This window comes from Natator depressus, chromosome 1 (assembly GCF_965152275.1).
Source record: "Natator depressus isolate rNatDep1 chromosome 1, rNatDep2.hap1, whole genome shotgun sequence".
NCBI classification, from domain to species: domain Eukaryota; kingdom Metazoa; phylum Chordata; order Testudines; family Cheloniidae; genus Natator; species Natator depressus.
Genome location: NC_134234.1, coordinates 270,617,132 through 270,681,928, shown reverse-complemented (window position 1 = coordinate 270,681,928; position 64,797 = coordinate 270,617,132). Strand labels below are relative to the sequence as shown.

Genomic DNA, 64,797 nt, shown 5'->3' with positions numbered 1-64,797 from the left:
ATGAGCCTTACCAAATCCATAATTTATGGAAAAGATGCAGAGTCTCCAGAATATTTTTTCCTTTCACCTTAGAAAAGGAATATTAATTTTGTCGTTCCTGTAGTGGAAAAACCATTTTTCTACTTTACCAAAGATCTCTTCATGATCAACCTCTGTTGCATTATTAATCCAGCCTCACAAGATTCAAATGATTGCATTTTACTAACAATAATTCTCTCTTTGAAATTAGTGGCAGAGACAGATTCTAAAACATATTCAGCCTCTTATCGGATTCAAGCCCTAGAGGAGCAATACCACCCCCTTACCTGCTATGCCAGAAGTAGACATTGGATTTTTTTTTGCTTTTATACAGTCAAGGCTTACATTTTTAAAAAGGGCTTTCCTTAAATCAGACTCCATTAAGTTTGGGTAATATACCCAGCTTGCTATAGTCACTGCACAGAGACTGATCAAAAATCTTTATTTTTCTAAATTAAAAAAAGCACATTTTCTGAAATGAAGTGAGAGCAACAAGTGTGATGTTGTGGTGGGTGTGTACAATAGACCACCAGACCAGGAGGATGATGTAGACGAGGCTTTCTTTGGACAACTGAAGTTTCTAGAACACAGGCCCTGGTTGGGGACTTCAATCACCCTGACATCTGCCGGGAGAGCAATACAGCAATGCACAGACAATCCAGGAAGTTTTTGCGGACAAAACAAGGAGTGCTGGGGACAACTTCCTGGTGCAACTACTGGAGGAACCACCCAAGGGGAGTTCTTCTCTTGACCTGCTGCTCACAAACAGGGAAGAATTGGTAGGTGAAGTAGAATTGGGTGGCAACCTGGGCATCAGTGACCATGACATGGTTGAGTTCAGGATCCTCACAAAAGGAAGAAAGGAGAGTAGCAAAATACAGACCCTGGACTTCAGAAGAGCAGACTTTGACTCCCTTAGGGAACTGATGGGCAGGATCCCCTGGGAAATGAGGGGAAGGGGAAAGGAGTCCAGGAAAGCTGGCTGTATTTTAAAGAAGCCTTATTGAGAGCACAGGAACAAACCATCCCAATGTGCAGAAAGAATAGCAAATATGACAGGCAACCAACTTGGCTTAACGGTGAAATCTTTGGTGAGCTTAAACACAAAAAGGAAGCTTACAAGAAGAGGAAATTTGGACAGATGACTAGGGAGGAGTATAAAAATATTGCTCGAGCATGCAGTGGTGTAATCAGGAAGGCCAAAACACAACTGGAGTTGCAGCTAGCAAGGGATGTGAAGGGTAACAACAAGGGTTGCTACAGGTATGTTAGCAACAAGAAAAAGGTCGGGAATGTGTGGGACCCTTAATGAATGGGGGAGGCAATCTAGTGACAGATGATGTGAAAAAAGCTGAAGCACTCAATGCTTTTTTTGCCTTGGTCTTCACAGACAAGGTCACCTCCCACACTGCTGTCCTAGGCAACACAGTATGGGGAGGAGGTGAGCAGCCCTCAGTGGTGAAAGAACAGGTTAAGGACTATTTAGGAAAGCTGGACATGCACAAGTCCATGAGTCCAGTTCTAATGCATACAAGGGTGCTGAGGGAATTGGCTGATGTGATTGCAGAGCCATTGGCTATTATCTTTGAAAACTTGTGGTGATCAGGGGAGGTCCCGGATGATTGGAAAAAGGCAAATATAGTGCCCATCTTTTAAAAAGGGAAGAAGGAGAATCCAGGGAACTACAGACCGGTCAGCCTCACCTCAGTCCCTGGAAAAATCCTGGAGCAGGTCCTCAAGGAAACCATTTTGAAGCACTTGGAGGAGAGGAAGCTAATCAGAAACAGTCAACATGGATTCACCAAGGGCAAGTCACGCCTGACCAACCTGATTGCTTTCTATGATGAGATAACTGGCTCTGTGGGTATGGGGAAAAGTGGTGGACGTGATATACCTTGACTTTAGCAAAGCTTTTGATACAGTCTCCCACAGTATTCTTGCCAGCAAGTTAAAGAAGTATGGATTGGATGAATGGACTATAAGGCGGATAGAAAGCTGGCTAGATCATCAGGCTCAATGGGTAGTGATCAATGGCTCGATGTCTAGTTGGCAGCCGGTATCAAGCTGAGTGCCCCAAGGGTCTGTCCTGGGGCTGGTTTTGTTCAACATCTTCATTAGTGATCTGGATGATGGGATAAATTGCACCCTCAGCAAGTTTGCGGATGACACTAAGCTGGGGGGAGAGATAGATAGGGTCCAGAGTGACCTAGACAAATTGGAGGATTGGGCCAAAAGAAATCTGATGAGGTTCAACAAGGACAAGTGCAGAGTCCTGCACTTAGGACGGAAGAATCCCACACACCGCTGCAGGCTGGGGACCAACTGGCTAAGCAGCAGTTCTGCAGAAAAGGACCCAGGGATTACAGTGGATGAGATGCTGGATATGAGTCAGCAATGTGCCCTTTTTGCCAAGAAGGCTAATGGCCTATTGGGAAGCAATAGTAGGAGCACTGCCAGCAGATCGAGGGAAATGATTATTCCCCTCTATTCAGCACTGGTGAGGCCACATCTGGAGTATTGCATCCAGTTTTGGGCCCTCTACTACAGAAAGGATGTGGACAAATTGGAGAGAGTCCAGCAGATGGCAACGAAAATGATCAGGAGGCTGGGGCACATAACTTATGAGGAGAGGCTGAGGGAACTGGGCTTGTTTAGTCTGCAGAAGAGAAGAGTGAGGGGGGATTTGATAGCAGCCTTCAACTACCTAAAGGGGGGTTCCAAAGAGGATGGAGCTCGGCTGTTCTCAGTGGTGGCAGATGACAGAACAAGGAGCAATGGTCTCAAGTTGCAGTGAGGGAGATCTAGGTTGGATATTAGGAAACACTATATCACTAGGAGGGTGGTGAAGCACTGGAATGGGTTACCTAGGGAGGTGGTGGAATCTCCTTCCTTAGAGGTTTTTAAGGACCAGCTTGACAAATCCCTGGCTGGGATGATTTAATTGGTGTTGGTCCTGCTTTGAAGTAGATGACCTCCTGAAGTCTCTTCCAACCCTAATTTTCTATGATTCTATTATTATGAACCATACAGTATCATGAACCCACTCTGGCAAACCAACCTACACCTCTTTCTATATTCTGGGCTCCATGTGCCTAGACCATGTTTTTCCTGTATGGAGAACACAAACTCAATCCCAACTCATGCAGATTCTTCCTCAGGATTCTACACTAGAGTCAGGTCTCCCCAAGATCTTCCACTGCATAAGGGGTCAGGAGTTCAGCAACCTAAACTCATGGATCCTCAGTGATCTGCAAAAAGTCCCTAGCCTTTGCATTGCAATTCTTTTTTCACCCTCCAGTTTTCTGTGGCCTATTCAGAGCACCTCAGACTATAGTGATTGGAACTACATTTACACCTAAAATAGACACAGGAAAGCTCCTACAAGAAAAAGCCCTACTGCCCAGATCATCTAAGAATTTAGGACAACGCATCTGTGCATTTGGTCTGTAGTAACTTGCATGCCTTTGCTTACCAGGTTTAATAAGAGGGAGGGGAAGGGTTAATAGAAAGAAGCCAAGTCCCAGCCCCACCAATCCCAGGGATCTGGATCCCAATGGAGCTTCAGTAGGATGTAGAGGTGACAAGGATACAGCCCTTCCACCATCACTTCACCTTCTCCTGCCATACCTACCAAAGATGCTCCTCTCCCCTTGTGAAAGAGAAGGTGGCCTGGGGCAAATGCAGCTTGCTTTACTTAGATAAGTAAGGAAAGCAAGATTTGGTCCTAGCTTTGTTTAATAACTATTACATCTTTTTCCTCTATTTCATTTCATATTTATATTCCAGGAAAATCTACTATTAAATAATGTGCTTGCTTTGTTGAGAATGAATATAAAGGAATACGAGAAACAAGGTGGGTGAGATTATATCTTTTGTTGGACCAACTTCTGTTAGTGAGAGACACAAGGTTTCAAGATTACACAGAGCTCTTCTTCAATAACACTGAATATAAATGAATGCATCAGATAAGCATGAGGAAGCTTTCAAAGATAACTGAAATAGATTTCAAAGTAAAAATGGTATGGTGATTCATTTATGAAGAATCCATCCTTTGAAGAGTAGCAGTAGTTACATTTTATGTCCATCTAATGGTCTGGGATATGAAAAAACTAGTCTTCATTATAATTCATCTAGGCAATCAAAAATATAAAAATCATGTCTTGCTACACATTTTAAATTGAAGCCTTTGCAAATTCTGCCTTTTTTTCACAAGACGTTTGTATTCAACAGTGCAGACATGCCAAAGTATCAGACTAGTATACACATTTGCTAATCTTGTGTGCTAATGTCAGTGTTATTTAGGTTATCAAAGCCATTAGCTGCACAAAACAGGAATTGCAAAAACATGTTTATCAATTATTTTACCTTAATTATTTTTCTTAATGTCTAACATGAATTTTTAGTTCCATTTTCAGTGATTAAAAAGAAGGCATTTCATGTCTCTTTACTTAAAATTTAGCATATTTCATGTAATGTGATGCATTAAATTGCTTATCCACTGTAATTCTCTTTTTATAATGCAAACTCTGCCCCTAAGTGCTTGGAGCTATTATATCAGCCGTTCCTGACAGAAACATAAACCTGTGAATGTGTTGAAACTATTCAGTGTGGCTGCTGCCACTCTGGGCTCATGAACACACTGCGAGGCAAGCAGAAAAAGATTTATAAAAAACTCAACTTCTTTTTAAAAATAAAAGCATACATCATCTTTTTATTGTCTATACGCTGCATTTTAACAAGGCTTATTTACAAGATAAAGCTGAGAGATCTGTTAAAAGATAATAGCAACTCTAAAAAGAAACTTTAGAGATGCTGAAAATTTCTCAAATATTAAGAATTACTGTATTTATTACTTCTTTAAAAAAAGCATGAAGGAACAAATTACCAAGTTATCCTAAAAATCCCTAGCAACTATGGAAACAGCAGAAGACTGGAAAGCCAGTAGGCATAAAAAAACCTATAAGAAGATTCAATGAACTAACGCAAAAATAACATAAAATATAAAGGCAAGTAAAGATAGATAAGCAATTTAAGAAATGGAAATTTCTTGACATTTGATTTGCTATAACAGAATTGTATGTAAAGAGAAAAAATAGAACATGAATCTAACAACAGTGCATGTAATGTGATATTCCAGTAAGCTTGTCAACAAGTCAAGAGATATCTAGAGCATCAAATCTAGAAGATAAATTGTTGTAAGGCAATCCATTAGTTTCGAATGCTTTTCTAGATAGATGCTTTAGCTGTAGGTAATAAATGAAACCCTAACAAATAGCAACAAAAATAACCACTTCCTTATAACAAAATGAATAATAATATGTATACTGTGTAGCTCAAAGCATTGAAGCTCCTTCACAGTCCATTCATACAACTTTTATTCAAGTTAGTATGCCTTTTGCAAATATTTCTATTTGCTTCAGTAAGACTACTTGCATAAGGATTATCTATAAAGAGCACAGGCTACGGGAAGGCAACCTTTATTTCTCATTCCTCCACTATAGTGCATGGGGGCTTGGTCGTAACGATTGCAAGTGTCTCTTGTGAAGTATTGGGCACATTCAACTCCCTCTAATATCAAGGGGAAGTGAAGTGCTCTGCACCTCAGAGGAGGAGCTGCTCAGTGGCTGGAAGGTTAATTGTTACATGACTGTAAATGTCTAGCTATCAGGAAGTGCTATCCAGTTGTTTACAGTTTCTTTCTCTGTGGTAATGTCTTAATATCATTTAGAGTATAAAAGTGCTTTTTAAGGATTGATTTAATGCACCAGTTTAATCTCATTTACACCTGTGTAAATATGGAGTAGCTCTATTTTCTGCAGTAGAGAGTTATAATTATAAAAATATGGACGGTCAAGAGCACCCACTCTAGGCACCTGGCTCCTCAGCCATCATCTATCATGGGAAGAACCCATGTCTTTCTCCCTCCTGACCATGTTTTTTTTAGGCTGCACAATTCTCTGCCTACACTGTGATATCCCCAGTAAGCCAGACTGCCTAAACAGCCAGTCTCTGCATTTTGCTTTCTCTCTGAAGGCTATGAACCGCTATAATTGCCACATCTCTTTTTAAGCAAGCACATTTATTCTTAAGGTGAAAGCATTACAGAGAAAACATGTTAAAACAATAAAAATAAAAAACACATGAGTTAAAAAGCTTACCAGAGGTCACCGCAACTCCAAGCTCAGGCTCTGGTAGGTTTCAGTCCTTCAAAACCCACACACAGGTTTTCCCTATAGTTATGAACCTGTAACTGTTTCAGAATCAGAACCATAACAGCCAGCTGGACAGTTCATCTGTTTCTGTATACAGCTCTAGCTTTTGATATCTAGTCTCGGGGAACAGGTAAGCAGACAAAAACCTATTTCTTATGGCACAGTTTCAAAAGATTAGGGTTTTTGCATAACCAGAGGTGGGAAAATTGCATTAACCTCTCCAAGAAATTCATTTCACATGCGTTGTCCCAAAAGTCCATTCTTGTCTGGCACATTTCTCAATATAATCTTTTGAACTCCCAGGAGTCAAATCATATCTACCCCTAGAGAAGCTGCATACAGTATCAGCCCATAATAATATATAAACCATTCATTTTATACACTGGGCCCCAAAGGTACTTAAAGGTCTCCCAAGGATATTGCAAGATATTGCTATATCTGTCACATTGAGACCAACATCTGGGCCTATGACAATTACCCTTTTAAAATGCAGTTACAAAGTTTTAGAACTACTGATTATATTTTCAGCTAGATTAATAGATTCCCAGGCCAGAAGGGACCATTGTGATCATATAGCCTGACCTCCAGTATAACAGAGGCCACAAAACTTCCCTAAAATAATTAGAGCATATCTTTTAGAAATAAATAGAGCATATTTTTAGAAACACATCCAATCTTGATTTTAAAATGGTCTGTGATGGAGAATCCACCATGATCCATAAATTGTTCCACTGATGAATTACTCTCTCACCATTAAAATTTTAGACCTTATTTCCACTCTAAAGTCAGAATCCGCTGGATCCAAGGAATTTAGATGTGGCTAGATCCACTCTGAATTCTAGAGTCTGCTAGATCCAGGGATGTGGCCAAATTGCATACATCCCAGTGATATAAACTCAGGGCTCCAGGCAGGCAGAGCTCAGCTTGCATCCACAGCTTCATGGATATTGTTATTCGAGCTAGCTTTGATCTAGATAGATCAAACCTAGCTTGGGTATGGCTACATATGCTGCATTCACAGTTCCCGCTTACAATGTAGACATACCCCAAGCTTGCCATTACATTCCCCTGATACTGCTCTGTGCAGGGCTGATCAAACTTGTGCCATGTTAAAGCAGCTTGAGTGCTTCTCTGAGTTATGCCAGACTTCAGTGACCATAGTGGGTCAAAATACAGGCAGGAATCAGAATGGCACTCTTCCTTCATCAGCTGTATTCTATGTCAGCATCATTCTTTCACTGAGCTGACTCCCCTTTAGCCAGTTAAGCCAGTTTGGGGATGAGATTAATCCAATGATGTGGTGCAAACTGAACGTATCACTTCAGAGAATATTACCCTGTGACCATTAATAAGTGCTCAGTATTTAATGACAGATTCTTACAATGACCTATCACATGCATCAAAATTATTTCTAAATATGAAAGTTTATTAAAGTGAAGAAACAAAGAAAGAGGCAGGAAAGGAAAAATTGTTAATTAAAATCAGCCATATAAGAAATTATAGGGTATTAAAATCACTTTGTTTCTTTTGCATCAATACTAAAAGTAGGTAGGGATGTAATAGAGTTTTCTATCAATGTTTCTCTTTCTTTTATTGTACCCTCTTAACAGCAATTAAAAGATAGAAGTGTTCTATAACAAAAGGTTTATTTAAACATATTCTACCTTTTTTTTCCGTTTAAAAAGGGAATTTGAGATCATCTTTCCAGAAAAAATACCCTTTTATAGGCAAATCTTTCTCCCCTTCCTAATCCAAGTAGTTTGGTTCACTAAAAGCTTTGACTTTGAAAAAATAATATTACCGGCTTCCATAAAAGTGGAAGCAAAGGCATATGTAATAACATCCAGATGGAAAAGAAATGAGAGGCCTACTGTGAAAAACTGCATTCAGCGGATATCCACCCCATCAGGATTCAACTCAGTGATTTCTTTAAATATATACAGACTTTTAAGATAGCAAGCATCTAAAAGTACATTTTAGAAAACTCAACTAAAATAGTCCAGAATGGAAGTGATGCTCTGTGCAGCAGGGAAATACCAGATCTGACACTTCACTAAAATATTAATAAAATTCAGCTAGGAAAGTCTTTGGGGGCATTTATTGTAACATGTATAATGCAGCATTTGGAAAAGTTGCCTGCCTCTATTAGGAGTGCAATTATTTTTGTTGTTTTGAAACCTGGTAAGATACGGGAAACTACAGTAACTATAGGGCAATTTTCTGAATTAATGCAGTCTGCAAAATACTCACACACATAATAACAAAAATGATTAGAGTTGATCCTAACCAAAATCGATTCATGAGATTCAAACAGGATTCATAAGAATGAGGCACTCAAAAAATAATATGACTTGTGTTAGAGAGCTTATTCCTTCACTCTCCCACTTCCCTGGTCCTTCTCACATGAACAGAGAGCAACAATCCGAAATCCGAAGGTGCAAACAATTCGATGTTTATTGGGGTGAACTTCCAGCAAGCTTAAATACAAGTTCCTTTTTCCTTATTTTCGAATCCCAACTTACTTCCTGTTTGCCCCTAATTTATATAGTAATATTCTTAGCTATACCTTAACCAATCATTCTATTGAAATTTAACTAACCAATCCTAACATATTGTAACATGATTAGCTAACCAATTATATCCCACCACAATAATTAGATTACACCCAGCAAAATTAATTATACAGCAGACAGAAACAATCACAGAACCAGACAGAGATTATACAGACAAACAATAGCAAAGTGGGAACTCTAATGACAAAACAATACAAAAGTGAGGATTTCACATCCCAGCTATTGATAAGTGAGTTCTTGCCAGAAAGGATGCTATCAAACTAAGTTTCCTTTTACATTTTCTAGGCACTTCCCTTTCTCTGGAGGTGATAGGAATACAATCCTGTCCTGATAGTGCCTGACAGCCCAATAGCACCTTCTTTCAATGTGACTAGTTTGGAATGTGAGGATGTGACTGTTCGCTTCCTAGCTTATGGCTGCCTCTGCTGCTTAGCCAAAGGCCTTAGCCTAAGCACAGGGCCTCAAACTGTCACAGTAAGAGAAGGCCCTTACACCAGCAGACAGTGATTTTGATTCTTTCTTTTATACCTCTAGAACTAGCCAAGTGATAAGAATACCCCTAAATTCTTAAAGTACAGGCCTTTGCAGACAGGCCTGAATATCTATATCCTAACAACTTGTCCTTGACCTCATTAGTAGAATTCAGAAAAAAGTAATGAAGTGATAGCTGTAATACCGGATGCAGAAAAGGGGCTTGATTCACCACTGACTGGAGTAATGGAATGGCACCAGAGTAAAACCAGAAAAATGCAGCAGAAATCAAGTCCAGCCTGTTTGAAGAATATTTTCATAATTGGGCTAAGATACTATTTAATGACATCAAGATATCTGTTACCCAAGAGGGTCTCCTGGTGTCCATTTTGCTTTCTGTAAATAAAAGGAGCACAGTAGGGATTCCCATTGCCCTTGCAAGCTTTTAGTCATGCTACATAACTTTTAACAAAAGAATTATACCAAAAATTAAAAAGAGATTAAAGACGCCAAATAAATGCCACATTCTGCCACAATTCATACTCCATGCAGCCCACTGAAATCAGTGGAGCAGTACAGAGAAAAAAGGCCTGATCCAAAGCCCAGTGAAGTCAATGGAAAGATTTCCATCAACTTCAATGGGCTTTGAGCAGGTTCAAAGTCTGCAGCTACATTGGCACAATGTGTTTACAGTCAGTGTACGCAAATAATACTGCTATTTACAATGGCACCATATAACGCAATTCTTGAAATTTTAGATCTTATCAGTTGCTTCAGCACAATGTCTAGTTACAAAATAAATTGAGGGAAATCAAAATTAATGTCTAGTAACTAGCAAGAAACAGTGTTATAGATTCTCAAATACAGTCTTTTCCTCTTTTTTATGTTATTTGCTTAAGAAGCTGATAATAACTTCTTTAGTTCTGCATTGAGAGAGAATATATTTAATTTGGAAAGAAATGAGGCTGCTGTTTCTGGAAACAGAATTACTCTAAACTCTTCAGACTACTTCAGCGCCCCTCCAAATGAGCTCCAAGGCCACCAAGGTGATGATTAATCTGCTGAATTTTAATTTTTAAAAGGTCTTTTTAAAATTCAACAACTGTAACAGGAACTTCTTCCTGACACTTTAAGCTTTCATGGAAACTTAAAAAATTAATGGAGATAATCTCCTTCTCATAACTATTAATTAGTAGCATATCTATTTCTTTACTAATTCAGTTATGCTTTTCTATAACCACATGGTATTACTGTTATATTTAGTTTGTTCTAATAAATGTATCACATACACACGGGCCTGATTCTGTCCTCATTTAAACTAGTGTAAATCAGGAATAACTCCACTGAATTCAACAAAGATACACTGGTATAAAATGTAATGTAAATGAGGTCAGAGTCATGTGAAGCTGAGTCAATTACAGTTTGTCCCAGACAAGTGAAATAAAACAAATTAATCTACCCTGCCAAGAACTACCCTGTAGTTTCAGAACTACAAAGAAAAACTGAATCAGTGCCACTTGGAGATGCAAAGGGCCTGGAGAGGAGCAAAGACGTGAGCTATTTAACTGAAGGGCACACAAAAGCCCCTCTTCAAAATCCCATTTTTGTGAGTGCAACCAAAATGTCTAAGCACACCCCAGACCTAGGCCATCCATGGCTGTATTCTAATTCTCAAAGCACTAAGGTGAAAACAGACACCAACCTGTAGACGAACTACAACCTCCTTTGTGGGTAAGTACAAGTAGCACTGGAAATTTGGTCCTTATTCATTTTGACATTCAGTAATAAGCGGAGTAATATTCAAGGCTGCAGAACGCTCTCAGGTCAATCTGATTGGCCTGTCATGGCCTGTTACTTTGTCACACTGTCTTACCTAATATGCTGATGTAACAGGGCGTGATGCGCTGTCAAGATGATTTGTCAAGCCTGGAAAGTTTCAAAGGCAACATTTTACTACACTAGAATCATTATTTTTTAAATAAACTTTTAAACTTAAAAAAAATGTTCAACACTCTGTTTCGCATTGCTCATTGGACTTGGTGAGTATCTTCCTTGTTAGTATCTGCCTCTAAAAGAAACACACTTATAATATGTAGGGAACAGGCAGTCCAGAGTTCATTTCTGACTGCTTTTCTTTTTTCATCAGCTCTGGATTTGTTTTGTGAGAGAATGGGTATCGTTAGCTTCATAGCCTTTTCATTTAAAGAACATCCAGAATATAATACTGTATATGTGCAAGGTCACATGTATAGGTCACACTGTATAGTCAAGGTTTGATTTATTATGTTCTTAATTTAAAATAAGATATTGTTCATTTAATTTAAAAAGAGGGTTAACCTTCCTGTGTAACTTCTGCTCATCAGATTCAACTCTCATTTACTAAACACACTTAAAGCAGTGTGTGCAGACACAAAGGATGAAATCTTGGCCCCACTGAAGTTAATGGGAGCTTTGCCATTCACTTCAATGTCACCAGGATCTCACCCAGTGCTGGAACCATTCATTGTGGGGTACACAGTCTGGTAAATACAGTTTAGGAGAAGTGTCGCAAGAGACTGCTGCTGTTCATACAGTACTTGCCATCCTAAATTCTGTTGCCTTCCCATCATTTACATTTGGTGATCGTAGAACAAATGGGAGGACAGGCATAAAACTGAATGTTTGTTTGTAGCCCTCTCACCCAACCATTTTGTATGTCACTTGTCTTTTTGTAAGCTCTTTGGCGCAGGGACAGCATCTTCATGCCTGTATAGTGATTAGCATAACGGGGCCCAGGCCCTGATCCTGGTTGGATTATCTGAAACCTACTGTAATATAAATGTTTATTAATAGCGCTGGTTGACGTTTTTTAAAATGTGAAATTTCAACGTTTGTGTCTATATCAAATTTTGGCAAAGAATGAGGGAAAAGCTTGTATATTTCCCCCCGTTCTTTGACCAACACTAGTTGTTTAATAATTAGCAAGCTAAAATGATAAATCTTCCCCTCCACCCCCATTATATAACTTTACTCTTGCTACAAGGACTAAGGAGGAAGGGGGTGGGGCAGGAACCAACCCCCCCCAAAAAATAAAACAACTCAAACCTGATTTAACTCTACATACTGTATGTGGTATTGCAGTATCCAACCACCACTACTGATGAAATAGATGTAGTAACATATTAATGAGTCCCAGCATTTGTACAGAAACAAACATAAGGCATTCCTCATTATCGTCACTAGATGTAGAAAAATGCAGTCTGACTCATTGGCTAAATCTACATTATACACCACTGGTGGCATCAGGTATAGGATGTGTAGCTACACACTACAGTTAAAAGCAAGCTGTGTCCACACTGCAGTGTGTAGCTACATGTGCCAGTGAAAGGCTCTGGCAGAGGGGAGGCAGCTGGGAAAGGCTTCAGCAGCTGCCAGGGCCTTTCACTGTGATGAGGAAAGGCTCTGGTGGGGGGAAACAGCAGGGAAAGGCATGCTTCTTTTGGTGGCGTGTAGAGTGCATGCCAGCATATCCCTGCCAGGACAGGTATAATCGATGTGGACACAGCAGCAAAATGAGGACAGATGCATACATGGAATTAAGTGGCAGGGTGCAACTTTAGCACGTGGGAGGGGTGCTACCCACCCATACTCCCCTATAACAGGTATTTAACTGGTTTGAGTGAAGGGGTTACAGGGCTTCCTACCATATAATCTGTAACTCAGCCTGTCCTTCAGAACTCAGGTCTCAGAGTCCTAGCACCCTCCTCTCCATAACAGGGACAGAGCGTGGGACCTCAGCCCATGATGGCCACAAGGTCTTATCCTATCCCATGAGCCCAAGGCCCATCACCAAGTTTCAGGTCTTTTACCTCTGGGAACTGTTCATTTTATCGTTTTAATCACACTGGAAACCAGTCATAAGTTGTGATGAATAAACAACTCAAGCCAAGTACCTAAGATACTAAGTGCATTCCTACATAACCTACTGTGGCTTGCACGTGCTACAAGAAAGGCAAAAAAATCCCAAGTCCTCTGCCAATTGGTCCATAGGAAAGAGAATTCCTTCCTGACCTTCCAAACGGGCAAACAGCTAGACCAACATCATCAGTCAGGCCAGGTTCCCATTCCTAGTTTGTGGTTAGTATGTTGGGGGCTGCTGGGTCAGAGCTGAAAGAGGCTCCATAGGGCCCCCAGTCCAGGTTAAATCTTGGGAACTGGGGAATGCTGGCCAATCAGCCTTTCTCCCATCCCCTGCAGCTGACCAATGGGTGCCAGAGACTCCCGGGAGTGGGGAGGACCTACCTGGTGTCCCTCAGTAAGTGTCCCCTCCCTTGCTGCTGGGACTGTCCCACTTCACTGCCAGCCACATCATCAAGTTCCCCCACCTATTGAGACAAGTAGGTGGCATATCGCAGTGTAGCCTGCTTAGGCAAGAAGAGTAAAGACACAGATGGAGGATATGAGTATGTATGCGAGCACATGTCCTGTATGCTCTCTAGTCACCAAGCTGTGCCTCCCTGTCTACATGTTGTACCAATAAATTAAAAACCAGCAGGATCTTATTAAAGAGGAAAAGGTAAAATACCACATTTATTGTGAATACAGAAAGAATCATAGTAAGCAGTTAGTTATAGCTATAACATTCCATTCAATCTCATGTTTATTCACACATTCATTCATACAAACACACACACAGGTTCTGCAAGGTTATCATCATAGTTACTAGCCTTAGAGTTGCTCATGCCAAGCCACTGGCCAGGTGGCCTGGACATGAGGAGGGAGCAGGACCTTGTCAGATGCTCATCTGATGCTCCTGGAAGTTGGTTTGCAGAATCAGACCCCCCAAAGTTCTCACTTTCTAGAGTCCATTTTTATAGGAGTTTCTTCCTATGCCAGTCTATGGGAATTGCTTCATCATGTTGTTGTTGAATCAATCAGCAGATGGCACATTCCTGATGGCTCCGTGCTACCAGATGTTATCTTGTTCTTTGGTTCTCCCATTCTTGAGGCTGTTGGGTGGATTCCAGTCTGCCCTCCAGGGGTCCTCTGGTTATTTCCACTTGACGCCTTCTTCAGCCAATGGACACTGGATTCTTAGACTGGCACCTCCCTGATCATTCAGTTATTATCCACACCAAGCATCCATCCACATATATCCTCTCTCTCTATTTTAATCACAATTGTTAATACAACAAAAGGGTAGGGAGTCTCTGGGTGCTGTTTCTGTTGTTACAGAGTATTGCTTTGAGTCTCTCTCTGTGTGAATTGCTTTGAGAACAGACTCTGTCTTAGAATGTACTAACGCAATTAACAGCTTGCAAGTTTCACACATAGAGGGAGAGAAACAGTACCAAAAACCAAGAGACCTCTTAATTAGTAATACCCTGGAATTTAAAATATGGGGAATCAAACTCATTTGTGATTTTAATACAGAACTTCTTTAATATGATCCAACATACACTGCTATTTTTAGCAGTGTAGTGTCCCATTTCCTCCCCGCTACTGGAGCCCTTCCCCTGTCGTACTTAAAGGCTTCGGCAGCAGGGAAAGGCTCACAGTAATGAACGTTTTCCCTTTGGGAGTACTCCAGATACTGAGGTAACTTTGTCTTAGCTAAAATTTACAAATTAAGATCATCACTCTGTGTGAGAAAGGGAGGGAACAAACCTCTAGAGGTAATATTCATGTGACAAATTATATTTAACACTCATCTCTGACTATTTTACCTCCATGCTGCCCATTAATCTATTTACCCCTGAGGCGTCTTAGAACATTGCAAAATTCTCGGCTTCTTCAAACTGCCACCATTTTTATGAAGAGAGACAAAAAAATCTGGTGTCTTCAGATCCTACAGGATTAGTAATGGGAGCTTTTCACGACTGGAAAGGGGGATTTCCAATTTATGGGATTTAAAAGTTGCTTTAGTCCTAGAGCGAATGTACAACTGAAGAATTACATACAGAAAATGTATTTCAGATTGCATATTCAAAGGTTTTCCTGATTCTCTCTGAGCCCTGTGTTAGCTCCTGGTAGCGAAGGTACATGTTTTACAAGTAGGAGGCTAGATTAAAAAAACAAGGGTTGATACGCTTTAAAAAAAGTTCTAAGACATGTCTAAAATATGTGGCATATAGTACTGTGAAACAAACTGGAATGAGAGTGTAGTCCACTACCTGGGTGTAGGTGGAAGAATCCAGAAACACTGTAAGTAGATACGCAGCAGCAACAAAGCGTTAGAAGTACTTCAACGTGCTTGGGCAGAAAAGTGAGCAGAATGAATTATTCTTATTTTTTCATTAATTTGACCCTCATTACTCTATCCAGCTCTATCAGACAACAGCTTGACCTGAGCACAGCACAAGAAACCTCATCATAACACGGAAGCTATGCTTTCTGTCCTTTTCAGTAAGACCTGACATGGTAGTTCTGGGCGGAGGAGATGAGATATAAGAGCAAGGATGGCTTTACACAGACTCTTTTATAGAGACTCTCACATTACTTGCAGATCCTATGGAGATGGGAAGGGAGACCTTATTCTGCCTCTCTCCCCCACTCTCCTGCCCATTCTCGTTAATCCTCCTGTGAACAAGTAGGCTCCTTGCTCCTCAACCTCTTAACCCTAGCCCTCTCTCATGTGTGGTTGTGTGGGCTAACCTCTAACTGCAGTGGATGGCCTTGCAGCCACTGGGGGTTAATGGAAGGCCAACTCTACCACCAGTTACTGGCTTTTGCCTGCCTAAACCAAAAGTGTGTGGCAGTCTTAGCCTGAGTGGCATCTGCACTATTCTGAAAATATGATGTGTGCGCTCTCCAAGGTCACAACCCCAATACAACTAGGTTTTTGCACTTCTCCTTTGGTGCCCACACACTCTGCACAAGCCCATCAGCTCCCTTTGAAGCTTCTGTGTGTTGCAATCTCCTTACATAGAAAATAAGTGTTGATATAGGAATCTTAAAGGATTTGACAGTTTGGCCTTAATGGTATAAAATCTTAGGTACAATGGCCCCAAATCTGGAAAGCACTTAAGAATGTGTTTAACTTCCACTGAACTCAAAGGGTATGTCTACATTGCATCTGTGAGGGAATCTCCCAGCCCAGGGCCACAGATTGTGCTAGCAGATCTCACACTTGTGCTCTAAAAATAGCTTTGTAGCTGTTGAGGTTCAACCTGAAGTTCAGGGGGGCGAGATGGGTGTGGGATTGAAAGCTGGAACCACAACATCAAAACAACATCTATATAAGTTTGTAGACCTGGGCTGGGAGGCTCACTCCCAGAGGCAGTGCAGACATGTCCAATGGGTATTGAGCACATGCTTAAGTTCTTTCCTGAATTGGGGCTGCACGGAGGTCAGGCAACAAGCTAATGCTGCCCTAAATACATGAATGAAATATGTATACATACAAACACTTCTTTTTAGAATTTTTTCAATGTGTGTTTCAACATGTATAGCTCAGCAATTTTAAGGCAGAACTATGGACTCTCTGCTGGTCTTCTCTTTTTCTTAGTTTGCCCAATTTGCAGAAAGTGGGTGGGGGGGGGGATTTAACAGATATACTCTTGAGAAAAAAATTATTATATAAGCAACTCATTTAGCCACTTTAGAAACACATTTTTAAAAAAAAAACTCATTACAATGGGACTGATCCCAGGAAATCAAAGGGAATTTTGCCTGACTGGAGGACAACAGGACAGGTAGGATTCCTTTTAGATTATTTTCATTAAGGTATATATTCACTTACTGTGATTTCAGAAGGAAGAGGTATAAAATAAATTGTAGGCAAATATTTTGAAGTCAATGGGACTCCTGGATGGTCAGAAGCTCTGCAAATCAGGCCAATTATTTATATGCCTAAATATGTATCTATTTACCAAGCTTTAATCACTCAAGTTTGAACATTCTGGCCTGTAGTTTTAAAATGACTAAGTATATCCATTTTTATCTCCAATACAGGGTTTATTTTCATATTAATACAAAATTCTGTCTTCAGAACACAGTCTTAAATTTCAAATCATGTGGCGATTATAAATGTTAAAGTAAAACTTAAATCTGTTGGATATATTTTGCAAGATATTTTCACAACCAGTTCATTTTTAAAATGCAGAGGCCTACATTTCCCCCTAGCTATCGCAACAGCAAGAAAAAAAAAATTACTGAGCCATGAAAGCTTCCTTTGTTAACATACAGATCACATTATTTATACAATCTGCATGTTTAATGAATGCATACAAATTCAAATGTCAATGGAGATAAAGTGAAATTACATTATATCAAGGAAGAATTAGCTTTTCAACTGAGAGAGAGAGTTTTGATTTTGAGGTGAAAAAGTTCTAAGATCAACCACAAGAGTTAGAAAAATGGGGGCGGAGGAGGGGAGAAATAAACCAAATAGAATAAACAAACAATTGTCTCAAATGAAGCCTTTGAAGCAAAGGAAACAAGCTGTTAGGTCACTGAATAATTACTGTGTGTGCAGACTTTAAAAAACAAATAGAATTAAAAGCAAGAATCTCCATTTACCTGCCCAATTTGTATATGTGGGTATACTTCCAGAGTTTATACCAAAATATTAACATAAAGTTATCATGGTGAGGTTGTGTGCAATACAATTTAGGGACTCATAAAAATCTACCACATCTTCAGATTCATTTTTAGAAATGAAAAATTATTTTCATTTCTGATGTGAGATATTCTGAGATAAGTACGGTGCAACAATGCACTCCAGGGACTGGGACCTTCAGAGCCTTACATCAGAGTTATAGCATGTATCATAGTAGATAGATGACTGAGTAGCCTTTCTGTATCTCCGGGGCAGTTACAAGTTACAGAAAGTGTCTGAAAATTGCTAGGCCTCAATGAGTAAGGATGGCAGTTTGTATATGTAGCTTAATATATTTTAGATGAAAAACTTAATGCTGAGTTTTTTAGGTGAAAAACCTCAATTTTTTGTCTAGCAAAAAATAAGGAAAGATTTCTTTATTCTTGGTATGATACAAGAATGAACCTTAAAAGTGGCAAGGTTTTTTTTGTTTGGTTGTTTTTTTTTTTTAAAAGCAGGGAATTACACTAGCAGAACTAGATTTTGCATTAATTTGAGCCTACAGTAGAGGATGTCAATTGCAATCACACTGAAAGTCATTACATTGCACTAATCCACTTTGCAGGAAGTGTTTTTGTATTTCAGAGAATTTTTCCTTCACAGAGACCATGGCATCACTTTCAGATGTTTATTCACATCTCTGTGCCCTGGTCTACACTAGGACTTTAGGTCGAATTTAGCAGCATTAAATCGATGTAAACCTGCACCCGTCCACACAATAAAGCCCTTTATTTCGACTTAAAGGGCTCTTAAAATCGATTTCCTTACTCCACCCCTGACAAGTGGATTAGCGCTTAAATCGGCCTTGCCGGCTCGAATTTGGGGTACTGTGGACACAATTTGACGGTATTGGCCTCCGGGAGCTATCCCAGAGTGCTCCATTTTGACCGCTCTGGACAGCACTCTCAACTCAGATGCACTGGCCAGGTAGACAGGAAAAGAACTGCGAACTTTTGAATCTCATTTCCTGTTTGGCCAGCGTGGCAAGCTGCAGGTGACCATGCAGAGCTCATCAGCAGAGGTGACCATGATGGAGTCCCAGAATCGCAAAAGAGCTCCAGCATGGACCGAACGGGAGGTACGGGATCTGATCGCTGTATGGGGAGAGGAATCCGTGCTATCAGAACTCCGTTCCAGTTTTCAAAATACCAAAACCTTTGTCAAAATCTCCCAGGGCATGAAGGACAGAGGCCATAACAGGGACCCGAAGCAGTGCCGCGTGAAACTGAAGGAGCTGAGGCAAGCCTACCAGAAAACCAGAGAGGCGAACGGCCGCTCCGGGTCAGAGCCCCAAACATGCCGCTTCTATGATGAGCTGCATGCCATTTTAGGGGGTTCAGCCACCACTACCCCAGCCGTGTTGTTTGACTCCTTCAATGGAGATGGAGGCAATACGGAAGCAGGTTTTGGGGACGAAGAAGATGATGATGAGGAGGAGGTTGTAGATAGCTCACAGCAAGCAAGCGGAGAAACCGGTTTTCCCGACAGCCAGGAACTGTTTCTCACCCTGGACCTGGAGCCATTACCCCCCGTACCCACCCAAGGCTGCCTCCTGGACCCAGCAGGCGGAGAAGGGACCTCCGGTGAATGTACCTTTTAAAATACTATACATGGTTTAAAAGCAAGCATGTGAAAGGATTACTTTGCCCTGGCATTCGTGGCTCTCCTGGATATACTCCCAAAGCCTTTGCAAAAGGCTAAATCTGGTAACTGGCAATTTGGTAGAGCTGGGTGAAATAACAATCAAAACTTTTTTTTGCCAAAAAATGCAGATGTGAGTAGACCAAAACATTTTTTGTAAATATGTCTCAATTTTGGCAAATTGTTTTAGTCAAAAAAATGTTTCAAAACCATTGGGGTAAATTCACAAAACCAAGGTGGAGGAGGAGGTCCACTTATACACCACAGCCCAGTAGCTAGGGCACTCACATGAAATGTGTGGGACTCTGGGACATCTCCCCCTTTTCAGGTTAATGCCCTAATCACCAAGATAATGACTATTCTGGGTCTCACTCTTTCCTAATGAATCTATTCCACTTTGTGTAATTAACTAAATGTTCATGGGAGCAAGGACTGGAACCTGAGTGTCCCCATTCTGATGTGGGTGCCCTAATCAACAGGCTCTAGAGTCATTCTCACTCTTTCTGGCCTAATGAAGACTTAAGTATTTGATATAAAGTGGAACAGCTTTTACATAAGAGATTAAGAGAGACCCACCCCAAAACATCCAATTGCCTGGTGGTGGTTAGGATACTCAGCCTGGATGGGGGTTCAAAATGTTTCTTCAGAGTTGGGAATGGAACTCAGGTTTCCCCTCTTTCCATTAAGTACCCTAACCCCTGGAGTGTCGGGGGAACCACCTCCTCCTCCCTATTGTGTGAAACCTTTGTTTCTATATTTCATTTGCTTTTACCACAAAAAGGATAAAAATGCCCAAAATTGGAATGAAACATTTAGTTTCGGGATCTAATTTTTTCTGACATTTTATTTGCCAAAAATTCTGAAAAATGTTGGTTATGGATTGACCTGAAACTTTTAAAAAAAGACTTTCAGACCTGCCAGTGAATGAAAAAAAACCCAGCTATTTGCACAGCTCTAGTATTTGGATTTTGCAGACACCTCTCCTCCCTTTCTCCTAGTCACCCAGATATCCACGTAGGATATCCAGAAGAGGTAGTATATGAGCCACACCAGAGGCCCTGCGTCATCTGATGATAGAGGAGGAGTTCTCAGGAGCCAGATCTGTCAGTCAGATTTATGGCTGCTTTGCCCCACCAATGCAGAATGAAGCAACGAGAACAGAGGAGCAGGCTGTGGTTCCTTATGACATTTTTGGAATCCTTTTGTTTTCTCTACTTTTTCCAATGCCCTTTCTAAATAGAAAAGACTAGAACTGCATCTGTTATTCTAGACGTGGCTGTAGGAGCAGGTTTTTGATAGCCCAGAGACCAGTAACATGTATAAACCACTGCCAGCAGTTGGAATACTAGTTGTTATGCTTATTGCCTAAAGCAGCTAAAAGGAAGCCTTTCAGAAACCTTAGCACAACCAGCAGACTAGGAGGGGAGGGTGAAGTGAATGACCTCAAGGAGTAAACAGGACGCTCTGCCTTTGCGACTTGAGTTATTTTTCTGAAGCACGTGGTTCTTGCAAGATGGAAAGTCTGACAATAGTTAACTATTGCTATACAGCTGGTTAACTGATGGAAAGTTCCTGTGCCTGACGGATGGAAAATTGCCCACCTTACAGGCTCAAAGTCTCCACTCTTAACTTAGCTTGTTCATTAACAAAACTGCTGAGCAGAAGCTATGTAATACTAACCAGTTGGATATAAAAAGAGGAAGAAATCTGAGCTGGATGGACATTTGGACAAATCTCAAGTTCCCTGGCAGACGGACAGACACTGGATGCTTGCAATTATCCACTTGAGACCTCCTCAAGAGCCTGAGTAAATATGAATTTGGCATTTTTGGGGTGTTTTACTAACCTGTTGCAGACAAGTGTAAGTATAACTTTAAGTGAGAGCACTCTTGTATTGCTCTGTTTGTGCCAGCCATCTATCAGTCGGACAGCCATGTCTCCATTGATTTATTTCTTGACACCCCCTCGCATGGAGGAAAGTTACCCAGAGCTTTGGGTTGAAAGAACCCCAGGTAACATGCGTGCATGCTGGCTATACAAAGTGGCACTTTCTCTTCCCTAGGTTTGCATGGAATACATTATCTCTATAGCCAAGAGCAGAGAAGGCAACCGATATGGGGTAGGGGTAAGTCCTAGAAAGAGAGATTCCTGATGAAAAAAAAAAAATGAAGCCAACATTAGTGAAAAAATTATAAGATAGGCATGCTGAGAAAGTCTCAAGTGTTAAAAAAAATTCTCCATGGGCCAAATGAACTAGACACAAAAATAAAGAGCCCGAGTGTGCAATGAACAGAATTCATCACAAACTCAATGGAGGAAGAAACTGATCTTAAGGGAAAAAAGCTCATGATTTAATAATGAAAAATCCCCAGACCTACAGACAAGTTGTATGCATAATTTATATGCTAGAGATAAAGTTAGGGAAGATTTAAAACATAGTAGAGTTGATCTGGAAGGCAGGACTCTCTTAAGACATTTATCATAGAAAATGGGTTATTAACCATTTGGTGAAATTGGTACAATAATGTTTCCTTTATCTTTATTTTCCTCAACTGCCTTACTTCAAAATATTTTATCTTCCTCCTTGCTGGTATATAGATTAGTATAATAGGATTGTTTTAAAATTTAAGTTTAATGGGCTCTTTAACCCTATAGTTTGTGAATAAGCTAACAATATGGGGAAAATAAGACAGAATGTGAACTTTGGATAATATTTTATTTTTTTCATTGTGGTTTGATGAAAAATAAGTTGATACTGAACAAATATTAGGAATTCAAAAGTCACCACTTTTTCACTGGATTGTTTTTTTCAGACCCCTTTTGCAAGAAATCTGAAATACTCTGGGCTCTCTACTTTGCTCCACATGTTGCTTTTCATATGCTGATTACTAAAGTATTAGTTATACATAGTAGTATGTACATCTACAATTTTGACTATTTTTAAACAGCTAAAATATATTCATTACTGCAGTATTATCTTGAAACTTCAGTCATTAACTAAGATCCCATTTTGTAGTGACCGGAGCCGCCAGGGTCCCTTTTTGACCGGGCGTTCCAGTTGAAAACCAGACATCTGGCAACCCTAGATATCAGTGGACCTTGGAGTGAGACCAATTTGCATGATAGCCAAGCATCCAATCATATGTTTTGGAAGAAGACTCTAAAAATCACTGATTCCCCTATAGGGAAATGGCAAGAAAGAACTAAAAGACAGCATGACACAGGCTCCTTCAGGAATTCCTTTGATAAATTACATCATTGCTAAATATGGAGAGTTTGTTCTTGCCATATTGTTTCAAAAACTTTTAAGCAATGCTAAAATATAAACAAGGACTTTTCTTTGACATGCTCCAGCTTCACAGGCCCTTTAAGAAGGTCTTTAACAATGACTTCAGCAGCAGTGTTTTCCTCTGTTTCCCCGGGTGGTATAGTCCTCCCTGGCCCTAAGGAGCTACCCACTGAAGTACAGCAGCTCTGGATATGAAACTAGGAAATTAACACAAAAAAAGCCCTCAGTTTAAGTGACAGTTAAGGTTGCAGCAGGACACTCCTCACCCCATCTGAAGCCTTAGAAGTATGGAGAAGTAGTTGTTTAAGGAAAAGTTTCCTGAATTCTTTGCCCCTTTTACATTGCCTACAATGCTCTTGATACCACACAAGGTGATATCAGCAACGTTAAAGCAGATTAATTTCCCAAATGCAGGCAATGTGCAACAGTCTGATGTGTCAATTTGTTGCTACAAGAAGATCTGAGGTCATCATTAAGGTTTGGTGTTAAACTTGCAGTGTAATGAAGCTGGGGTACACCTTACTTTTTTGGTATCTGTTAGAGATGGAAGTGAAAGCCCTATGGAGCATTGAAGTGTGTTATTGACAGTGCTGTACATAATGTTAAGATGGCAAAGAATGCAGGAGACTTACTTCTTAACTTATTTCCAGGTTTTAAGATTTTGGGTGGATGAAGTGTGCCCTGCTGCAACTATAATTGTCACAAAAGTTTGTATGTTACCATACAGAGTTTTACCTATTTTTCCTCTCTTCTCTATGACCCTACATGAGTTAATTACCATGAATAGTGGGCTATCAGGCATTCCATTACCTGAAGTCTGAAATGGAGCATTTATTTTCAGTGTAGATTGTTTGCCTGCTATTGCATAAGTTCCTTTTTAGAAGTTTGTAGAATTTAGTTGTAAATACAGCTCCGTTTTCATACTTAGGTATCTCAAAACACTTGACTGCATTAACTGTTGGATTAATCTTTGTCCCCCTGAAGTCTACAAGAGTTTTCCAGGCCTTACATAAGCAAGAGGAGGAATCAAAATGCACATATCTAGAGTTCACTAATAGCCTTAAAGACAAAGCGATATCCCCAGTAGTCCTGGACAAACAACAGATTCTTTAGTCCACTGGCAATTCCAAAAAAATGGAAAACATTTCTTTTGGCTTGAACAAAACATTTTGTTCAATCCAAAGCTAAAATGTTTTGTTTAGATTGAGCATTTTTAAGTTTAGTTTTTTAAATAAAATAAAAAATTTCACCCAGCTCTAATCCCCAGAGCAGTTTGAACAGCCAAGATTTATACCAGTGAGAACTAGGGGGCAAGGGCAAAAAGAAATTCTCCCTCATCCCATGCTAATGGAGCAATGAACTCAACCACTGAGCTCCTAACCCTGCAAAGCCAGTGGCTAGTGACCTGTCAGTTTCATGGTTTATAAGTAGATGAACATCTATAGGACCCTTCAGGGATCCTTTCAAGTACTACAATGAAAGTTTTCAGTTTCCTTAGAAGAATGTTCATTCCTTCATCTCACCCAAAACATGAAGTCACTAGTTAATCTTTTAAGATTTTCTAGTAGGGGATTTAAAGCATTACATGAGCAAGTCAATTCTTTCTTTTGAACATCCTGGTGAAAACACGGTCTCCCTTTTATGATGCATGTGATCAGGTTTGAACTTGCAGCGAGAGGATTCATCCAACCCATCTCTGGGATTTCTTTCATGTGGAACACTCATTCCAGAGATGTTCAATATTTTCATTATATGCAGTCAATTCTTAAACCATAGCTTTATAAAAAGTTTTCTGTGAGACTACTACAATAAGTTGCTCTTATTCTTTGTAAGGTTTACTGGTATTATATGATAATAAATAGGTAAAAGCCTTCGAGAATTGGAAACGCTTCTATTTTTTATTTTTTTAAACTTTGAACCTAGCAAATTCTGAGCTTGTAAATAACTTATTTTCCAAAGGAAATCCCTTCAATTTCACAACAGCAGCCAGTGACAGATGCAATTCTCTCTTAGAATGCTTCGTGTTACAAATCTTCTATATCTCACAACAAAAAGTGCGTATCTTTTTGCCATTATTGTCATGTCCCAGAAACATTTAAGGTCCGATCCTGCAACTCCCCTTGACTTCAGTGCAAGGAGGGAGGGTTTACTGGCCTGGGCTTATAGACTAAGACATTTAGAACAGGGACCTTATATTAATCTGCCTATAAAGCACCACCTGTGAAACTATATAAATATTAGTAAACAAAACAGCAATCCTGTGCTTTAATCACACAACCATTCTTCCCTCTACAATCAACATCAGGGATTGTGTGAACGTTTGAATTGTTTGCCTGACTAGATTCTATACTTTATATACAAAATATATTTGTACTTTATAAATAGACTCAGAGATTACTTATAGGATCATTTTATTGCTTTTTCTTATTGAAGTATACCCACTGAAGTAACTGAGGGAAGAGACTTTGAGTCTCTATTGACCAGCATCTAGCATAGTTACTCATACCAGTGCAGAATGGGGACAGCAGACTTAGTAATTTTTATGAGCATCCAGGAACAGAGTGGCTGCTGAAGGGAGATACTTCTGGAGAGATTGGGAGCTGAAGTACACCAAAGGTTAACCTGCAAGGCAAAATTAGGACTGTCAGAGTCCTAAGGAACGTGTTGGACTGGCTAACAAGCATGGGTGGCAAGGAACTGTCACACAGTTTAGCACCAACAAATCCCTCTTTTGCTAAGACAAAGGGGTAACAAGGTGACATAGTCCTGAATGTCCCAAGAAAGAGTCAGTCACAAAAAGGCAGACTTAAGGGGGTTTGGGCCTTAACTATGCATTCCAGTACCTTAACGTGCTTGGGTTTTTAATATTAAATAAAATAAACCAGTATATCTATCCCATGCATGATATTTCAGTGTAGTTAACTATACTCAAAGTTTGAAAACTCATTAGTGAGATCATTTGGGACTAAAAGACCAACACAGAATGATAACATTCTTCAAGGACTCATTTAATTAACTTTAATGCAATTCATGAATTTACTTGTAGGTTCTGAGAAAATTCCTAGACAGTATGTGTGTTTGTACTGTGTGTGTTCCCAGACAGTTTGTGTTACAACATCCCCAAACTTGCAACATTGCTACATCCAATATCAATTTAAAAATTGCTAGTGATGAAGAATCCATCACAACTCTTGGTAAATTGTTCACATGGTTAATTACTCCCACTGTTCAAAATTTGCTCCTTATTTCCAGTCCAAATTTGTCTAGCTTCAACTTCCAACCATTTGATCTTGTTATCCTGTCCACTACCATGAAAAGCCCATTATCATGTAAGTTATTGTAGAATGTCACTGTGACCCTAAGAGCCACCCAGTGCAAAGGGTTCACCACTGCCATGTAACAACAACTCCTACCAGGCCTGGCATAGTCACTACACCTAACACATTGCTGCCATAGTATTTATCTGTAGAGTGTCATGTGAAGTATCAGATGAAAGGTGGTGACACATGGGTCATTAATACCCTTATGTGATGTATATATGGATGGTATGTAAAGAGTTCTTGTGTGCTGGAAATATGTTCCTAAAATGTGTTTTGGGGGCAGAGTTGGCAAACAAGTTTGCCCTAGACAAAGGAATGTTGATTTGCCTGGGTCTCTAATGTAAACTGAACATGGTGATACCAGAGACAAATTTATTTGCATCTGAGGTAAAACCAAGTTATCAGGAGGATGAAGAAACAGCGTGACATCAGCATACTAGAGGACACTCTGCAGTCTGAACCCCAGGGGTCATCCTGACTCTTGAGACAAAGACAATGAACTTGGGGAATATAAGGAGAAGCAAAGGACATTTTGTTATTCATCACTGAGGGAACAAAGAGGTAAGCACTCTTCATCTGTGAAAGCCATGTGGGTTGCTGATGCTAAGACATGGCTGTAGGTGAGAAAACGGTCTTAGACAAAGATTGTAGCCTGTTGAATTAAGTTTTAGTCACTAGAAAACATTATTATACTTTTGCTTTATTTGTAAGCATTTCTTTTGCTATTATTTCTGCTTAGTATCACCTTAAATCTCTGTTCTATTAATAAATTTATTCTTCGTTTTATTATAAATTCATCTCAGTGTTGTTTGATTAAAGTAAAGTGTGAATACTCAACTGAAACAGACTGGCCTCAAGCTAATCCCAGAGTACCTGGAGGAGGCACCAGTCCGGCGGTGAGTGATGCACCCTGCGACAGAAACGCGATTATAATCTCTGGGCCAGCTCTTCATCTCTGAATTTTAATGGACCAAGGCCAGTTTGCACCGAGTGTCTTGTAACAGAAAAAAAGACCTGTTAAAATACTTAAATTCTTATATAAAAAAGACACATAAATGAAATTTGTGTGATCTGATCATAGCCAAGTTTAGACACTTAGGATCTAATTTTTGAGAGTTATTACCTTAATGGTGTAAAGATTTTAAGCAGACATAAACCTTGCCGAACCGTTTAGGTTATGGAACAGTTGCATGATAAAATCACCTCCACTAATCATGGTACATTAAAGTACTGACCAGAAATTTTATTTTCTTAAACAATGTCTGATAAATTGAGCTTTAAATATATTGGTCAGAAGAATACCAATAGATATTGGTGGGTTGCTGCTGTGGAGTGAATGTTTCTCCTTTGTGCATGGTAGTAGAGGATCATGAACATAGAGCACATGGACCAACATCTTTCAAAGAGGAATGCCTAAAGTTAGGTTCCTAAATCCATATTTATCTATTTGGTGATCCAGTGGATTTAGTGTACTTATACTTTCAGAAAGCCTTTGCCAAGGTCCCTCACCAAAGGCTCTTAAGCAAAGTAGGTTGTTGGGATAAGAGGAAAGGTCTTCTCATGGATCAGTAACTTGTTAAAAGACAGAAAACAAAGAGTAGGAATAAATGGTCAGTTTTCAGAATGGAGAGAGGTAAACAGTGGTTTACCAAGGGTCTGTACTGGGACCAGTGCTGTTCAACATATTCATAAATGATCTGAAAAAAAGGGTAAACAGTGAGGTGACAAAGACAGTACAAAACTACTCAATATAGTTAAGTCCAAAGCAGACTGCAAGGAGTTACAAAGTTCTCACAGCTGGGTGACTGGACAACAAAATGGCAGATGAAATTCAATTTTTACAAAAGGTAAAGCGAGGCACATTGGAAAACATAATCCCAACTGTAAATACAAAATGACGGGGTCTAAATTGCTATTGCCACTCAAGAAAGATCTTGGAATCATTGTGGATAGTTCTCTGAAAACATCTGCTCAATATACTGTGACAGTCAAAAAAGCTAACAGAATGTTAGGAAACATTAGAAGAGGGATAGATAGTAAGACAGAAAATATCATAATGCCGCTATATAAATCTATGGTATACTCACACCTTTAATATTGCATGCAGTTTTGGTCATGCCATCTCAAAAAATATGTATTAGAATTGGAAAAGGTACAGAGAATAACAAAAATGATTAGGGATATGGAACAGCTTCTGTATGAGGAGAGATTAAAAAGTAGGACTTCTCAGCTTGGAAAAGACATGACTATGAGGAGATATGAAAGAAGTCTGTAAAATTGTGAATGGTGTGGAGAAAGTGAAAAAGGAAATGTTATTTACCCCTTCACATAATACATGTACTAGGGCTTACCCAATTAAATTAATAGGCAGCAGGTTTAACACAAACTGGGCTAGATGGACCTTTGGTCTGACCCATCATGCCCATTCTTATGTTCTTATTTGGGTAAAGATTTGATAAAAGCTGAAGACTGTAGGCTGATCCTTTCCCTTTCCCAGCTTCTGGTGAAAAATTATCTATTTGTTTGGAAATCCTACATTGGCCTATAGCCCCAACAGAAGTACCATCTTGTCTGCTCCCCTCTTGCTTTTTCCCTCCTAGCTGGAAGTGCTTCCCTGGTGTCTTATTCTACTGTTGGATACACCCGCATAAATCTAAAGTTGACTGAATATTACTGACTTATTCGTGTTATACAGGATTTAAATGATCCTGTCACTGAAACATCTGTGCAGCTACATTCCTGTTAAATTCTGTCAAACGGTTCAGAGCAACTGTGTGATAAAGAGGATAGTTTTTCCTTTTGGGGTTTTAGTAATACACTGATTTTTGTCAGTACTCATATAATCCATGCAAATGCCATTTTGGGAAATTCATTGTATTGATTACCGAAGAGAATTCGGGCAACCCAATACTTTCATTAACATTTGTGCAATTCCCCTGAAGAGAATGAGGTTGCACTGGTGGCATAACTGAGAGCAGAATGTGCCCCAAGATGGTTGCAGCATATTTAGATTTTATTGAAGAAGCAATAAACACAAACATAATCTAACAATATCATCGAGAAATGTAGATGCCCTCTGCTTAACTGTCTGATGTTGTTTTTAGAGAGACAAGATGTGTGAGGTAATATCTGAAGAAGAGCTCTGTGTAAGCTCAAAAGCTTGTGTCTCTCACCACCAGAAGTTGGCCCAATAAAAGATATTACCTCACCCACCTTGTCTCTAATATTCTGGGACCAACAGGGCTACAACATTGCATAACAGCAATGACTGATGTAGTTATAAGCAGCCCTGTGGAGTGACGCCTAGGAGAAAAGGGGGAAGTAACTGAGTGAGCTCTCAGCTGTTGAAGACTAAGGGGAGTCTACTCAGCGAGGCTGTACTTCATTTACATATTAGCTGTGGATAATTTGGAATAGAACTTGTCTGAGTTTGTACTTCAGGCTGCTGTTTTGGAGATCACCCTTTTGGGAACCACCTGGGCAAGATCTGGATAATGACTGGGCTTGGGTTCACCCTGATTAAGACTAATATTTACTGAGGTTGGGTAAGAGGCATTGGACAGCGCCAAAGGGTGACAGGGAAAAGACTGCATGTTTCTGGCTTGCAGCTGGGAGCATCTCTCTGGGTGGTAGGGACTCTGTGTAGGCTACTGTATACCACTAATCCCTTTCTGAAAGAGCTGAGCTGAGGGTAGCAGCTGCATCCTGTAAAGAGAGCAGAACAGCAGATCTGATCTGCAACTGAGAGCTACAGTGTATTTTACTATTTTCAGTAGCACATATGAAACTTATGAGAGAGAGCTCTCCCCAAATGAGTGGAGTGGCACCCAAACACTGAATCATTATCCAGCTATTAGCATTATTTCCTCTATTTTTCTACAGTAGAAATCAACTGCAGTGTTCTGAGGAAAAATACAGCCACAGTGGGATTAGCTACTGCAGAAGGTGACAGTTGTGAGCGTAGCACTGATCATTCTAGTTGGTTTACAATTGAATTACTTTTTAAGGAATGGCTGAGAGAAATATAAACCAGCTGACAGACAGACCATATGTGATGCGTACCCTGCAGTCCTGGTCTACTTACAAACTCTCACAAGTTACAGTAAAATAAAGATGTGATGTTAAAATGAACTAGCTTTCTTACATTGGTTTAAACTAGGTTTATGTTGGTTTAGCGTGCCTCTGTAATTTAAATAAGGCAAGCTAAACCAATTATTTAAATCACAGGGCGAAGCGAAACCAATATAAGCCAGGTTTAAAACAAATGTAAGAGTATCCACACAGAAAGTTTCATTATTTCAGTTGCATTGGGTGAACATCTTACCTCTAGCTAGACTGGTGCAACTTCTGTGAGTAGACAAGTCCTTAGTGATGTGAGTGTGAGGAGAGAAATGGTATATGAAAGGTTCATAAACTTTAATGGTACTACTCACGGACCTATAGTTAAGCTTGTGCATAACTATGTAAGAGTATCCACACAAAAAGATGCGTCTCCCTCAGAGTCCTCCTTAAAAAAAAAAAAAAAAAAGACTGCTGGAGAAATAAACTAGAACAGACTTCTTGTTCACAAATATTGAAGCTACAATACATTTTCCTGCTCAAGGAATAGCTTTGTTGGGGAGAACTCAAGGATCTGAATGTGGAGGAGGCTTAGAATTACTTGAAGTCAAAGTTACAGAACTATCTGAAGCCTGCATCCCAAGCAGGAAAAAAGATTGTATCAAAGGGATGTAGCCCAAGCATCTCAAACTGGTTTGAATGGTCGACAGGGGCTGGATCAGTTGATGATTACCTGTTCTGTTCATTCCCTCAGAAAGTACCTGGCATTGGCCACTGTCAGAATAAACGATACTAAGTTAGATGGACCTTTGGTCTGACTTGGTATGGTCGTTCTTGTGTAGATTATTAAGAGAAAGGCATTATTAAGGAATGAAAGATGGGATGGATCAGCAAGGAAAACTACTTCTTGGAGGTCAGAAATTGTAGAGAAAAAGAGAGAGAACTGCAAAAATCCAAGTGGAGCTGGACCTTGCAAAGGGAACTAAAACTAGTAGTGAAAGGTTCTATAGCCATATAAATAAAAAGAAAACAAAGAAGAAATGGGATCACTAAACACTGAGGATGGGGTGGAGATTAGATAATCTAGGCATGGCCCAATACCTAAACAAATACTTTGCCTCAGTTTTTAATAAGTGTAGTAAGGAGCGTAGGGGTAGTGGCAGGGTGGTTAACGGAAATGAGGATATGAACGTAGAAATTACCACATCTGAGGTGGAAGTCAAACTCAAACTGCTTAATGGGACTAAATCAGGGGCCTGGATAATCGCTATCCAAGAATATTGAAGGAACTGGCACATGAAATTGCAAGCACAATAGCAAGGATTTTTTAAGGAATCCATAAATCTGGGGGTTGTACCCTCTGACTTTAGGATTGCTAATATAGTACCTATTTTTAAGAAAAGGGAAAAGTGATCTGGGGAACTACAAGCCTGTTAGTCTGACATCAATTGTATGCAAGGTCTTAGAACAAATTTTGAAAGACAAAGTGGTTAAGAATATAGAGGTAAATGGTAATTGGGATAAAATGCAACATGGTTTTACAAAAGATATATCATGGCAGACCAACCTGATCTCTTTCTTTAAGAGAACTGATTTTTTAGACAAAGGAAATGCAATATCTTCATACCTAGATCTCAATAAGGCATTTGATACAGTTCCACATGGGAAGTTATTAGTTAAATTGGAGAAGGTGGGGATTAATATGAGACTTGAAAGGTAGATAAAGAATTGATTAAAGGGGAAACTTACAACTGGTTCTACGAAAGGTGAATTGTCAGGCTGGAGGGAGGTTACTAGTGGAGTTCCTCAGGGACTGGTCTTGGGACCAATCTTATTTAACATTTTCATTAAAGACCTTGATACAAAAAATGGGAGTGTGCTAATAAAATTTGCAGATGACACAAAGTTGGAAAGTATTGCCAATAGAGAGAAGGACTGGAATATCATACAGGAAAATCAGGTTGACCTTGAAAACTGGAGTAATAGAAATGGGATAAAATTTAACAGTGCAAGATCACACACTTAGGGACTAACAACAACAAAAATTGTTATCAGGTGAAGACTTCAGCTGGAAGCAACAGAGGAGAAATACCTTGATGTATTTGTTGATCACAGGATGACTATGAGCTGCCAATGTGATGCACCATGAAAAAGGCTAATGCAATTCTAGAATCCATCAGGCAAGGTATTTCTAGTAGAGATAGGGAAATTTTAGTGCCATTATACAAGGCACTGGTGAAACTTCATCTGGAATACTGTGTGCAATTCTGGTGTTCCATTATTTAAATTCAAACTGGAACAGGTGCAGAGAAGGGATACTAGGATGATCCAAGGAATGGAAAACCTACCTTATGAGAGGAGACTCAAAGAGCTTAGCTTGTTTAGCCTAAGCAAAAGAAGGCTGAGGGGGGATATGATTGCTCTTTATAAATACATCAGAGGGATAAATACCAAGGAGAGAGAGGAGTTGTTTATGTTAAGCACCAATGTTGACACAAGAACAAATATCTATAACTAACCAACAAGTTCAGGTTCAAAATTAGACAAAGGTTTCTAACCATCAGAGGTGTGAAGTTCTGGAACAACCTTCCGACGAGAGCAGTGGAGGCAAAAAACCTAACTGGCTTCAAGACTGAGCTTGATAGATTTATGGAGGGGATGGTATGATGGGACTGCCTATGATGACAGATGGCCCATTGGCGATTGCCAGTAGCAAAAATTCCCAACTGCTGGAGACAGAACACTAGATGGGGAGGGCTGTGAGTCACTACAGAGACTACTCTCTCAGGTATCTGCCTGGTAGGTCTTGCCCACATGCTCAGGGTCTAGCTGATCACCCTATTTTAGGTCAAGAAGGAATTTTTCCCCGGGTCAGATTGGCTGTGATGCTGGGGGGCGGGGGTTGCCTTCCTCTGCAGAATACGGCATGAGTCACTTGCAGGTTTAAACTTACGTAAATGGCGAATTCTCTGTAACTTGAAGTCTTTAAACCATGATTTGAGGATGTCAGTAACTCAGCCAGAGGTTAGGGTCTATTACAGGAGTGGGTGGGCAAGGTTGTGTGGTCTGCAATATGCAGGAAGTCAGACTAAATGATCGTGATGGTCCCTTCTGGCCTTAAAGTCTATGAAAATAAATTGGCTGTGTATCAAACCAAAACCAATACAAACAATACATTAATACAACATTAAGGTTCTGATATTCACCTACCAAAGCAATGAACTTTGGAATTTAGGCTCCCACAACACTCTTAACTCAGCCTTCTTACATTATTGTTATACCAATAAATTAAAAAACCAACAGGATCTTATTAAAGGGGAAAAGGCAAACCACCACATTTATTGTGAATACAGACAGAATCATAGTAAGCAGTTAGTTATCTCATTTATTCACACTTTCATACGCGCACGCGCACACACACACACAGGTTCTGCAAGGATGTTATCATAGTTACCAGCCTTAGAGTTGCTCATGCCAAGCCACTGGCCAGGTGGCCTGGACATGAGGAGGGAGCAGGGCCTTGTCAGATGCTCATCTGATGCTCCTGGAAGTTGGTTTGCAGAATCAGACCCCCAAAGTTCTCACTTTCTAGAGTCTATTTTTATAGGAATTTATTCTTAGGCCAGTCTGTGGGAATTGCTTCATCATGCTGTTGCTGAATCAATCAGCAGATAGCACATTCCTGACAGCTCTGTGCTGCCAGATGTTATCTTGTTCTTTGGTTCTCCCATTCTTGAGGCTGTTGGGTGGATTCCAGTCTGCCCTCCGGGGGTCCTCTGGTTATTTCCACTTGACGCCTTCTTCAGCCGATGGACACTGGATTCTTAGGCTGGCACCTCCCTGATCATTCAGTTGTTAGCCACACCAAGCATCCATCCACATATATCCTCTCTCTCTATTTTAATCACAACTGTTAATACAACAAAAGGGTGGGGAGTCTCTGGGTGCCGTTTCTGTTGTTACAGAGTATTGCTTTGAGTCTCTCTATGTGAATTGCTTTGAGAACAGACTGTCTTAGAATGTACTAATGCAATCAGCAGCTTGCAAGTTTCATACATAGAGGGAGAGAAACAGTACCAAAAACCAAGAGACCTCTTAATTAGTAATATCCTGGAATTTAAACTATGGGGAATCACACTCATTTGTGATTTTAATACAAAACTTCTTTAATATGATCCAACATAATGCTAAGCACAGAAGATTTACTACCTATGTAAAACTAATACACTGACATGCTCTACCTTGGTGAGTCTTGCACTTATTGGCAGATTTGCTCGCCTTGGAGCTTCACGGCAGCCCTCAGCTTGGCCGTTTTTCTGAACCCACAGTCCAGGTCGACTCCTCCTGTGTCTGACGAGGAGTTGGGAGGATTTGGAGGGAACCCGCACCCACCCTCTACTCCAGGTTCCAGCCCAGGGCCCTGTGGAAGGCAGCTGTCTAGAGTACCTCCTGGATCAGCTGTGCGACAGCTACAACTCCCTGGGCTACTTCCCCATGGCCTCCTCCCAACACCTTCTTTATCCTCACCATAGGACCTTCCTCCTGGTGTCTGATAATACTTGTACACCTCAGTCCTCCAACAGTTCTCACTCCTAGCGCCTTTTACTCCCAGCTCCTCACACACACACACCACAAACTGAAGTGAGCTCCTTTTTAAAACCCAGGTGCCCTAATTAGCCTTCCTTAATTGATTCTAGCAGCTTCTTGATTGGCTGCAGGTGTTCTAATCAGCCTGTCTTAATTGTCTCCAAAAGGTTCCTGATTGTTGTGGAGCCTTCCCTGTTAGGAGACGGAATCGTTTCTTTGCTCGCTCCTGAGCTATCTGCTTTCCTTTCTTTCCTGAAGCCCCCTGGCCCAGATTTTTCACACTTTTCCTTTCGCTTAGTTTCCCCCCCCGCGTTTGGGCCGGACGCTTTGTTTTTTTGGTTTCGTTTTTCCCGTGTTTCTGAGCTGCGTCAGTGTGCTGGCCGGTCGCCAGCACCCCCCCCCCAGATGCCTGCTTTTGGACTTTGCTCTTTGCTTAATTGAAACCCCCAGAGGAGGGGGGGAGGACTGCCGACCCGCTGTCCAGAGAGGGGAGTGGACGCCCCCAGACCCAGCCGTTTTGTTTTTTGCCTGGACTTTTTTCTTATCATTACAACATTCCTAGCTGCCGAGAGCCTTGGGACAGAGCCAACAGCTGCAACAGATGCCAGAGGCCGGAGAACTCGCCCGAGCAGTTATAAATCATCGTGGAGAGAAGCCGTAAGACTGAGGGATTTCCTTTGAATTATACCCTCGGGGGGGGGGAGTTGACTGCGTTCCAGCTGCGTCTGTGGCGGCACAGGGGTGTAGCAGGGAGCTACCCCCAGATCCACCGGTGCCCCCAACCCCCCCACCACTACTACGACTATCACGGCCCCCGCTGCCTCGTCCCTGCTGGCGATCTGCCATCTGCCTTCGGATCCAGCTGTTTGCTTTGGACTTTGCCTTTCGGACCGGACATAACAACCAACCAAACGAGACTCTTTGGACAATTGTGGTGGGTCGTCCTCCCTCCACCCCCACCCCCCGGATTGTTTATCCCATAGTTTACCCCTACTACCGGACCCCGATTTTTGCCCCCCCCCCTTCTTCCGGTGTCTCCCTGTCTCTCCCTGCTTACAATGGCACAGATGGAGAGACGCAAGGCCCCTCCAACGAAATTGGTTGTCCCTTCCCCATCTACCCCCCTGCCCACCCCTCAAGATTTTCCCACCGCCTCCATTGTTAGAACCCCTGCCCCCGCCCCCGCTGGGGCCTCGGCAGTGGGAGGCACCGGGGCAATTACTACTGCTGCTTTGGTTTTTGCCCCATTAGGTTCTAGGAACCCCCCCCCAGTTCGACGGAAGGGTCGGGGCGGGCCGAAAGGAAAGGGCCCCGCTAAAGCCGCTGGGCCCTCCATGGCAGAGGCCGCCCCCACCACTGTGGCCTCATCATCGATCGTGGCACCCCTCCCAGCTGTTCCCTCCACCAGCTCTGCGACCGTCCCTCCCCCGGCCCCCAGGACGTATGCCCGGGCGGCGGCAGGCTCCCCCTCGCCTGCCGCCTCCTCATCTCGCCCACCCACTACCTCCGCTACCATCACTAGCGCCCGGGGCCCTCTTCCCGCCCTGACCAGGAAGCACGGTGTCCGTTGCCTCCTGGTGCCCGCCTCGCCCCACGTGGAAGCATACGTGCAGGCGTTGGCGAAGGTGGTAGGACCCATGGCCATTGTGGCGGCCTCCAAGATGTATGGGAAGGTCGTTTTCTTTCTGGCTTCGGAGACTGCCGCCCAGGAGGCGGTGGAGAAGGGCCTAGTGGTAGGAGGGGTGTTTATCCCCCTAGAACCGCTAGAAGATCTGGGCGTTCGCCTCGTCCTCACCTCCGTTCCTCCCTTTTTACCTAATGTTGCCCTGTTACCCGCTCTTTCTGCCCTGGGAAAACTTGTTTCTGCTATTAGCCCTCTCCCGTTAGGCTGCAAGGACCCCGCCCTCCGTCACGTCCTCTCGTTCCGCCGGCAAGTGCAGATTTCACTGCCGGCGGGGGTGCGTGACGGAGAGGCGCTTGAGGGGTCCTTCCTAGTTCCCTACCAGGGAGCCCGCTATAGGGTCTTTTATTCCACCGGAGAGGCCCGGTGCTACCTCTGCCGCTCGGCGGGGCATGTCCGTAGGGACTGCCCTTTGGCCCGGGGGAGAGGGGCACCTGAGACCCCCGAGACCCGGCAGGATATCGGCCCTGTCGTTGCCGACACCCCTGGCCACCCGGCACCTGAAACCACCCCTCCTCCCACCCGATCCAACGCTGCCCCCGTCCGGGCCCAAGAGGTATCTTTCCAACAACGCCCGGGCGACCACGGGAGTCCCGCTCTTGCTGTAACCACCTCGGCAGAGCCTCCGGAGGAGAGTGTGGCACAGCTATTACCAGGTGCAGGAGAGGGCTCGCCCCAAGGAGAACCCCCCGCCCCTCCTGCTGCCTCACCGCTACCCTCCCGAACCCCTGAACCTTTGCCTCCGCGCCCCGCTCCGCCCCCTGCTACTCAACCCCCAGATGATGCTATGGAGGGCTGGACTGTAGTCCAGGGGAAGCGAGGCAAGCGGAGGGCTCGAGCCCCGCTGCATCCATCTGACGCGGAAGCCCCCCGGAAGACCAGGAAGGGAGGTACTGACCTTGAGCCTCCCGCCTCGGCCACGAGTGAGATCCATTCGCTGGTGTTGGGAGGTGAAGATAGACTGGCATTGGAGGGAGGAATCCCCCCTCCGCGAGGGACCCTCCCCTCCGAAGCCCCGGAGGAAGCCCCTTCTAACCGGACACCACCTGAACTCCCTACGAACCCCGACGTGACCGTTGAGGCGGGCCCTAGCGGAGAGGCCCCCAGGGTAGTAGGAGTCGGCCTCTCCTCTGTGTATGCAGAGATTGAGGCCCTAGATTTGACCCCGGTCACCCAGGGAGGGGATGATTTACTGCCGGCCAGCCTCGTTTTAGGCAATCTCACCCCAGGCCCCCTTTCCCCATGTTCTCTCCCCCTGACTGCCTTTCCGGGTGAGCACCCCACGGAAAGTGGTTTATCACCTGATGCCATGGCTGCCACGACCACCCCGAAGCCAGCATCTAGCATTGCTCGGAGCCCCCTCCCTTGCCCCTTAACCCCCGACCCTGCTCAGGAGGCATCTTCTTTTTGCTGCTCGCCTCCTGAAGCCCAGGGCCTTACCTCTGCCCCTGTCCCCACCCCTGTCCCGGTTCAATTTCCCTCCTCCTGCAAGGCTACTGCCGCCCCTGGGGTTATTTCTTTTCCGCCTTTTGCAGACCCCCCCCAGGGAGCAGTCTTTACGTTTTCTAGTTGCGACTCATTAGGAGTTGCGCTTTTCCCCCTGCCATCCCCTTCCACTCCAAGGCACGAGATGGATTTAATAACCCCAGCCTGTCAGACGCCCCGTCGGCGGTCCGCACCCTGCCTACCCGCCTTAGCGGACCTCGAGGCTGTATTAAGAACCCCATCGGGGAGTACCCCGGAAACCGTAACCCCATCCCCCCATGATCTGCGGCATGCACTACGGCAGTTCTTAGAGCACACCCGTGGTGCCCGCAATAGGGCACAGCTGGCTCTCCAGCGATGGGGGGACTTCGATCAACTTGTTCAGGCCGCAAGGGCCCTTATGAAGGAGGGCAGAGGGCAAGGGAGGCGCGGTGCTGCGGCCTACGAGCGGGCCCGCGGCTTCCGGAAGGAGCTACTTACTTATGGGATGGGACACGGGTTGCTACGCGACCCGCCGGGGGCCATGAGCACCCCCACCAATGAGAACTCCCCACCCCCCCGGCCCTCCGCATGACACCTCTCATTATTGTAACCCTGAATACCAGGGGCTGTAGGATGGCTCTCCGCAGGTCCCAGGTGCTCTCCTACCTTCGGGAGGGGGGGTACTCTGTGGTTTTCCTGCAGGAGACCCACACGGACCCAACCGCCGAGGATAGGTGGCGGCTGGAGTGGGGGGACGGGGTATACTTCAGCCATTGCACGACCTGGCAAGCTGGAGTGGCGACCCTGTTCTCCCCCGCCCTGCGGCCCGAGGTGCTAGGGGTCACTGAGGTCGTACCGGGCCACTTGTTGCACCTCCGAGTTCGTCTGGAGGGGCTCGTGGTCAATCTTGTTAATATCTATGCCCCGCAAGTGAGTTCACAGCGGCCACAATTCTACCAGCAGGTGTCCGATTTTCTCGGCACCCTAGACTCGCACGAGTGCCTGATCCTGGGAGGGGACTTTAACACTACCCTCGAGGAGCGGGACCGCTCGGGGGCCGAGCCGAGCCCGGCCGCCGCGACCATTCTCCGAGACATAGTCGATTATCACTCCCTAGTGGACGTCTGGCGTGACCATCACCCAGATGACACTTCCACGTTTACCTTTGTCCGGGTGGAGGCCCATCGGTCACACCGCTCTCGGTTAGACCGTATTTACCTATCCCGTTTCCATCTTTCACAGGCCCACTCCTCCACCGTACGGCCGGCCCCTTTTTCCGACCATCATTTAGTTACCGTCACGGTCTCCCTCCGTGCGGAGGGACCGGGGCCGGCCTACTGGCACTTTAATAACAGCCTGCTGGAGGACGAGAGCTTTGTGATGTCCTTCCGGGAGTTTTGGCTGGCCTGGCGGGAGCAGTGGCGTGCCTTTCCCTCGGTGCGGCGCTGGTGGGATCTAGGGAAGGTGCGCGCCAAGCTCTTCTGCCGCAACTACACTCGGGGCGCCAGCCGACGGAGAAATGCAACGATAGAGCAGTTGGAACGGGAGGTCTTAGAGCTGGAGAGGCGCCTGGCCGCCAGCCCCGGGGACCCGTCCCTCTGCGGAGCGTGCCGGGAGAAGCGGGAGGAACTTCGAGCCCTCGAGGACCACCGGGCCCGAGGTGCCTTTGTCCGGTCCCGCATCCGCCTCCTTCGGGAGATGGATCGCGGCTCCCGCTTCTTCTATGCCTTGGAGAAAACGAGGGGGGCCAAAAAACACGTCACCTGCCTTCTAGCGGAAGACGGCACCCCCCTCACGGATCCGGAGGAGATGTGTGGGAGGGCCCGTGACTTCTACGCAAGCCTTTTCTCCCCGGATCCGACCGATCCTGGCGCTCGTGGGGTGCTCTGGGAGGAACTCCCCACGGTCAGCGTGGGCGACCGAGACCGGCTAGAGCTGCCTCTCACCCTGGCCGAGTTCTCGGAAGCCCTCCGCCGCATGCCCACCAATAAATCTCCGGGCATGGACGGGCTGACCGTGGAGTTTTACCGCGCGTTCTGGGACATCCTCGGCCCAGACCTAGTCACTGTCTGGGCTGAGTCTTTGCAGGGCGGGGTCCTCCCTCTGTCGTGCAGGCGAGCGGTGCTTGCCTTGCTGCCGAAGAAGGGGGACCTCCGCGACTTACGAAACTGGCGTCCCCTCTCACTCCTTAGCACGGATTACAAAATCGTAGCGAAAGCAATTTCGCTGCGGCTAGGGTCCGTGATGGCGGACGTGATCCACCCAGACCAGACCTATACTGTCCCGGGTCGCAGCATTTTTGACAACCTCTTTCTAGTCCGAGACCTTTTGGAACTCGGGCGGAGAGACGGTCTGTCGTTCGCCCTCCTGTCTCTCGATCAGGAGAAGGCGTTCGATAGAGTGGATCATGGGTACCTCCTGAGCACCCTGCGGGCGTTTGGATTCGGACCTCAGTTTGTGAGTTTTCTCCGGGTGCTGTACGCCTCCGCGGAGTGTTTGGTTAGGCTCAACTGGACCCTGACCGAACCGGTCAGCTTCGGGCGAGGGGTGCGGCAGGGGTGCCCCCTCTCAGGCCAGCTGTACGCTCTGGCGATCGAGCCTTTCCTCTGTCTCCTCCGCAGGAGGTTGACGGGGTTGGTGCTGCGGGAGCCGGAGCTGCGGCTGGTCCTGTCGGCGTACGCCGATGACGTCCTCCTCGTGGTCCAGGACCCGGGCGACTTGGCGCGAGTGGAGGCATGCCAAGCCATCTATTCAGCAGCCTCCTCCGCCCGAGTCAACTGGGTCAAGAGCTCTGGCTTGGCGGTGGGGGGCTGGCGGCAGGTAAGCTCCCTCCCACCCGCGCTTCAGACCATCCGGTGGAGTGCCGGCCCTCTGCTCTATCTCGGCGTTTACCTTTCTGCCACGCACCCTTCTCCGCCGGAGAACTGGCAAAATTTGGAAGGCGGCGTGATTGAGCGGATCAGGAAATGGACGAGGCTACTCCGCTGTCTCTCCCTTCGGGGGAGAGCACTGGTGCTTAACCAACTAGTCCTGTCCACGCTCTGGTACCGGCTCAACACCCTAGCCCCGGCCCCGGGTTTCCTGTCCCACCTCCGGAGATTGATTCTGGAGTTCTTTTGGTCAGGATTGCACTGGGCCCCTGTTGGAGTTCTTCATTTGCCCCTGAAGGAAGGAGGGCAGGGCCTGAAGTGTCTGTACACTCAGGTCCGCGTTTTCCGCCTCCAGGCCCTGCAGAGGCTCCTTTATAGTGCAGGTAGTTCGACGTGGAGCATATTGGCGCGCGCCTTCCTACGCCGCTTCCATGGGCTCCGATATGACCGGCAGCTCTTTTATCTTTGTTCGAGAGGTTTTCCGCGAGACCTCTCCGGGCTGCCGGATTTCTACCAGGACCTCCTCCGGACCTGGAAACTGTTTTCAACCACCAGGTCTGTGGCGGCCATCGTGGGGGCAGATCTCCTCACGGAGCCCCTGCTACACAACCCCCAACTTCGTGTGCAGGCGGCGGAGTCCCGCACGGTGCGCCAGAGGTTGGTCCTGGCGGGAGTTACGAGGGTCGGGGACCTCCTGGACTATGACCGGGGGGACTGGCTGGATCCCCTGACGCTCGCTCGACGCATGGGGCTCTCCAGCCTTCGCACCCCCCGGCGCGTGCTTCAGGAGGTGGAGGCCGCTTTGACCCCCGCTGCTCGGGCTTATGTCAGCCGAGCCTTGCGCGAGGGCGCACCCCGCCCATCCTATACCCCAGGCCCGCCGGACCTTTCCATCGGGCCCCTACCCTGCCGATCCCAACACACCCCTCATCCTTTCACTGCAAGCCGGCTGCATGAATTGCAACCAGTCGGTTTTCAAGTTGCATCGCGGCAATATCTATATACACTCACGCTCCATACCCTTCACGCCCGCACCCTGGTGTCCCGCCCCGACACAAAGTGGCGAGATCTCCTGCCACCCTTGGAGGGGGAGCAACCTCGGTGGGCCAGCCTGTACTCCACCTTGGTCCCGAGGCCCGTCGGGGACATCAGTTGGCGGCTCCTTCACGGGGCCGTGAGCACGGGCGTGTTTTTGACACGTTTTACCTCCGTTCCGGAGACTTGCCCCTTCTGTAATGTGAGGGAAACCCTGGCGCACGTCTATTTAGAGTGTGCCAGATTGCAGCCTCTTTTTCGGCTCCTCACAAACATTCTTTTGCGCTTTTGGCTTCATTTTTCCCCTCACCTCTTTATCTATACACTCCCCATCCGTGGCCCCACCAAGTCGCGGGATCTCCTGGTTAGCCTCCTCCTAGCCTTGGCTAAGACAGCCATTTATAAGACCAGAGAGCGGAGGTTGGCTCATGAGGCGTCCTGCGATTGTAGGGCCGTTTTCCGATCCTCAGTACATTCACGCATCCGGGCGGAGTTCCTCTGGGCGGCGTCCACCGACTCCCTTGACACCTTCGAGGAGCGGTGGGCGCTGTCCGGGGTTCTCTGCTCGGTGACCCCGTCCGGTTCCCTCCGTCTGACCCTCTGATTGAGGGACAGAGCGAGAGACGCCAGCCACAGCCGTTAGCTGCTGTGAATACCATCATTATTGTTATTTAGGAGGGGTCTTATAATACATGGATGTGCCCCCCTCCCTCCCAGCCACCCACCCCGCAGCCGTGCCCATCTTGTCGGGCACTCTCAGGAGAGGGAGGGTCGGTGACCCTGGGCGCGGCACTAGGTAACTCGAGGGGGTGGAAGACCACGAGTGTCGAGGAAGCCCCCCCGCTCTAGGCCACCAGGTAACTCAGGAGGGTGGAAGACCACGAGTGTCGAGGAAGCCCCCCCGCTCTGGGCCTGGGCTAGCCTGACCACCTCTCCCTCCTGAAAGCTGTTGTGTTATACCTTCTGATTGCGTTGTTTTGTTGCTAAGTTTTTCTTTATCTTTTTGTAATTTCTGTAACTGTTACAAATAAATTTCTTTTCTGTTTCAAAAAGCCTTCCCTGTTACCTTACCCAGGGAAAAGTGACCTACTTAGCCTGCTCTCCTGCTGCTGCCCACTGGCCTAGGCTTTCCTTGCTTTTTGTCCCTGCTTTTGGCCCCCCCCCCCGACGGGGCCAGATGCTCTCCCCCCTTTCTCTTCTTTTTGTTGTTTTTTTTTTTCCTTTTCTCTGCTGTTGCTAGAGTGCTGGCCGGCTGTTAGCGCGCCCCCCACCTCCCCCCCCGCCCACCCTCGGACGCTGCTGCCGCTCCAGCTGAAACCCACCCCCCCCCCGAGAGAAGGGGGGGCCTGCTGACCCGCTCCCCAGAGCGGGGGAGTGGAAGGACCCAGCCCCCGGACCCAGCCGCTTGCTGTTTGTTTGCGGACCCGTCTCCAGTCGAGAGGACTTTTATCACTTGCTCCGGCATTTCTGGAATGCTACTGCTGCAAAAAAGAAAGCCCGGAACAGACAGAGAAAAAGCCGTCCACCGGAGAAACACTGCCTGGGGAATCTACAAATCGCCGTGGAGGGGGCCTAAGACTGAGTAACTTTCGAACTGTGCTCTCGTGTGGGGGAGGCCTTGACTGTGTCTTAACTGTGTTTGTAGGGACACAGGGGGTGTGGCATGGAGCTGCCCCCCAATCCATCTGTGTCCTCCCAACCCCCACACTACGATCTTCACCCCCCCACTCCACCATCTTTGCTGGCTGTCTAACATCTGCCTCTGGACTCAGCTGCTTGCCCTGATTCCACCGCGTGGGCCAGAAGCACCAGCCAACCAAACAGGACTCTCTGGACAAGCGTACGGTGGTTCATGTGCCCTCCCTCCCTAAATTGTCCACCCCACAGCTTGTCCCTTTCTACCTGACCCCAACTCCTGTTAACCACCTGCCACCACCCCCGATGGGGCATCAGCAATGGAGGGCACCGGATTGACCTCCGCCGCTGCCATGCCCATCGCCTCCCCAGACTCTAGGGAAGCCCCCACAGCCGGCTGGAAAGGCCAGGGCAAGAAGAAGGGGAAGGGCCCTACTAAAACCACCGGGCCCTCCATGGCAGGGGCCACTCCCACTGCTGCGGCCCCACCACCAACCACAGCGTCCTCACCCACTGCCCCCTCCACCAGCTCTGTGGGTGTCCCTTCCTCAGCCCCCAGGACGTATGCCCAGGCGACGGCAGCCCCCCTGCCTGCCGCCTTGTCATCTCTCCCGCCCACCACCTCCGCCACCATCAATAGTAGCCGGGGCCCCTTTCCCACCATGACAAGGAAGCACGGTGTCCGATACCTCCTGGTGCCCACCTCGCCCCACGTGGAGACCTACGAGTGGGTGTTGGCGAGGGTGGTGGGGCCCTTGGCCATTATGGCGGCCTCCAAAATGTACAGAAAGGTCTTCTTCTTCTTAGCATCGGAGGCTGCTGCCCAGGAAGCAGTGGAGAGGGGCCTGGCCGTGGGGGGGGGGTGTTTGTCCCCCTAAAGCCACTAGAGGACCTGGGCGTCCGCCTGGTCCTGACCTCTGTCCCTCCTTTTCTCCCCAGTGGTGCCCTGCTACCCACCCTTTCCACCCTGGGGAAACCTGTTTCTGTTATCAGTCCTCTCCTGCTGGGCTGCAAGGACCCCACCCTCCGTCACATTTTTTCCTTCCGCCGACAAGTGCAACTTTTACTGCTGTCGGTGGCGCGTGACGGAGTCCCCCACCAGGGGGCCCGTTACAGGGTGTACTTTTCCATGGGAGAAGCCCGGTGCTACCTCTGCCGGCCGTCCAGACATGTCCGGAGGGACTGCCCCTTAGCCCGGCAAGGAGGGGCACCTGGGATCCCCGAGACCCGGCAAGACATCAGCTCCATCATTGCTGAGGCCCCTGGCTGCCCAGTACCCGAACCCGCCCCCCCTCCTCTTCGGACCACTGCTACTCCCGCTCAGGCCCAAAGGGCACCTCACCTACAACGCCAGACGAGCGGGAGAGCCCCACCCTCGCTGCTGACAATCTAGTGGGGCCTACGGAGGAGGGTGTGGCAGAGATACCAGCAGGCATGGGAGAGAGCCTGTCCCAGGGAGAATCCTCCCTCCCTTATGCTGCCCCACCGTTCCCCTCCCAAGTCCCTGAGCCATCGCCTTTACCCCCTGACACGACCCCTGCTAACCAGCCCCCAGATGATGCCATGGAGGGCTGGGCCCTAGTCCAGGGGAAGCGAGGCAAGCGGAAGGCTCGAGCTGCACCTCATCTACCCGAGGCGGAGGCCCCCCAGAAGACCAGGAAGGGGGGCACCGATCCCGAACCTTCTGGTTTGCCCACAAGTGTGTCCCATCCACCGGTGTCAGCCGAGAAACACGTGGCAGCACCGGTGGGTAGTGTCTCCCCTCCATGGGAGACCCTCCCCTCCGAGACCCTCGAGGAAGCCCCTTCTGTCCTGACGCTACCCAAAGCCCCCGTGAACCCCCAGGGAACCGTCGTGGCGGGTGCCGGCGGGGAGAACCCCGGGGCGGCGGAAAGTGTCCTCTCCTCCATGTTCAAGGAGATCGAGGCCTTAAATCTGACCCCGGTTGCCCAGGGGGAGGACGACCTTTTGCCAGCAAATCTCAATCTGGGCGACCTCACTCCACCCCTCTTTTCCCCATGCTCCCTCCCCTTAATTGCTGCTTCCGCTCCCACCTCCGAGGAGCCCCAGGACTCCTCCACTGACCCAGCCGCTGATGGCACCCCGCTGACGACCACCGAGCCTGCTCAGGTGACAGCTGGCGCCATGCGGCAGGGACACGAGTCGCCGGGGCACCCCACGTTGGTGTAGAGCAATTGATTTCCTTCCCGGGCGGGGGCTCTACAGAAGATAATCCCCCTCCTGATGCTGTGGCCGCTAAATCCACTACAGAGCGCGCGCCCAGTGTCACTGAGAGCTCCCTCCCCACCCCCTTAACCCTTGAGCCTGATTGGGAGGCGCCACCATCTAGCTGCTTGCCTCCCGAAACCCAGAACCTCGCCCCTGCCCCTGCCCCTATCCAATTTACCTCCTGCAATGTCATTGCCACCCTAGGGGCTGTCTCCTTCCCTTTGCCAACTGATGACCCCCAGGGAGCGGCCTTTGTGTTCTCCTGCCCCGACCCATTAGGAGCTGCTATTTTCCCTCCACCTCCTCCCCATTGCCCCAGAGCCTGAGGCGGGCCTAGAAGCTCCAGCCCACCAGGCACCCCATCGGGGGTCCGCACCCTGCTTGTCCATTTTAGTGGACCACAGGGCTACACCAAGGGCCCCGCCAGGGAACAACCTGGAAACCGTAACCCCACCCTCCCATGAGCTGCGAGGAGAACTGCGGAAGTTTTTAGAGGATGTCCATGGCTCCTGCAACAAGGTACAGCTTGCTCTTCAGCGATGGGGGGGACTTTTTTCAAATCCTCCGGGCCACAAGGGCCCTCATGGGGGAAGGTAAAGGGACGGGGAAACAGGATGCCGCGGCCTACTGGCGGGTCCGCGTCTTCCGTGACCAATTACTCACCTACGGGACGGGTCAAGGACTGTTGCGCAGCCCGCTGGGGGATGCGAGCATTCCTGCCAGTGAGGATCCCCCCCGGCCCTCCCCATGACACCTCTCACCATCACAACGTTGAACACCCGGGGTTGTAGGATGGCTCTCCGCAGGTCCCAGGTGCTCTCCTTCCTTCGGGGGGGGGGGGGTACGCTGTGGTTTTCCTGCAGGAGACCCATACGGATCCGACCGCCAAAGACAGTTGGCGGCTGGAGTGGAGGGACAGGGTCTACTTTAGCCATTCCACAGTTTGACAGGCTGGAGTGGCAACCCTGTTCTCCCCCGACCTACGGCCCGAGGTGCTAGGGTCGCTGAGGCCATGCCGGGTCGCCTGCTGCATCTCCGGGTCCGTATGGAGGGGCTCGTGGTTAACCTCGTTAACATCTATGCCCCGACATCGGGCCCAGAGCGGCTGCAATTCAATCAGCAGGTGTCCGCCTTCCTCGGCACCTTAGATTCTCATGAGTGCCTGGTCCTGGGAGGGGATTTTAATACCACCCTCGAGGAGCAGGACCGCTCGGGGACCGAGCAGAGCCCGGCCACTGCGGACACCCTCCAGGAGATAGTCAAACATCACTCCCTAGTGGACATCTGGCGTGACCACCACCCAGATGACACTTCCACGTTCACCTTTGTCCGGGTGGAAGCCCATCGGTCGAGCCACTCCCGATTGGACCGCATTTATTTATCATGCTTCCATCTCTCACAAGCTCACTCCTCCAGCATTCGGCTGGCCCCATTTTCTGACTATCACCTAGCCACCATGACAGCCTCCCTCTGTGCGAAGAGTCCGGGGCCGGCCTATTGGCATTTTAACAGCCTGTTGGAGGACGAGGGCTTCATGATGTCCTTCTGGGATTTGTGGCTGGCCTGGCAAGGGCCTGGCGAAGGTGCACGCCCTGCTTTTTTGCCGTGACTACACCCGGGGCACCAGCCGACAGAGAAATGCGGCGATAGAGCAGCTGGAACGGGAGGTCTTAGAGCTGGAGAGGTGTCTGGCCGCCAGCCCCAAGGACCCGCTCCTCTGTAGAGCATGCTGGAAGAAGCGAGAGGAGCTCCAGGCCCTCGAGGACTATCGGGCCCAGGGCGCCTTTGTTCAATCCCGCATCCGCCTCCTTCGGGAGATGGATCGCGGCTCCCGCTTCTTCTATGCCCTGGAGAAAATGAGGGGGGCCAAGAAACACATTACCTGCCTCTGGGCAGAGGACAGCACCCCCCCTCACAGAACCGGTGGAGATGTGTGGGAGGGCCCGAGCCTTTTACGCAAGTCTTTTCTCCCCAGATCCAACCGACCCTGGCGCTTGCGGAGTGCTCTGGGAGGAGCTCCCTATGGTCAGCGCGAGTGACCGAGACAGGCTAGAGTTGCTTCTCACCCTGGCCGAGTTCTCGGAAGCCCTCTGTCGTATGCCCACTAATAAGTCTCCAGGCATGGACAGGCTGACCGTGGAGTTCTACCGCGTGTTTTGGGATGTCCTCGGCCCAGACCTAGTCACAGTCTGGGCCGAGTCTCTGCAGCTGGATAACTGACCCCCTGCCTCCCCACAGAAATAGGAGTCCATAGGAACCCTAGCTCCATAGCAACTTTCCAGGCAAGCTGTCAAAGAGCCAGGGAGTCCTGCCAAGTGAGCCACCAAGGAGCCTGGGAGCTGGAGCTTGCCCAGTGAGCTGCCCTGGGGCTGAGGACTCAGGAAATATTGCAAAGTTTCCAACTAGCTCTACTTTCCTGTTTCAACTTAGTTGAATTTCCTGGGTTTGTAACACTTGTTCTAATTACCCCCAAAATCCCTGGAATGAAGTTTACCCTAAATTAATGTTACTATAACTCCATTTTAATGTCTCTTTCCTGGGAATTAAAGTTACATGGCAACATTAGTTTTATGTTTTGTTTTTTGTTTCAATTAAATAAAACAAGTGATTATCTATTCTCAGACGAAAACTATGTGAAAACAGATTAAGTTTCAGAGTATATATCAATAATGTAAGGTAAACAAATTATAGGTATATTGTAATGATCCAAAAACAAAGCATTGTAGACCCAGGAAATTCATGATAAAGGTTGCACATAAAAGAAATCCAAACCTTAGCTTTCCCCTATCATGTGACCCCATTTTGGATCACAAATAAAATGTGAATCAACAATGTGATGCAGTTGTTAAAAAGGCTAATGTTCTGAGGTATATTAAACAGAAATGCCTTTAAGACCTGAAAGGCTATTGTCCTGCTCTACTCAGTACTGGTGAGACTTCAGCTCCAATTCTGGTCACCACACATTAAGAAAGATGTGGACAAATTTAAGAGATCCCAGAAGAAAGCAACAAAAATGATTGAAAGGTTTAGAAAATCTGACCTCTGAGGGAAGGTTAGAAAAACTGGGCATGTTTAGTCATGAAAGAGAAGACTGAAGGGGGACATGATAACTGTCTTCAAATACATTAAGGGCTGTTATAAAGAGGACAGTGATCAACTGCTCTTCACGTCCACTGGAGTTAGGACGAGATGCAATGGGCTTAATCTGCAGCAAGGGAGATTTAGGTTAGATAAAATGAAAAACTTTCTAATTATTAGGATAGATAAACTCTGGAATAGGTATCCAGGGGAGGCTCTGGAATCCCCATCATTGGAGGTTTTCAAAAACAGGTTGGAGAAACACCATCAGAGGTGATCTAGGTTTACTTGGTCCTGTCTCAGTGCAGGGGGCTAGACTTGATATCTCTAGATTCTTTCCAGCCCTACTTCTCTGTGATTTTATGACTGTGTAATAACCATACAGTTATGATTGGGGCATTTTAGGCCAACAATAATTTAAACTGAGTTTTATGAAAAAAAATCAGTGTCTTAAATTTTCACCTCAAGCTCACTGTGCATTAGAAATCATGTGGTAGTAGTATTTACAAATGATAACACTTTATTAAATTATAGCAACCCCTTTATTCAGCTTCTTTCTTCTGCCAAGATCTCTCTCTTTATCCTTTTATTATTTTGGCCAAATCTATGACTGGTAGATGTTCCTTGACATTATTAGGGAGGGTTCCTGTGACTAAAGGGAACATGGGGCATTGGTTCACCACTCTCAAGATTTTACTGTCTAGGGGGTTGCTCCAATCTTAACCACATAGGGTGCTTTCAGGTACTTCAGTAATAGATGCTATACAAACATCTTTACAAAAAAACCCAAAAAAATAAACACCACACACACCACACAAAATATAAACAGGTTGGCCAACATACTGCAGTCCCAAAACAGAGTACTCCATACCTGTTAGTCTAGTATGGTCCCCTCTCCACTGAAACAGTCTTGCCAAAATCAGTGGTGGGTTTATAATGTGCTTAAGTGGACTGCACATCCTAAGTTCTTTACTTTTGACCAGGGGTGGCCAACCTGAGCCTGAGAAGGCACCAAAATTTACCAATGTACATTGCCAAAGAGCCACAATAGTAGATCAGCAGCCGCCCATTAGCTCCCCCACCCCGCTCCTAGCGCCTCCCACTCACCCGCAGCTCAGCCGATCAGCGTCTCCCTCTCCCAGTCAGCTGTTTCGTGGTGTGCAGGAGGCTCCGGGTGGGAGGGTGAGGAGAGAGGACACGGCAGGCTATGGGGAGGGGGCGGGAAGGGGTGGAGCGGGGGCAGGGCCTGTGACAGAGCCAGGAGCTGAGCAGTGAGCACCCCCCAGCACACTGGAATGTTGGCGCCTGTAGCTCCTGCCCCAGAGTCGGGGCCCATACAAGGAACCGCATATTAACTTCTGAAGAGCTGCATGTGGCTCCGGAGCCACAGGTTGGCCACCCTGCTTTTGACCATACTCTAATTTGAACCCTGGTCTCCTCAAATGAAAGGCTAATGTATAATACTAATCTTCTTTCACGCCTTTTCCTTCTATAAGAAAGATAACTACTACACTGTTTACATACTAAAGTCTTAATTTCTTTTTAATTTAAATTAATTATTCAGGTCATAACAACTCTCTCAACCTATAAATGTTAGGATGCTTCTCTAGGAAAAAGATCACAAATCACTCCTCCAAAAATAAAATTGATTTGTATTAATTCATCTACATTATTCATGGGGCAGGGGGGAAAGGAATGTTCTTTATTAGCTTCTTCACTGAGAGAACAAATGCCTCATTAATTTTAAAACACACAAGTCTGAGAATGCTATCCATGTCAGATAGAATAATGACTTACATTATAAGGAACATAATAAACTGCATACAAAATACAATCACCCATTATTCACTCGGAATAAATATACACTCATGTTTGTACTATGAAAACTTCGAGAAGAAGGAAATTAATGAGATGCACATAATAGCAGGTGAGGGGGCAAAGGGGGATTGTGTTCTTGAAAGATAAGACATTCATACTGAGACACACGGGAATACTGACATTTCTATATGTTTATGACAATACATTGGTTCTATCATGCTTGTGCTGAAAACACTTGGGGGTGTCATCTCAAATCTAGCAAGTCATTCAGGAGAACACCTAGTATTAACTCTGAAGAACTCTTCTTTCTGTAACTTTTTGTCCACAACACTTTATTTGCTCACCAGTGTAAATGTCAGGATGCCCAAGAGAAATGGAAGTACTGAAAAATTCTTCTTATACAACACTCTGCCATGCCTAGCAGATAACAAAGTACGCAGTTATCTTCCCCTACTTGAACGCTATACAAACCAGAACCTATCATGCATGATGCTGGTAAGCCTCAAAAGGGATAAAATAGCACTTTTGTCTCAAGGTCAGCAAAAGGAAGAATTTCCAGAGATCTGAGGGTACAATTTGGAAGCTAAAAGAGATGGTGTAGAAACTGTAGCTAAGTCTATGTTCGAAAGCAAGTGGGATCACAAACAATATGGTGACAGATCACAGTCATGAGAAGAACTCTCCAGCTAAGCACCTGTGCCTGACAGTCTGAATGCAGCCCTCAAAAACAGACGGCAGTTACTAAAAGTAACTGCATTTTGGTGCTCACTATAGCAATTTCTAGCAAAGTGGGGTCTAAATTTGCTTCCATCTGACAGACTAGGAGACTGGCTGATGTGCTGGGTAGGGGCAGAAATAAAGATCTCCTCACACAGAATGGACTACAAAGTTATTAGACTGTATTAGGATTCTCCACCCAGGTGAAAGAAATCCTTTTCCTGTCCACTGATCTGAGTAAATCACCCTCCATTTTTAATCTCTCCATTGGCTCCTTCTCCACTGCATCAAAATTAAACTTGTTTGTTTGTCACCCTCTCTGCGAAGATTAAAAAGCATACATGATATTTATTGAAGAGAGCTGCTCTTTCAATGATGAAATTATACATATATATACACACACATATGGTGGAGCGACCATTTACACTGATTTGACTTAGTGACTAGAGCATTGGACTGGGACTCAGAATACCTGGGTCCTATTCCTGACTCTGCCACGGGCTTCCTGTGTGAGCTTGGGCAAGTCACTGCTACTCTGTGCCTCAATTTCCCCATCTGTAATATGGGGATAATGCTATTGACCTCCTTTACGAAGTGCTTTGAGATCTACTCATGAAAAGCACTGTATAAAACCTAGGTATTATTATTATGTAAGAACATTAGGTGAGGGGTTCCCACTCCGAAGAAAAACGTGGAATTAAAATCTGAAAGTGTTCAACACCCAAGTGGATGGAGAAAAAGCAATATTATAAATTTGATGCTAGAGCATGCTAAACTCTCATAAAAAGAAAAGGAGTACTAGTGGCACCTTAGAGACTAACAAATTTATTTGAGCATAAGCTTTCGTGAGCTACAGCTCACTTCATCGGATGCATGAAGTGAGCTGTAGCTCATGAAAGCTTATGCTCAAATAAATTGGTTAGTCTCTGAGGTGCCACAAGTACTCCTCTTCTTTTTGCGAATACAGACTAACACAGCTGCTACTCTGAAACCTAAACTCTCATGTGTCTCTGAGTCTTTTCTAGTCACTCTAAGGAAGAAAAATTGTTAGAATAGGTTTAAATGCTAACCTAGCATCATGAACAGTGAACAGTGCACCCAACATCCCTATTTGGAGAAGAAATAGACCTTTTCTAAACTACTCTCCAGTGAATTTTAGATTTGCCAAATAAAAATTTGCAAGTCAAGTACCATAAAAAAATAAGACATTACGAAAATCTTTTTCTAGAAACCTATGCATCTCAGAGTGACTGATCATCATTACTAGCAAACTGGCAAATGTGTCCAGAGGTCCTATACAATTTCTAGAATGAATTTCGTTTTAGAGACAGATTTATCCTTCTGCAACAGAAACTGAAGGAGTATTTCTTTGCTTGGGGTGGCAAGTATATGCCTTTTGTGGATACAGTAACAACATTACGCACTCACTGCAATACAACAAGTAGCTTTAAAGGTTTAAACAGGAACTTGGATATATGGAAGTTGTGGAACCAACAAAAAATAGCACAAGTATTTTCTTAATTTATCCAGATATTGCCCAGGAAAAAAACGCTTAGTTAGCAGAAATATCACTTTTCGCCTAGAAAGCAGGTATTAAAAATATGCAAAGGCAGCTGCTTTCGGTTTTTGTAGTCCCAACTGAGACATGTTTTTACACATCCCAACTTTAATAGTCACATTGCATTACTTGATTTAATGCAACATAATGCAGGGTGACTAATGCAACCAGACGGTAAAACATCACTGAAAAAAAATCCATCACCTGGGAGATGTGAAAAATAAATGCAGTCTTCAGAAAACAAAGGTTAAGTAAACCAAAGTTTTCGAGGGAGAAAACTCAGATAAAATGTTTTATTCAAGAACAGTTCATCTCAATGTTCTGAGGTCTTTTTTCTCTGCAAGACCCTGTGTCATGGAGCTGCTGTCGCCTTTAAGAGGAGTCTGGCCTAGACGATCTATCACAAGCTACTTTAAGGAACCCATCTAGGTAGTTAATTGGATAACGAGTACCTGGGCCTGCTAAAAGACCATCAGGGCTCAGTTGCAGGGAAGTGCTCATAGAGAGAGATGCTTTCCTAAGGGAGATAAAAGCTCTCTGGACTGAGAAAACACACTGAAATACGAGGATTTAGCAACCCCTAAACTCAAGGGGAGATTCTTTAGTTAAGTTATTCTGGATTTAATAAAATAGAGTCCCAACAGATGAAGTTTGTCTTACAACTGGTTGGATTGAATCGAATTCTTAAGGGCCCTGAGAGAAGAGAAGCTAAGGCAGGGAGTGCCTGCAGCACTACTCTAGCTCAGCAGGGCACACTCTGGGGCAAATCTCAAAAGACTCAGGGGCTCACAGGTGAACTTCTTTGGAGTGAAAAACTGAAATGGAAGCCTTGCAGCGAGTTCTCTCCTGAGACTTCGCATGTCTGGTTAGGATGGAAATGCCACAAGATACAGACATTTATACAGTTTGGCATTCTCTCTAACCTTATTTCATTACCACCACTTGCCCGGCCTTCCTCCTATACACCTGCTCCCTCTGGAATATCGGCTCCAGCTGAACAAAAAATAAAATGATACAGTGATGCTATCAAGATGGACACACGTCGCCCGATCCAGCCACAGAAATCAATGGGAGCCATTCCATTAACTTTAAAGGGACTTGGGACATATGTATGAACCTATATAAATCACATTTTATTATTGTAACCTTCCTCTTCACTTTACCCTTTTCTAGCCTTTCCTCACTCTTTATGGCTGTTGGCCTGTCTTGACATAAGTAACGTACCTCATTTCTTAGTGGGCATGATTGTGAAGGTGAATGGAAGGTTAAGTTGTAAATAGGGACTTGACAAGCAGTATGCTGGAGTCAGGATGTCTGTGCTAGCTAAGATAAGTAGCAACACTGACGCTAGGGACAATGGACAAGATAAATGCGGAATGTAAGGATTGGGTTCCACATGAACAACACATGGACAGAACATGCTCTACAGGGATTGGCTTGGTTACTTTGCAGAAACCAATCCAAAAGCATGTGATGTAAGGTATAAGATATGCAATGTAATGTGTAAATAATATATGCAATGTAATGTGTAAATGCATATAAAGGAAGAGGTTTTTCTGTGTAACTTTGCATGTCTGGTATGTCCTCATATCCACCCCCTACATTTGAGTCTGATCAACTCAGTGTAGGTTTGCTGCATACCAAATAAATGAACTTAAGTGACAAAATCTGGATTTGAACTGAGTGTTTTGGACCCCAGTGAACTGGTGAAGTGTTCTCCCATAGCTGGACAAGGTGTTCTGGATAAGCCAAGTGGAAAAGGTCTCTAAGGGAATCCCAACAATGGCTCCCACTCATTGTGTCATGTCAAATAGTTCAAGGCAGGGACCATGTTTCACTTGTTCTGTGAAGCACCTAGCACTGCTAAGGCCCAATCAAACATTCATTGAACTCAATGAAGATGACTCCTCAGTGGGTGCTGGATAGAGGCCTGTAAATGCTGAATAAATAATACTATTGTAACATTGCAGAGCAATTGGTGAATCATATATTAAAAAATGCAAAGCAAAACACAAACACAGATATTTTAGTTTCAAGAACATTTTAAAAAATGAACATAAGAGATTCTAATAAGTTTTTATTCTTTATTTGTAGCAACTAATATAAAGTCAATTTCCCTAAGGAAAACCACTTTAATATAAAAAAAAATATTTAAAATGCAAAAGATGATATAGCTTACCAATAACGCATACAAAAATACTATTCAGGGAGCCAATTACACGCAACTAGAGACAAATCAATAATAAATGAATTTTTTTTAAAACCCTGGCCTTTAGCAGAGTCTGCTCAGCTTAACCTAGTAAAAGGATTCCCATCAGTGCACAGATCTCAGCTGCAGCAGTGAGAATGATCAATATCTTTGTACTATCAATGCTCCAAGGACCACTTTCATCAAGAAAATTCTCAAAATCTTTTTTCTATCAGTTATCCACTGTTATTCAGTTACTACTTTTCCATGAGCCTTTGAGTCACACAGCAGTCAATCAAGTGAACACATGTTTTTTCCAGGGCTTCTTCAATTAGCACGCCTGTATTTTTTTTATATTAACTTTTTAGCAGTAGACAATTAGAGGTAAAGTGTGACTTGGTGAATTTAGATTGCTTAAATCAAATCTGAAGTGTAACTTTCTGAGCTTCTAGTCTTGTTTTACTTCTCCCTAAAAGACAAGTTAATGAACTACAGAAAAAGTGTTATGCACTTACTTTGTAAAACTTCACAGTTGATGTAGCACTAGGTTCATTGTTGATCGTCTGTTTAGAATACAATACTGAACTGCTTCCAGCTATTTTCCAGGTGTAATTTCATTGTTGTTTGACAATTTCTGTTATGGAGCGATGCTTTTGCTTAGTGACATCATAGCCACAAATGCGAGCTTTCTTTGAAAACCTGAAATGAATTATCCTTTATGTATTATCTCAGTTTCATAGGATTAACAAGAACTGTCAGACAAACTGGGAACATATACCCAATCATCCCCTCCTGCAGATATTGTTAGTATTTTGGTGACTACAGGTTTACTGCAAAACGGGATTTGTGAATATCCTATTCACAAAAACACTCCGTTCCCTCTGCTGTTCTTTGTATAAAGTCCGAGAGTTTAAAGCCAGGAAGGCCCACCATAGCATGTAGTCTGACTTCCTGTGTATCACAGGCTACCAGCATCCACACACTAAACCCAACAACCAAAATTAGACAAAAATATTACAGCCCAGAGGATACTAAACATATGTTCCACAGGCGGAGAATAGGGGGGGTACATCAAGGCCTTTGCAATGTCAGGGAATTAAATCAAATATACCCAGATAATCCCAGCAAATGACCTGCACTCCATACTGCAGAGGAAGACAAAAAAAAACCCTAAAGCTTCTGTCAGTCTGACATGGGGGAAAACTGCTTTCCAATCCCACCTAATCAGTTAGATCCTGAGCATGCAAGCAAGAACCAGACAGCTCAGCACTCGAGAGAGAGAGAATGCTCAGTGCACTCACCCACCGCAGTGTCCCCTAACTACAGCCATGGCCATCACCGATGCTTCAGAGGCAGAAGACCAGAGAAAACCTAGAATACCTTGGACGGCAGGGAGAAGAGAATCACTTCTTAATCCATACAGGTGACCTGCTGAAGTCTTGATGCATGAGGTTTAGGGACATAAGACAAACTGGAAGGGACTATGATGCTCTCCTCAGAGCACGAAGAGCCACTGCCTCAGCAAGGGAGAGTTTTACTGGAGCTTAAACTGTGTGACAGCTCCCTGCCACACCAGTCTAGCCTCACTAGCAAATGTCACATGATTCTGCCAGTCTTAATCCTGCCGTACAGGTAACATTCAGTGTACCCCAGTTCCTGAATTGCCCAGAGACATCTCTCTGCAGTGTCCAATCCCTCTCACTGGACACTCACAGAAAGTATTACATTTGCTGCCTCCAAAGAGACGGTACGCACCAGCCTGTTAGGTTAGCTGAAGATCCACACTTTAATATAACAGCACTGAAATGGTTTATAGTAAAAGTAAGAATAGGTTTATTAATAAAGAACAGAGATTTAAGTGGTACTAGCAGAGATAGCAGAAACAAATGGTTACAAATAAAACATCAAAGGGCCAACAGGATTCACAGCTGCACACTTTACCTCCTCCCACTAGTGTAAAGTGAGGTGACCTTCAACAGCTGAGGGTCATACTTCTCAATAAACAAACCTCCAGGACGCTAATATACCATCTAGTTTTCAGATCTACTCAAGCATTTTACCCATTCTACACAACGCAGATTAGAAAAAAATCTAAATAAAGCATTTTAAAAATGCCAGTAAGTAATTACTCCCCACTTCAGAGTGAGTCATATAACCCACTAGCACAGCATAAAGTGGACATATAAAAAGAACTAATAAGGAGAAAATCTGAGCCCAAAAAACTCAAAGCAGCTCTTCCAGATTCCTAACAACCTCAGCATTCAAACGTGGGACCACAGCCAATTATCTTCCAGGATTAAAGGACACATGCATCTCTTCTGTAGTGTATCCACAACAAACATGCACAGTTATTGCTTTAAAGTTTCAAACTGTTACCTCAATTCCCCAATCCCTTTATGAATTCAAATGTATTTGGGGAATCTAACCAAGTCATCTTTTCATGTATGTAAGGTATATCATGGTAAGGTAAGTCCTCTGAGGGAACACAAAATACAGTGTCTCAGATGAGAGCAACTGGTTTGTGTATGAATCTCTAGGTCAAGCTTGCTGTCTCATTTTAAGGTGTTCTCCACAAGAGGGCACTTCATATGCTTTTCATCCACACAAATGAACTGTAGCATTCCATCCCATGCAAGGCCTCCCTCTCACATTAATTGGTACCTATATCTCTTTGAAGTATGGCTTTCTGTAGCTAGTCAAGAGTGAGAAAAAACCCTAGAGCTAACAAAAGATCCAGTGATGTATATCCAGCCCCCTAAGCTACATGGCTTCTGCAATCATGATGGAAGAACTCCAAAAAGAGTCATAGCTTGAGTTAAGTGGATGTTGAAATAAATGTGCAGAGGCATATCCTATTCTCATTTTAGTACTCTTTAGACACATGACATATCAGTTCCTCCTTGAAATATTCTAGGCCTGACTCTCCCCTTACTAAAACTAGTGTAAATCAGATGGAACTCCAATGAAGTCAATGGAGTTAGACTGGTAAAACACACGTTAGTGAGAGGATAATTGGGCCCTTCCCTTCAAATCTAAACAATTATTATGTAATACAACAACAAACAAAAATATAGCAATACCAACTACCAAGCCCAAAATCAGATACAGTATAGGGAGCACGACGACTCCAACTGTGCCTGGCTGCAGAAGCACTGCTGTAATTGGTGAGGGGAAAGGTCAGCAAGCAGGGGTCTCAAAATTAGACTGGAAAATGTGCACAAGAGTGGAGTAGCCAAGAATAAGCTGCCCTTAAGACGGGGCATGATAACAGCATACAAATCTTTCAAAGATGTATACATTAAGGATAGAGAAAAATGATTTGCCAGGGTAACAGGGACTGTAACTATGTGTAATGGGATAAAATTAAGACAGGAAAGTATAGAGCGAATATCATGAAAAGCTTCCTGACAATGAGAGCTACTGGCTGTAGAAAAGTCTCTCAGGGAGAGTGATGGAAACCTCAATGCTTGGCAATTTTAAAAACTAGGCTGACCAAAACACTAGAAATACATTGTAGGGAATATTGCATTTGCAAGAAAATGCACTAGATGATCTCATAGGACTTTTTGATCTCTAACTTCTATTTTCTATGAAATTGCCAAATCACTGCCACTAGTACACAGTATTTCATGATTCCCTTTTGCAATGAGATGTGTAGCCAAAATTCATTTCACAGTCACCCATCCAAAGCAAAGACAGGTTCTTGTGGTTATGGTAAAGAATTAATTTAACTGTAGTAAAATATATATTTCTGGAATTTGTGTGAACAAATGGTTGGAGATTAAATTATACTAGCCAGTTTGATACTAAAGGTAAAACTGAGCACACTAGACTTTAAAAATGACAATACCACCACAATAAATTTTCTATTAAGTATTTTAAAATTAAGTCATGAATAGAAGACAGTGCAGATCCCCATCTTCCCTTAACAGCTCAGGAGAGAATCAAGAACACAAGCCATCGCCAAGCTTTCCAATCTGTAAGAGGGGTTGATGCATCTGAGTTTACCTAGGCTTCTCTGTACAGTGCTAGGGGAAGGAGGAGGGAAAGGAGGAGGAAGAGAAAAAGGAGAAGAAAGTCTATGTCACACCTCCTCCCCATCTACCTTATTGATAAAATGCACCTACAGAAGCAGCACAAGGAAGCAGCAGTCCCTGTGTTTGCTACCGGGACTGATTCTTTCATGCAGTGTGCAATGGATACAGAGAAGGGAGGTGTTCCTTGCACAGAGACCAGTTACATTAAACATAGGCCCAGACCATACATTGGGGTCGATATTAACATGAGAGGTCTCCACGTTTCTAAAACTCAAATGAATTTACAGAAAGGCTGCAACTACAGCTTGCATTCAAGTCACGTGCACAAGATTTGGCTTCCTGGTACACATTGCTGAACTCCTTCCTCTGGCAACCTATGCGCCTTTCTCCCAGTTCCATACAGGCTGCTATACCCCATATGCAAATTTCTCGTACCAACCATCCAGCGAGACCCAAATAGTACAATAACCTTAGATTGCAAAGATTTGCCTATTTTCACTTTAGCCTCCTACGTCATTCATCACTAAACATGTAACTGCAATGATAAACAAATATTTAGAGAGAGCGACAAGCAGGCCACTCTCTGACAGAATTTTAAGGACAGGGATCATCCTATTCTGCCACCACAAAGGAGCACAATTTCCTCACCAGCCCAATCCAATTGATTGACCTGGAAAGAAAATGGTTTCCAGGAACAATGAATGCTCTCGGCATAAAAGAGGAGAGGGAAGGAATTCAGCAACAAACATACATAGCCAGAAGAACCTCAAACAAACACTTTTCCCAGCATGTAAGACAGATGCTGCTGATCTGACATCAGGCCCATATAAAAGAAAACCTTCTCAAAGGGCCTGGTCCAAAACCAACTGACTTAAATAAGAGCTGGATTGGGTCCCAAAAGAATGTTTTTTCTGATATTTAAAGTAATGGGAGACATGCAGTCATTTGAACATGGAGAAGAGGACTTGAGCTTCTAAGTATGAAAGTTGATGAACAGAATAAAGAGCATGAATAAAATAAGCTACACTGAACAGTGGGTAATTTTTAAAGTCAGAAGAATACTGTTTTTCTTTTAAAAATGGAACACATAAAGCACTATGGAAGCGGAGATCTGTCTGTTGCTTGAGCATGCTAACGTGAGGCTTCCTTAAAATATGGGAATTAATAAATTATGCCATTTCTTCCACTAAAATGGAAGTGGATAATTACCACTTGGAGCATGTGTTTGTTGTGAGATAATGCTAACACCTCTCTTGTGGGATATGATGAAACCATGGGCTTCAATCTCTCCGTGAAGTCAACTATTTGAGATATATCCTCTGACACTGAAAATCTCAGCCAGGTCATTACTCTCATTAAACACTTTAAATACCACCTGATCTCACTGAGAAAAAAAAAAGAGCTAGTGGAAGGAAATATTTACAGTTATGCTTGTCCTCTGCAAGCAACAGCAATGGCAAGTTTGCAAAGGATATCACTTTTAACAATGTAACTATTATAAATTTGCTACTAGCTTGGGTCTTCATTGTAGATTATCACAATTGCCACTAGATGTAATAGAGATAGATAACTGCAATACAATGCTGTTTGAAGAGAGTAAGTCATTTGAAGCAAACATATGCCATCCTCTATTCACTCTTTTCTGTCTTCAGTATCCTAACTAAGGGCATGTCTACACTATAAACTTAAGTCGACCTTTGTTCGGTCAACTTACAGCCACCGCAATAATTACTATGGTGGTTCATGTCCACATTGCCCTTCTTCTGTCAGTGATGCACATGCTCACGCTAGAAGGCCGGTCCGGCTGCCCCATTCCCAGCGGTGAACAGAGAGTTCAGGCAGCCCGAATCTGGTCGGCTGCTGTGCTTCCTGGGGGGAGGGACAGGGGAAGAGGAGGGGCTGGGAGCCTGGCAGCAGCCCAGATCAGAGCAGGGAACCAGGAGCCCATGGGGAAGCAGGGTTTCATGCAGGAAGCCCAAGTGGTAGCCTGGCTTGGAGCGGAGACCAGACAGCAGCCCAGCTGGGGAGCCAGGAGCCAGCTTTCTTGTCAATTTCACAGCTCCTACTAGCCAATAGATGTGAGAAACACAATGTCTACAGGCACACTGCATCGCCCTACCTACACCGACACAAGCCCTATGCCTCTTGTGGAGGTACAGTTATGATGTTGGTGTAGTAAGGCGCTTACAGCGACGGGAGCCAGGCTGTAGTGTGTACAGTGACATAATTAGGTTGATGTAAGCTGAATTATGTCAACCTAACACTGCAGCATAGACCAAGCCTCAGAGATATGGTCTTGTTGACCCCATTCATAGGGCTTTCTCCAGCACATAATTAGTCACCCAATCTTAAAGGGTGGGGGACTATTTATGAAGTGAATACAAAAGGATAAATGTTCAACTGAAGTGAATTCACTTTGAAATTCAAACAATTTGTATGTCCTTTTTCTTTTGCCCTATTTGCTTACTTCTAGTTAATTCTGACTTTGCAAGGATCCTTGCTGCAACTCTATTATCTTTCTGCTTGACAATTTTAAGAAAGACAACACCGTGAACAATTTAAGAAAAGGCATTTGGAGAAGTTCAATCTCAATTTTGGGGCACTGTTATTGGTTACTATGCATCTATAACACATTGGCGGTCATGTCTGCATCCCTAGTCTGATTTTGTGGGGGAAAAAATTGTTTTTTATTTCAACTTCCATTTTCAGTGACACCTATGTTATTATAAACTGTATTGTCATGTTAGATTGCATCATTCCTCTTACATTTCAGGGTGAGGAGGGTGGGAGGGTAGCACTTAGCTGCCTGAGAAGCCCATCAACAAATGATTATCCTTACCCTGGTGTGACAATGGGGGTTACTGGAAGAGCTGTTAGCTTTTGATGACCCTCTGCCAGCAGTTCCACTCAATGGAAAATCCCAGCATAAGATCTGAAGAGCAAAATCACAGTGTGACTTTAAAAGAAACGTACTTTCTAAGGCCTGGTCTATACTACACAGTTAGGTCGAGACAAGGTAGTTTACATTGACCTAGCTATGAATGTGTCTGCACTTAAATTTGGTTCCTGCAGATGTAAGTGCCCCGCTACGTTGATTTAGTAACACCACTTCTCCAAGCAGTGTAGAGTCATAGTCAACGTAATTAGGTCAACTCAGTGCTAGTGCAGACATTGCGTTACTTACATCGACGGTTACTGGTCAATGTAAGTTACTGGTTAGTGGTGCTCCTCCAGGAGCTGACCCACAATACCCCAAACTGACCACTCTGGTCAGCATTATGAACTCCACTGCCCAGGGCTCAGATGAACAGGAAGCCTCCTCTCCCCTTTAAAACCCTGTGAATTTTTGAAATGCCCTTTCCTAGGTGCCCAGCTTGGCAAGTACACTTAGCAGCTCTCCATTCTTGAGTGTGACTGCCCTGCTGACCATGCCAGCTACACACTCCAGATGTGTGCCTGCCTGAAATAGACAGGAGATATTGCATCTCCTGGGCCTGTGGGGAGAAGAAGCTGTGCAGGCACCCTCCAAACAGTCATACAAACACGGACATCTATGAGCAGATTTCTAAGGGGATGCAGGAGAAGGGCTACAACAGGGACCAGCATCGATGCCATGTGAAAGCCATAGAATGAGTTCAGCATCTTAAGTTTCTATTTCCATCACGAATACACGGACAATTGTATCTCCATGTGTTGTATCTGCACCTGCTGCCCTTGCGGCCTTAGGGTTTCCCCCTCCACATCCATGGAACGCCTGAGCCAGATAAGGAAGAGAAAGAAGAGGACTCAGGATGACATGTTCCAAGAGATCCTGCAAGCCAGTGCTCTATCAGAGAATGAGCACAGGGCATGGAGTTTCACCCTTGCAGGCAGCATGGAAAAGGATAGAGTGGAGAGGAGAAAGGCGAAGGAAAAGGAGAGGGATGTGCAGCAGGATATAGTTGCGCTCAGACAGTAAACACAGATGCCGCAGACTCTGGTGGGCCTGCAGATTCAGCAATCCCATGCTCACCTCCCTTTAGAGCCCAGAGAGACCTCAATATCAGGACCTCCCTATACCCTCCCTTCAACATTCCTTGTGGCATCAGGGGTCACTGCACTACCCCTATCACTCCACCCAGGGAGACATTAAAGACAATCACAGCTTCATGAACACTGACCTGTGAAAGCCACAGTTGGTATATGTGTACCTGAAATGGAAATGACTGTTCTTTCCCCTTCATAAGTTCTGGTCTCTTAATGCATTAAATTGTAATATTTTTTAATTGCCTTGTTCACGTTACAGAATAAAATACTATTCTGGGAGCAAAATTCATCTGTATTAGTTTGTAACCTATGCTGGCTGGTGCTCAGCAGGTCCGACAGCAACCTATTTCTTGTTACTGCACTCTGTCACAGAACCCATAACATCATTCCCAGACAATATTAATAGGTGCATTGGCAATGTTATATTCCTACCCACACAGCACTCACTGCAAGCTTCATACTGGGCTGCGAAAAAGCAAGGCTAGGGAGAGCACACTACAGCAACACACACTGCTCTGGCTCACGACTAAAATGGTCTTTCAAAGCCTCCCTGAGCCACACAGCTCTGCACTGACGTCTTCTTATAGCCCTTGTATCTGGCTGTTCAAATTCAGCAGACAGCCACTCCGCCTCTGTCCTCCACCCTGGTGGAAACTTTTCCCCTTTGCTTCATAACTGTTATGCAGCACACAGGAGGCAGCTATAATAACCATTGGGATACTTTTTCTCACCGAGGTCCAATCTCGTAAGTAAAAAACATCAGTGACCCTTCAAACCAACAAAGGAACATTCAACTGTCATTCTGCACCTGCTGAACTGACAGTTGAAGCGCTCCTGGGCACTGTCGAGGTGATCAGTGTATGGCTTCATGAGCCGGGGAGCAAGGGGTAAGCTGGTCCCCCAGGATCACTAATGGCATTTCATCACTCCCAGCTGTAATCCACCAGTCAGGAAATGAGGTCCCTGCTTGCAGATTTCGGAACAGTTCTGTGTTCTTAAAGATGCGTATGTCATGCACCTTCCCTGACCAGCCTACACTGATGTCAATAAAGCATCCCCAGTGATCTGCCAGCACTTGCATAACCATAGAAAATAAGCCATTTCTGTTGATGTACTCTGTGAATATGGATATACGTGCCATCTATTGCCCCACAGTAGTTTGGGAATCCCATTGCTGCAAAACCATCCCTTATATTCTGCACATTGCCAAGAGTCACAGTCCTACTGTGGATTTCCCATCTCCAAATTGTTACCAGTCAGTCAGGAATCGTTCTGGTGTTGCAGTCTTCCACAGTGCAATTGCCACTCACTTCTCAACTGTCAGAGCAGTTCTCATTTTGGTGTCCCTGCACTGGAGGGCTGGATCATGCTCAGCGCACAGATCCAGAATGTGACCTTGCACACCCAAAACTTCTGTGGCCCCTGCTCGTCATCCCAAGCCTGCATTACAATGCAATCCCACCAGTCAGTCCTTGTATTGCTGGCCCAGAGCCAGCACTCCACCATTTACAGCTCGTCCATGAATGCCTCCAACAACCTTGAATTGTTTCTATGGACCACAGCAATCTAGCCTCTGAGGCATTGTCATGTTCCCTGCAGCTCTGCAAATACTACAGGATCATGCCCCCTGTGCTTGCAACGCTCATGAAAATAATGCGGAATTGTGCAAGCTCCATGCTTCTGTCAGATGGTGAACAGCAAGGAGGGGTG

General features: G+C 44.8%; 1 long non-coding RNA gene across 1 annotated transcript; it reads left to right on the top strand.

Annotated features, from left to right (window-relative positions):
- The first annotated feature begins 21,032 nt into the window (after positions 1 to 21,032).
- Positions 21,033 to 30,684, top strand: LOC141980588 (uncharacterized). Its single transcript, XR_012637581.1, has 2 exons — positions 21,033 to 21,354; positions 26,906 to 30,684. It is a non-coding gene; the product is annotated as an uncharacterized LOC141980588 (long non-coding RNA).
- Positions 30,685 to 64,797: the final 34,113 nt, after the last annotated feature.